The following is a 72089-nucleotide window of genomic DNA, read 5'->3' as shown; positions in this document are numbered from 1 at the left end:
AATAAAATGATGTATTGCGAAACTTAATAAACGTATTATACCAAATAGAAGATGCGAAATGAGATTGCTAAAAAATCAGAACCTTGGGTAAATAATGTATCCCTCAAATGTTGAAAATTTTCTAAATTGGGATTTTACTAGATTTAAATGTACAGTTAGACATAAAGATAACATCATGAAAAGAAAAATCATGTAGTAAAGAACAATAAAAAACAATCCATCATGATGTAGGGGAGTAGTCAAAGCAACAATTGACGTATTAAAAAAGCAGTATGATATAACTTGAAATTAGGGAAAAGTACATCACCTTCAGTGTTAGGTTGAATTGAGTTAGATAAGGCAATACAACACATTTATTATTCAAGAGAAATTTGGTGCAAATAGAATTAATTTGGGAGAAGTAATACTTGGGAATTTTGAAAGGTAGCATAAAGAATAGAAAAAGGACATGCAGTACGATCATCATTTTAATGATATCTAATCTACCACACCAGCATAAATGAAGAGTAGACCGGGTAAAAAGTAGTGTTTGGATTTTAAATTTTAGAGTATTAAAATTATAAGTAAGTATATTACAAATAGTGGGAGAGAACCAGACACTGAAGTATTTAATCTTGGAAGGACACCGTGCAAAGTTAGTATTGTGAAACATGTACTGATAGCATGAGGATTTTAATGGCAACAAGAGTAATATTGCGTGCCCAGGAGACTTTCAGACACAGGGAGATATATATGCCAAGATATTTGAAGCCATCTGTCGCCCGGTAGAGTGCCTAATAAATGAGTTTCCTCCAAGAGTAGGATGTCAGCCCCATATCTTTTTTGCTTGCTGTAAAATTGCCTGTGTTTCACTTTGTTGAGGAGACCCCTGATATTCCCAGACACTACTGTTAGATCCCCAATGATAGTAGCATCACCTGACATTATCACCTCTTGAAATTAAAGAGAGAAGAGCACGGAGATCATGGCCTGTCTGCGAGAATAAACATAAAAACTCTAATATATCAAAACTAAATTTCCCTAAGACCCCACCACACCCCACCCAACACTGCCAAAAGATAGGAGTATCTGTCACGGTGTGTGGAATAGGAGACCCCAACGGGGGGATCCCCCATACCCACACCAAAGGATCCCTTCCCACCCCACAACCATACACAACAAGGGGCACAATAGGTTTGTGGCTATGCAGTCCCATGGTTATACCCCATGCCCACCCAGAGGAGACGAATGTTATCGAAGTTCTATACAGACTAACTTGCAGTTTGAGCACTTATATGGCTCTGGGACTGTCAAGGTGGCCACTCCGGACTCGCCAACATCCTGCTTGATCCAGAGCCACGTTGTTTCTTGGATTTGTTTCGCCGTGGCCGTTGACTGTGTGAGCTGTAGGAGGAATCCAAATCAACCACAGGTGGAGAGTTCAGCCAAAGTTGAAGGCGCTTATCTGTCCATGTGAAAACGGCCTCGGGAGGATCAAAAAAGAAAGATTTGGAGTTATAGATCACGTGCATCCTGGCTGGATACAACAGCATATATTGTAAGTTCAGCTCGCGCAGTCTGTGCTTCGCAGCAGTGAAGGATTGGCGTTGTTGCTGGACCTGGCATGTGTAATCCGAGAATACCACAATGAATGAAACGAGAGTCAATTTGAAAGCCATCTTTGTGAGTTCTGGCGAATTGTAAGACTGCATCTCTATTGGCATAGTTCAAGATATTGGTGATGACTGGCCTGGGGGCCGCACCAGGGGTAGGTTTTTGCATCAAGGCTTGGTGGGCCCACTCCACTATGAATGTCGAGGATAGGAGATCATTTGCCATGATATCTGTGAGCCACTTGGCAATGAAGTTAGCCATTGAAACACCCTTGCATCCCTCTGGCAGGCCCACAAAGTGTAAATTGTTTCGCCTCGCACAACCCTCCACATCCTCCACCTGGAGGCCAGCTCCTGCGACACCGCCGTGAGCTTGTAAATTTTTTTTTGAAGGGTGGACACCGTGCCCTCCACCGTCGAGACTCGAATTTCAGCGTCAGTGATGTGGTCCACAGCCTTGCGGAGATCTTGACGTAAAAAGAAGTCCTCAGACCCCACTGCTCCTATCTTGGCATCCAGGGTGTCTCAGGCATGATTGATTGCTGCCCGGAGGGCCGCGTTATCTGGAGCCGCGCCGCCCCCATCCCTGCCCATGGCCTCCCAGTGGGCACTGTGAATTGATTGATGGTGCCCTGTTTGGGACCTGCACCCCAGGGACTGTCCTTGCCCATCTATCGAGGTAGCCCTGGACACGGGGAAAAGGAGAACTGCGGTGCAGAATTTGGCATGGGTCCCAAGACTGGTAATTCCAACGTTGGAGAAGATCAGCAAGCTTTTCAGGTGTGCCCACCCAGGCCGCCCAACAACACCACCGAGGCACGGAGGGCCCCCAGTCAAGACACGGCATAGACAATCTCAATGGGGTCTCAACAGGCTGGCGACCCTATACAACATCTGCCCTATCCGGATCACATCTATGGTGGTAGCGGCGCTCTGGGACTCGTCCTCAATAGGGCCCAAAGGCATCTGGACATCGCTGGAGCGGCAGACAGCGCAACATCACCAGCGCAGCCACTCAGCCAGGGGAAAGGCAAGGGGAGGGTAGCAGCAGCAGCGAGGAGTAATGCAGGGGTCAGCTCCGATTCGACTCCCACCTTGTGTGTCCATTGGTGTCTCATGCTCTCCAATCACCCCTCAGTGGTGGCGCCTCCCCACACCAGATCAGATTAGCCCAGCGAGTTGCAGGCACCAGTGCTTCCCGATGGTGTAGTATGGATAAGTGTGGGCTATGTCCTTCGCAAGCTGTGTCGTGTTCTCGGCCAACTGTGTCGTAAAATGGCGACTCGTGAGGGGGAAGGGGTGGCAGCCCCACTCCCCCACCAAGTCGGAAGCCCCCAGGTGTCTTGCGGTGCAATGCTGAGAACGGAGGCAAACCCCACCGCCGGCCCCCACACCAAGGCGCCTCACTCATCAATGGGAGGGGGGAAGCTTCAAAATGCAGGCAGCAGTATCCCTGGCCGATTCAGGCATGGGCCCCGTACTTGTCACCCAAGGCCTCACATGTGGTCCCGACGCTTCTTCCGGGGTGTATAGTCGAGCTGGGCCTCCAGGAACTGTACGCACTCCCCAAGCGGGTCTGACCGGGCCCAGCGTCACTGACAGCACCGGCCGGATCCCCACGATGCAGGCAGGCAGATTGATGGATCACGGCGATCGCTGTAAGCTGGCCCAGACACGCCTCCAGTCATGCGGGTGAACTCAATGGCGGATCTCAAGGCAGGGGGATGGGACAGTGGCGCCCCCACCCCGGGTCCAAGACCAGTCTCGGTTCTTACAGGTGGCCCCGGCAGCCGCCGGTGCGCTCCGCCAGCACCTCTCCGGCTCGCAGAGCCAAACCCGCTTCGAAGATCACAGCGCAGCAGCCTGGCCGGGCCGTTGGGAGAAGATCCAGCCCACGCCTCTCCAGAGCTCTTCTTGCTAACAATCACCACTCTGGCACAGCGACCCCAGATAGGAGCAGAGCACGATATTTCCTGACAGTCAGGGCATCGGCCCCTGCATTTTTTAACTCCTCTGAGCAGGATTTCTGTAGGATATCGGTGGATTTTCGGCATGGGTGGACGGAGCCCGATCAGGCTGCTTCCGACACAATGGCTACCCAAGCCACGCCCCAACCAATGGAGCGATTTAAACATAAATTGCCAATGTATACGATCAAATGCTTTTTCTGCATTAAGGGATAAGGCAGCAAGAGGGGAGGGGTATTTGTTCCTGTATGCAAGAATGTTAGAGAACATGCTAGCATTATCAGAAGCTAGTCTACCCATAATAAAACCAGATTGAGCAGATTTAAAAAGAAGGGGGATAACATCTTCCAACCGAGAGGCTAGAATTTCAGCAAACAATGTACAGTATTAGTTAATTAACAAAATTGGACGGTAGATTTTAAAGAGGACATGATCCTTATCTAGTTTAGGAATAATAACAACAAGGGCATCTAAAAAGATCCATCAGGTTTAGAGTTCAATAAAAAGAGTTAAAAAGTTCAAGTAATTTAGGAGCAAAAAGAGGAAAAAGAAGATATTAGTTCAATAGAAAGATCATCCACCCACGTTTTTAAAGTAGGTGTTATAGAATAGTAGCACTACATACACACCCCTAATTTTTTAATCTTTGCGCCATCTCCTTTAGAATAAAATACATTATTGAGAGATGGAGGGAATTTTAAACTGTCTTGATTCACATACTCACCATTCCTGATCACTACTGCAATCACCAGTAGGTCACACTCCAGGTTGAGGATAGCACCTGAAAAGACCCAATGGTGATGCTTTTCACGTAGGTACACTAGCGGATAATCAAGATATACGGCCACTGTACCACAAACATGAATGAGGGTTTTTTAAGAAGGCCAACACGCCAGACCCTGGTAATTATGCGGATACAAGTGATCCATTCTCTTGTGATAAACCTGGTAGATTAAATGGCCTGTCCTGTCCTGTTTCTGGTTGAAACATTGTCCAGAGAGCTTTTTGATACTAGGAGTACTTCTGTCACTCATACTTCCGTTTATCCCATGTATCTTAAGCTGAGGCACAGCTCCAGCAGATTCCCTATCATGACGCAGGACTCTGGCACATGGGTGACTTGGCCTTTGTAGCAGGCTTACATCAGCAAAGAACAACAGGATTGAGCCATCCAGGACCACTGAATCCAAGCCAAGTATTGTAGACCTTTCAGATGAGCTGGCAGCCTTACATGACGTCTACCCCGTGACACATGTTCCAGAGAGGTCTTTCTCCACGTGTCCGCCCCATGACGCACTGTCCAAACTTAGCCTTCGACCCAGTGATCAGATCAGGCCACAGGGTATGCAGAAACGTGGTCAGCATCTGTCCAGAGTGTTTTTGCGCATGACGGAGACCACAACGCCTCCACTGTGTTCTTCGGAAGGCGGAACGGGGGAACAAGCAGGACACCATTGTTGAAATAAAACTCTAAGAAGCTTAGGGTGATTATCTGCAAGAAATTTGCAATGAACACAAAGGTGCCCTGATAATCCTAGAAAGCTATATTTTTAGGCAGAACTTTGTTTTAATTTAATGGTGATGGCCTGCTTGTTCCAGAACTAAATGATTATTTTATGCATTAAAAGGCCATTCTGTTTGTGGTCTCCACTGCCTAAATGTTCAGTTGTATTATTTGTATTGGGGTACGTGTGACAAGCATTTGTGTACTAAAACATATAGCGAGAGCAATTCCAATGTGTTCAAATCTGTATATTCCAGGTCATAGAGGAAAGTTTTTAAAAATCTTTCCTTAGGTCAAGGCTGGCCAAGGTCCAAAAAGTGTTATTTTTGCCGTCGTGAGAAGATGGTCAGGTTCTGCTGATGAGAACTAGTTGAACTGTGTGGACCTTGGTCGTTTTTTGTCAACTGTGCTCACGATAAAGCTGTGGTCTTTAGTTAGCCGCTTGTATTTGTTGTATTGTAAGGGATATGGTGTACTTCTTCATAATAAATGCCCAAGGGGAGACACTGACTTGATTCTTTCTCTTTCTGTTAGTACAATACAATTCTGTTTTAATATTGGTCGGACATTTTGGAGAAACCTGGGGGCATATTATAAACAAATAGCCATATTTATTGCTAAGTAGGCTATGCGACAATTTTTTTATCGCCGCGCATCGCCGGAATTTATCGCAGAGATAGCGTGCTATTAGCAACGTTTTTCTCTGAAGCAATAACATTTCCAGCGATAGCAGCGAAATGCATGAATATTGCTGAGAATACAGAGATATTCACGCATTAACGCCAAAAGGGGCTTAGACATAATATCCACCTCCCACTGGATATAATGGTTAAGACCTGGTCTGAGCAGGTGTTAGGTTTTGCAGATATTCGCGCTTAGCGCGAATATTTCCATCGCTCCGCCTGTGTTGATAAAAGGCGATAGCGATGTTAGCAACTGTTTTTAGTCACTAACAGGTTGGGTACGCCCACTTTGCATGCCATTAGCGATAAATATCGCTGACATGCAAAGCGGGCCCCAAAACGCTTGCTATCGCCAAAAAAGCTGTCGCTAACTGCTGTTAGCGACAGCTTGCTAATAGGGTGATGAAATTATCGCCGCTTAGCGGCCGAAAACGGCCGCTAAAGCGGCGATCATTTCATTTCGCCCGCCTTGATAATATGCCCCCTGGTACGATCTCAAAAATTGCTTGTTTTGATCCTGACTTGAATCAGTCTATTGTATAGCACAAGTTAAGCGTCAACATTTTTTTCTCGTTCATTTGTACTGTTCAGATTATTTATAGAAAAGAGCTGGATAGTTACTTACCTTTCCAGCAGCTCGACAATGGTGATAGGAGGGGTACATGTTTGAAGACATGTCGTCTCGGGTCCCCAGCCTTCAGCTAGATTCATTCCAAATGATGTGTATGCCATTCATCAAATATTTACAAGGTGTGTTTGTGTGTGTCCCTTCTGGTTATAGAATGTGCATTTCACACTGCTCCAAGCTAGTCGGTTTTGCATTGTTGTATATTCTAGACTCTGAGGAGTGCATGCATAGCTGCCCAGCTCTCGGTCAGCCCTGGACCAGCTCTGTGCATTCCGGGCAGGCTGATGAGTAAGTAGCTGAAGGTAGCCATATACTCCCTCCCATCCCATTAAATCAAAGCGCCCTTCACTGGGTTGATTGTTCTATTCACACTGCCTTGATTTGTTGGGAGTAAGCATATAAGGAGCCATCATGAGTATCATTAGTTGTGTGCATAGAGGACCACTACTGTGCTAGAACCACCACATCATTGACAAATGATTAATACATAAAGGCAATTATATTGCTTGAGTAGTTTTATCCATCCTTTCTAATTCAGTTTCTGCACTTGCTTTTCTGAAATCTGAGACAGCTGGGAGCAGGGTCCTCTCACAGCATTAGAGAACATGTGAATGGAGGAGAGGCAGGAAGAGCGTTGGGCAATAACATTTACGTTGGAACTGTACTGGGGCATTTGTGGCTTGCTGACATGGCAGTGGAATTTCATTTGATGGGGATAAAATCGCTGATTCATGGATTTTGGACTTGGTAAAGTCATTCACAGTTCTCAATTTCTCTAGCTGAAAGGTGTAGACCTGGGTACATTATGCTGAGACATCTCTTGACAAATTAAACCATAAACATGATGAACTAGTCAGCAGAGGGGTCATCTTAGAATAGTAGTGTTAAGGTGTCCATAATTATTTAGATCATGATGAGAATCGCCTGTGAAGAAATTAGAAGTATTAGAGCAATGGTAGCAAATGGAGATCTGGAGGGCAACACTCAGGGCCTGCTTCGTGAAGCACGGGGTTCCCCAGAAGACTGCTTGATGATTCTTGTCTGTACCCATTGTATTCTGCTTACTTAATCAAAATCGACTTGCCCTTGCTGTCTAAACAAGAGTCCACTTCATGAATAAAAGAATTAGGGCTATATGTATGAACACATTTTCCCATAGACATAGAATGGCTAAAACCCTTTGATACATCTGCCCCTAAATCCTTTCTGCCTTCCATATAACTGCTAATTTATAGTACAAAGGCAATGCTACTCGTATCTACCAAAACATTTTCCCACCGAAGTTGGTGAAACAAAGGGAACTGAAATACATCACTACTTATCATTGGACTTCTTGTAGGCTCCTTATCATATCTTATTAAGATTGGGGCCACATTGTTATGGGGTGGATCTTAATATCAATCACTTTATCAATCACTTTGTGTCACAAAGGAGCATCACCTTCTCTATTGAGTGGTTTAGGTCACCCGAAGTGTCTAAATACATTGAGGTTTCAACATTCCTGTGAAAGAAATTATATTTTTTTCTTTAATGTCCATAAGTCACATGCCAGGATATATTTCTTCCTAATTAGTAGAACTCTAGCATCAATCTTGTCCCATCCATTAGGACTCAACCCATACTACAGTACTTTTTATCTAAGATAGTCTGTCCAGTCCAGACATCATAATCATGAGGTGAAAGTTAAGAGTCAAATATAAACATCTGCCTTTAAATGCAAATATCAGAGATGCTTTGCAATATTATTTTGATGAGAATGTTTCTGATAATGTGACTTGGGATACAATATGGGAAGCAGCAAAAGCAGTAATCAGAAGCCAAATGTTCGTTCATACATCCTTTGTATGGCTTGCAAAGCAAAAGGACAAACAACAGACTCCATTTCCTCTACTAGTAAAATAATGCAAGAAAGACTTGTCGTCAAATATTCTAGAACTAAAAAATCCAAAAGGAAAATACCATTTGTTCCTAGGAGATGCTGTACATAAACTCTTATGCCCTAAATAGATGTGCTATGAAAGAAGGGGGGAAAAGCTTATTGGCGTCAGCCTATAAACTTAAGGCATCCCACATTTGTGATTCTATTAAGTAGATCAATAAGGTGTATAAATCATTCACTTCAAATATTTACAATAACTTTCAGACTAACAGGTCAGATTTCTATTAATTACAACACCATCGATACAGAGAAACAGTGAAATTACTTGGCACGTATTATGTTTGTGTGAAGCTGGCCTGGTATATGCTGTCCACTAATTAAAGTGGCCCCCCTGTACCAGTCCAAACGACCCTTATTGATGATTAGATCAAAGATAACCTTTATGAAAGCTATCCTAGTGGCAGCTATGGAGAGCAGCCTTCAGGCTAAAGCAGCTTGTTTTACCAGTCTATAACCGCCGGAATGACCAAATGAAAGGAGAACCACACAAGAGATATATAAAATATATGTATTTATTACTAAACACTCTCTACTAACCTCTGTAAGAGATTAGAAGTGCACAAGGCACACAATTATAAATCAATAGAACGACAGTAATAGCACAATACACAGCGAGCTCTAGGGGGAGACCGAACCCTATACTAAATAAATTGTATAACAACCACGACTTAACTAGACACAGTGCCTAGAGCATGTAGAATCACTGGGACCCCAAAGAACCACAAAAGGGGTGCTACTGGTCTAAAAAGGCTAGAAAGTGTCTGCTTTCTCATGAAAAGGTGTGTGTATAAACTAGTAAGTGTGGAGAAGAAAACCCATCAGCCCACCTATTGGCGGAACTTCATCATCTGGGATTTTTGAATACAGACTGGTATCCACTAGGTTCCTCACTAGCAAGTATCGTGAGGAAACTCTAGTATAGGATCCACCAGTGATGGAAAGCCAGGCAGCAGTTGTATTATGAGCTGTGGGTAATGAAGAGTTGCAGTGCTCAAAGAATATGTGCTAATAAAGAGTGATAAAAGAGTGATATTTAAAATTGGCTACCATGGTGCCTAAGAACACATTTTATTAAGACGGTCACCATGATGACAAGGTAAAAAACAGAGTGTAGATAGTGTTTCAACAAATACTACTATCCGTTGGTAAACTAACTGGTCGACATGTTTCAGCCAATAATGGCTTTCTTCCGGACCTAATACTAAAACACTACTGCAACTGTGACAGAATATGGTGAAAACTAAATACCATGCATGAACAGTTGACCTACCATCTGGTGAAGTACTAAATGGTAGGATCTGGAGTCATGGTTGTGAAAAATCCTCTCCTGAAACACAAAAAAGTGTATACAAACACACAGTTTGAAATATGAAATCAACATATATGTAATGAAGACATATAACAGACATATAAATGAAGACATTGCTCAATCATTATTAATTGTATAATCACTCACCCAAAATTTGCTTGGGAGTGGCCTCACCTCGCCTGGCACTCGCTCGGGTAAAGAGGCCCCGCTCTGAAGAAATGGAAACATATATACCATTGCATCACATCTTATATGGTACAAATCCACTTCATTAGTGTCCGGATTTGCTTCACGGAATCTGATTGATGCCCATAAGGGTCCACCTCCAAATGTCACAACACCTCTGATATACATACACAGAGGGCTTGAGCGATTAGGCGAGGGAAAAAACAACCAGGAAGGGAAAGGGAAGGGCCGGCAGGGAATGGAAATCCTGTAACGACAAAAACATACACTCTGTAAATATAATGATATCAACAAGCTACTCTCAGATGGTCTCGCTAAGGAACAGGACATATACCTTGTGGTCTGAATAAAGAACGATGTTGGATAAGCGTCTCCTCTATTGCCTTCTGCCACTTCAAGCAGCCTAAAGACACAAACACAGGTTAGCCAAAAGTCACACTCAACAGAAGACCTATACAGCTGCGTATGCAAGCCCCTAATTTGGCATACCATGAGGTTAGCCAAGAGACACTATAACTGGATTCTGTTGTAGGCACATTTCCATACTGAGTCAGTATTCAAACACGGAAGACCACAAGGATAGGAAGACTTCAAGTGTCCTTATTAACAGACACAGTGGTGTGTGGGAAGCAAGACCCACAGCACTCCGCTCTGTGAGGCATAAGGAATAAACATTAGATGTAGTCCCTTCCTGTTAAGTCAATAAGTACATCACAGTCTTGAATAAACATAACAAGCAGTGAATCTTACCGCTTCGTTCCTGCTGGCAGACAAGGAAATAATAAACACGGTGGCGCGTAGTTGCGACCACCACTACGCCCCGCGAATAAGACACACGCTGGGCCCAAATCAAAAGAGAAATGCAATAGTCTTTTTCCGGAATACTTTACTCCGGTGACAAGAGAAAGAACGGTAACGCATGGCAGCCCACCACCGCGCTCCGCTCTGTACGGCAAAACCCAGAGATGGCGGTTACAGGCTCTTCGCCCGTCGAGGAGGCTTCCTGACTGAAGCCGATCCTACCTGGTCCCACATCAGGAAAGGAAGCGAACAGCGGCTGAAGACCGCTCACCGAGCAGTGACCTCCTCACCTCCTGAGCGGGCCCCGGAACAACAACGAATAACACGCGACCGGATGCGTGTCTGCAGTCTACAAATACCTTCCTCCTCCGGGGTTGATGGGAGTTGTAGTTTCACTCCCTAAAACATCGGTGACGGGCTTCCTTGTACCCAACCCCGCCGATGACAGTGCAGGCGCAATCATCCGCAACCTGACAGTATGTCCCTCCCCTTAGTGCCTACTAGGACCAGGCCGCTGGGGAACCGACGATGAAAGGAACGGATCGCCACAGGGGCATGGATGGTCTGCACCAGCTCCCAAGAGTCGTCCTCAGCCGAGTACCCCTTCCAGGAAACCAGATACCACAACACCCCCCTTCGGTATTTGGAGTCCTTGATACTCCACACCACATACTCAAATCCATGACCACAGAGCACAGGAGGGGGTGCACGCTTCCTGGTACCAAAAGCAGGTTTCAATAAATTGCAATGAAATACCGGATGGATACGGAGAGTACCAGGCAAACGCAATTTGTACGCCACCGGATTGATCTGTTTTAGGATGACATATGGGCCGATGTATCTGGGGTGGAAAATACTGCGAAGTTTGAACCGTATATTCCTGGTGGAAAGCCAGACCTTGTCTCCCACTTCATAGGACGGACCTGCTCTACGGTGTTTGTCCTCACCCCTTTTGTACTCCGCCTTTGCTTTCAACAGATGAACCCTGATCTTTTTGTGCACAGACTGCAGGTTCCGAATATGCTCCAACACTGTGGGTTGATCAGCCACTCCCTCCGGAATGCTGATAGGTAGTGTTCGAGCGTCAAAGCCATAAGTGGCGCAAAACGGTGATACCCCCAGTGAACTGTGCCAGGCATTATTGTAGGCCACCTCGGCCATCCACAACAAGGAGACCCATGAGTCCTGAGCTTCCATCGCATAACATCTGAGGTATTTTTTTAACGTTTGATTCAATCTCTCCATCTGTCCATCAGTCTGTGGGTGAAAGCTTGTGGAGAGAGACGACTGGATGTTCATGGCCTGACACCAGGCTTTCCAGAACCTGGCTATGAATTGCGGGCCCCTATCAGAGATGATAACTTCAGGTACCCCATGCAAACGGATGACGTTACTCAACAACAACTGGGCTGTTTGTCCCGCAGTGGGAAGATTTACGTAGGGAACGAAGTGTCCCATTTTGGTGAGGCTATCGATCACCACTAAGATAGCTGTTTTGCCTTGATCTGGAGGCAGTCCAGTGACGAAGTCTATGCTGATGGTTTGCCACGGACGTTTTGGTGTGGGTAGAGGCATCAACAGCCCCTTCCTTTTGCCTGTCTCGCTTTTGGCTCGGGCACACTCATCACATGCACCTACCCATGTGGATACGTCTCCCTTGAGGGTTTCCCACCAGAAGTGACGTAGCAACAGTTGTACAGTTTTGCTCACACCTGCGTGTCTGGCCAACAAGGTATCATGGCACCATTCGAAAGCCTTTTTCCTCAATACGAGACTTGGTAGATATAACTTGCCGTCCTGGAAAGGCAGCCCCTGTTTCATGGTGCGACCACTTCCCCTAACAGCCCACCTCACCCAGGCATCTTGGGTCTTGGATTGGCGAACCAGATCCAAAAAGGTGTTCGCATAGACAGCGCAAACCACCTTCTTAGGATCTATGATAGCCGCTGGGGTTTTCTCTCCGAGTGCTGTGTCAGCCTGATCCTGCCTGGACAGGGTGTCTGCTTTCCTGTTCTCCACTCCTGGTCTGTAAGTGACTATGAAGTCATATTCCGAAAAGGAACAGCATCCACCTCATTTGCCGCTGGGAGAGATTCCTTGCGGTTTTCATGTATTGGAGATTCCTGTGGTCAGAGAACACCGTGGCTGAGTATGCTGCCCCCCACAGATGGTGGCGCCATTCTTGAAAGGCTTTCTTTATTGCCAATAGCTCCTTTTCGGCTATAGTGTAGTTCTTCTCTGCAGTACACAATTTTTTGGACATGTAAGCCACCGGGTGTAGCTGCCCAGTGGTCTGATTCCTCTGTGACATGATAGCCCCTATTGCTGTATCTGAAGCATCCGCTTCCACTATGAAAGGGTATTCGGGTTTCGGATGGGCCAAAATGGGGGCAGTGGTACAGGATCTTTTCAGGGTCACAAAAGCTTCAGCCGCTTCTTGAGACCACAGAAAGACGACTCCTTTTCTGAGCAGTTTGGATAGTGGTGAGGCTACCTGTGAGAACTGTGAAATAAACCTGCGATAATAGTTCGCAAAACCCAGGAATCTCTGGACGTCTTTTACATTGGAGGGAATCGGCCACTCCTGGACCGCCTGCACCTTTCTCTCTGACATTTGCAGCCCTGTAGGACTCAGAACCACCCCCAAGAACTCCACCTCAGTCACTCCGAATTCACATTTACTCAGTTTGCAAAAAAGCCGATTCTCCCCTAATTTCTGCAAAACCTGAGAGACGTGGTGTCTGTGAGACTCGGTTTTGTCTGAGTAGATGAGAATGTCGTCGATATAGACAACCGCACATGTATCCACGAACTCCTTCAAGACATCGTTTAGAAAATACTGGAATGCCGCAGGGGCGTTACACAGCCCAAACGGCATAACAGTATACTCATATAAGCCGTAACGTGTCTTGAAGGCGGTCTTCCACTCATCCCCCTCTCTAACGCGCACCAAATGGTACGTGCCTCGCAGGTCCAGACGGGTGTATATCCGGGCATCTCTCACCTGATCCAGGAGGACTGAGATTAGAGGCAAGGGGTACCTGTTTCTTACAGTGTTCTTATTTAGTACCCTATAATCTACACAGGCTCTCAAGTCTCCATTTGCTTTTTTGACGAAAAACAAAGGAGAGGCTGCCGGGGATCTAGAGGGACGAATAAACCCGATGTCTACGTAGTGATCGAGATATTCCTTTAAATGGGCAGTCTCAGGTATGGACAGAGCATACACACGGCAAGAAGGTAGTGTGGCTCCCTCCACTAGGTCTATGCGACAATCGTATGGCCTGTGAGGGGGCAACTGCTCGGCCTGACTTTCGCTGAAAACAGCCTCATATCTCTTGTATTCAGGGGGCAGGATCACCTGTTTCTCTGCTGCGGTAGCTACCTCTAATGGAAGACATAAGGTTGCTGCCAGCGGTGTGCTAGAGGCGCTCAGATGTTCCCTGCATTCCTCAGACAAAAACCGGACCTCCCTAGTTCTCCAATCAATCGACGAATTATGGTAGCTCAACCAAGGCATCCCCAAAATGACTTCATATTGCGGAGCCTCAATGATGTTTAACGTTAACTCTTCTCTGTGTAGACCTTCTGGCCTCATACATGACAACACCAGTAGGTCGGTTTGTTCGGTAATGAGACCAGATATTAAAGGCTTCCCATCTACGGCTAAAACTTCCTCGGGCAACTCTCTGGTGACCCTCACTAAGGATAGAGAGGATACTAGACCACTGTCTATGAAGTTCCCTGTAGCCCCCGAGTCAATCATAACCTTGATCTGATGTATCTGATCTTGACTCTCTAAGCTCATTGGGAGGACTATGTGTGACTCAGTATCTTGCAGGGCTAATATGGTTAACGAAGGTATCTTTAACGGCAGCGTCTCCCTTTGTCGCTCCGGGGACCGTTCGGTCACCACATCGACAGTACCCACCGCAGAGACTGCTACCCGTTTGCTTCTGTTCCATACCCCTGTCGCTTTTGGTTTAGCAGGACACTCTTTTACATAATGCCCCTTCTTCCCGCAATAGAGACAAAAACCTAATGCTCTGCGGTTCTCTTTTTCCTCTCGAGACAAGGGTGCCCTGACTGCACCTATCTCCATGGGTTCGGGACCTGATTCGGAGGAGGGTGAGTTTTTCCGCGGAGCTGACTCAGCCCCGAACGATCCCCGGTCCCACCTCTTTCGCTCTCCTCCTCTTTCACTTATTCTGCCATCCAATCGTAAGGTGAGATTGATCATATCAGTGCAGGTAGCTGGTTGTGGGTCAATCTGGGCAGTGACATCCTTCAACTCGTCTCTTAGCCCTTGATAAAAGAGTGACATTCTCTTTTCCTCTGGCCAGGAAGTCTCTGCCACTAGCCTATTAAAGTCTGTTAAGTAGCTCACTAAGTCCCTCCTACCCTGTTTCAGAGTAAGCAGTTCCCTATCTGCGCTGAAGGTAGTGGCTCGCCGGTCAAATACCCTCTCGAATTCAGCACGAAACGCCGTCCAATCCGATAGGATGGCCTCATTATTTCGCACCAGAGGCACGGCCCAATTGGCCGCATCCCCTATCAAATAAGATATGGCAAAAGCCATCCTCGAGTGATGGTTGGGAAAAGAGACTGGTTTGCATGAGAAATGCAACATGATCTGAGTTAAAAACACTTGCGTTTTAGCCGTATCACCTAACGCTCTGGACTAGCCAATGGTATGGGTGGGGGGACGGTGACCTGCACCTGTGATGTTGATGCATCAAATGGATTTCTGCTCAACCGGTCTACCTTGTCCCTCAAGGCCGCCGCCTTAGTCTTAGAGGCAGACAACTCCTGCTGGACTAACACTAAGGCCTGTAAGACATCCTCCAGGGTAGCCATTATGGACACCAATGGATCGGGTGAAGCAGTATTCGTGGGCGTGTTATTCTGTCCGGATTTGCTTCACGGAATCCGATTGATGTCCATAAGGGTCCACCTCCAAATGTCACAACACCTCTGATATACATACACAGAGGGCTTGAGCCATTAGGCGAGGGAAAAAACAACCAGGAACGGAAAGGGAAGGGCCAGCAGGGAAGGGAAATCCTGTAACGACAAAAACATACACTCTGTAAATATAATGATATCAACAAGCTACTCTCAGATGGTCTCGCTAAGGAACAGGACATATACCTTGTGGTCTGAATAAAGAACGATGTTGGACAAGCGTCTCCTCTATTGCCTTCTGCCACTTCAAGCAGCCTAAAGACACAAACACAGGTTAGCCAAAAGTCACACTCAACAGAAGACCTATACAGCTGCGTATGCAAGCCCCTAATTTGGCATACCATGAGGTTAGGCAAGAGACACTATAACTGGATTCTGTTGTAGGCACATTTCCATACTGAGTCAGTATTCAAACACGGAAGACCACAAGGATAGGAAGACTTCAAGTGTCCTTATTAACAGACACGGTGGTGCGTGGGAAGCAAGAACCACAGCACTCCACTCTGTGAGGCATAAGGAATAAACATTAGATGTAGTCCCTTCCTGTTAAGTCAATAAGTACATCACAGTCTTGAATAAACACAACAAGCAGTGAATCTCACCGCTTAGTCCCTGCTGGCAGACAAGGAAATAATAAACACGGTGGCGCGTAGTTGCGACCACCACTACGCCCCGCGAATAAGACACACGCTGGGCCCAAATCAAAAGAGAAATGCAATAGTCTTTTTCCGGAATACTTTACTCCGGTGATAAGAGAAAGAACGGTACCGCGTGGCAGCCCTCCACCGCGCTCCGCTCTGTACGGCAAAACCCAGAGATGGCGGTTACAGGCTCTTCGCCCGTCGAGGAGGCTTCCTGACTGAAGCCGATCCTACCTGGTCCCACGTCAGGAAAGGAAGCGAACAGCGGCTGAAGACCGCTCACCGAGCAGCGACCTCCTCACCTCCTGAGCGGGCCCCGGAACAACAACGAATAACACGCGACCGGATGCGTGTCTGCAGTCTACAAATACCTTCCTCCTCCGGGGCTGATGGGAGTTGTAGTTTCACTCCCTAAAACATCGGTGACGGGCTTCCTTGTACCCAACCCTGCCGATGACAGTGCAGGCGCAATCATCCGCAACCTGACAATTAGTATATCTCCTGGTGTCGAGGTGGGCAGAAAAAAGATAGCGGTCTCGGCTAGCCTAGCCAGCTGATGATCGACGATGTTAAATTGTTAAATAATTCAAGTTGTTAAAACCAAATGCGCATACAAAATTGCCGCTTGACGTTAATAACATCGTAAACCCACAAGTATCCGGATTGCTCAAAGATGGCCTTGATGTTATATAATCGCGCTTAGTGGAACACCCGCTAGGCTCAACAGGAAAAGCACTCCAAAAATTGGTCCCAAGCCATTGATTAATGACCTTATAACAAATAGTTAAATTAAGGTACTCGGATTCAGATGTATAACCAAGGCGTAAAACGAAAAAGAAACTCCAAAAAGACCGTATGCTCCGGTCTTAAATTCAGGGTCCATAGTCCTTCCAGAAGTGCTAAGAATAAATATGCAATTTACAGTTAGAGAGTCCCCAAAAAATCTCGGAGTAAATGGACCTCCAAAAGCCTATTCTGGTAGTGCTGTAAGCCGCTACACTCACCTGTCCATCGGCACCTCAACCCCCTACTGAGCTGAGGGGAAGGTAACACGACGGACAGGACGGCACGCTTAAATACAATGTCTGCGGACCTCGGAGGAAGCGTCTAGTGAATGGTAACAGCCTCCGGAGGCGTGCCCCAGTGCCGTGCTGTTCTAATGCCGGCTAAAACAGGCGGACCAGAAAGAGAGTAATTTTCGCCCGCAATGAAGGGCTAGTAATTGTAGGCAAAAGTGTGTAAACCTGCACCTGATAGGTCTGCATAATCATAGTTGGTGTTACCGCGCTTGCTATTGGTTAAGCCAATAGCCAATCAGAGCCTTGTCTTTGCAAAACGGCTCTGTCAAGAACCGGCAGAGCGTCCGGAGTTTACTTGGCCCCACTACATATGAGCAGTTCGAATGTTAAAAAAGCTAGACAAGCTCTCTATTTGAGTACTGCATGCTATACAGATTTTTTTTAGCATTGTAGAATACAAATACAATAAATAATTATTGCTCATCAAGCCCCACAATTTCGGTGCCTAGCAGGTTGAGCAGGTCCTGCTCCCAGTCTGGGATATTCACCCAGCAATGTGTCAGCTGCTGGGTGGTACACTGGACTTGATTGGTGTGCCGCACACACCTCCACACCCTGCCACAACGTAGCCAATGCTCCTGCAAGGTGTAACCACTTCCAGGCCTGCTCCTCTCTATGCTCCACCCTTTGTACTAACATTATTGTAGCAGAACAACACTAATCAATTTTCAATTAGATAATCTTCTCTACTTTAACCTTTAGTACAGTGTCATTTTTACTGAGGTATTCTGCTGAGAATACAATATTTTGCTTTTATTAAAGCTCTTTGGAGGAGCTAAAGCTTATTCGGCAGGGCTAACCTAAAATACTGCAAATCGTTTGAAAGGCAAATACGGCAAAGTACCTGTTCCTAAAGCAAACCCTGTCACACATGCATTCCTGATGAGACCCCTGGTAGCGTCAGATTTCAAAGTCAACAATACAGACTGTGATAACACTTTTGGAGCACATAACTTATTGTTGGGGTGTGGATTCAGAAAGTGTGCAGCTAAGATATAATATCTTAACCAGGCAAAAAAAGATTTAGTTGACCATACATTTTCTTTTCAATATTATGTTAATTTCAGCATCAACCAAGAGTTTGAAGGTGTGTACTTCAAATCCTTGGTTAATGCTCAAATTTTTTTTTTTTTGCCTGGTTAAGTTTTGAATTTTTTGCCTATTCTTGGGTTGAAAAAGCCTTATGTCCTGATGAAGGTGTCACGTGAATCAGACAAAGTGAGACCGAAATGTCAACGCTAGTTCTTGCTGTCTTCTAAAAATGTGTACCTCTCTGACTAGATCAAATATATGTAGCTGGACTAAGAGACATATGATTACATAGCAGAAGATGTTTGCCAAACAATTGTATATGTAATGGATATGTTGTAGTTTGTTGTCTTATTTTGTTTGTGTTTGTTGACTTTTTGATACCTTTTTTGACACAACTTATATTTTATATCTATAAATAAAATGTGAATATTTTAGTTCATTAATTGTATTTTTAAATATACTCCCTGGTAGCAATTATTCTATTAATGTAAAGCCTTCCAGTCACCTCTGGAGTCTTTTATTGCACCCTTCATTTGGGTGTCTTGCAGAGCCGTGCAGACACGTTAGAGGCTGCTGTTGGTGATGTTGTGCCATACTGGCTCATCATATGGGAGCATCTTCCTCCTGCCAGTATCCATGGTTCTCTGGGGCATATTTACATTTAAGGGCCTCATTTTGATGTTGGTCGCAAAGGCTCCATATGTCATTCTGATTTTTCTAACCCATGTCGGAACCTATGTTTCCAACCGACTTGGAAAGATGAGTTGTTCGGAGCCTAACCGTAGAGGTCTACAGACCGCGTTTCCGACCGAAGTATTACGATGTAGGATTCAGATAGCCTTTCCGAATTGGTCTGTCCTACACAGAAAGGCTGTTGGAAACTGATTTTGGGGGCCCGTAGCAGGTCCCCTTTCACACGGAGGCCTCCAGTTGGGGCCCGTGGGGGTAACCATGGACCCCTCTTTACAACCATGCACAGTGTGGAAGGCCCCATGGGGTGCCTGCGACAGGGTGCAAGGTTTTCCACAACCACCCTTTTGTTCAATGCATGCCTGTGTTGTTGGTCAGAACACATGCTCTCATTGAAGTCAATGGGAGTCCGACCGAACGGTGTTCAGAAACATTGTAATCGGTTGGTCAGACACGCCAAACTCGAGTCGTCGGAACCGATTCCGACAAGGAGTCGGTCGGAATGCTTTCTGACCGACATCGTGATGAGGCTCATAATGTCAGAGCGTGGAACTGTGCCAAATTTAAAGGCGCATGTGCTCTGATATTTTCAAAACACAGGGATGCCCTGTATTTCCCTCAATACGGCACACTCTTTTGTTTTCCCTAGTGCTGGCGCTAAAATTAGCTGCCTAGCACCAACGCAAGCCCTGGTGCATGTGTTGTAGGGAATGATTGGTTATGAGCAGAGCAGGAAGGTGTCCCTTCCTGCACATAAACAATCCATAATGGTGTTTTTTTTACATTCTGCAACACACATAGAAGTATCAAATCGTCATTAATGAATTATTGTTTATGTTCAGGAAAGGACACCTTCCTGCACACAAAGAATCATTAATGGTGTTTTGCTCTTTCAATGTGTGCTGCAGAACAGCAAAAACAATCAGAAATAAAAGTATCACTCCTCATTTGGCCATACTGATGCCTGCTCTTGCATGGCCTTAATTTTTTGGCACTGCCTCAGATTAACACCTCCTTGTAAATCTGGAGCAGCATGAAAAAACAAAGGGTGTTGTGGTGGAACACCCACAGCAACACACATTGCATGCAACATCACGCTAAGTGATGTGTATAAAGGGGCGTATTTTTGTGTATTTGTAACTATGAAAAAGGGCATACCTCCACCAGAAGATTGCTAAAAGTGACGTTCTAGTGGCGTTATCCAAGTGCAAATATGCCCCTCTGTGTTCTGTCTCCTTCCTCCCTGATGTACTGGCAGCTCCTTTTAAACTATTCTCCTCGAGCACTGGGAATGCTCTCTGCATCCTTTGTTAGGGGGTGCCTACAGAGTCTCCGCATGAGTTGATATTGGAAAATTACAGGTGCAGGGTTTGTGGCTTGGTTAAGTATTCTAAGCTGTGGCTTTGTAACATTGTCAGTCAGTGACATTTTTCACAAAAGTGGGTGGTATTTTTCACAACTGGTGTTCTGACAGGCAATTTCTTCATGCAGGTCAGCTGGAGGGTGTTGCGTCTTCCCCAGTCCAGGTACCCACAAATTACTATGCCACACACGGAGATTAGTATTACACTTCTTTATTCTTCTGCCTGTAACTGTGAACCCAACAGTCTAAATCAGCCTTCATTGTATTCTACTCGAACACCTATGTCATAGCTCTGCGGACTCCATCAGGAGTCAAGAGATTACCGGCATTGCTAACTCACAAGACACGGCGGAGATGTGTAATGAAAATGTTGGAGCACAGTGTAATGCCAAATTTGGCAATGCTGCTCTCCAACATTTTTTTAATGCAGGCATGTGCCTTATTTACAAAAATACGGCACACTCTTGTATTTCCCCTAGCGCTGGTTCTATAAAAGCTGCCTAGCGCCAGCGCAGGCAGCCTTGCTCCATGTTGCTGAGTGCCTGTGCTGCAGGGGCACTTGTTTATGTGCAGGAACAGACACCTTCCTGCACATAAACATTCTTTAACGGCGATATTCTGTTTCTATGTGTGCTTCTGAAAGCAGCACACTTAGAAAGAGTGAAATTCGAGGAGAAATGTATAATTTCACCTCATATTGCCATCCTGAGACCAGGTTTTACATGGACTTAGTTTTTGGTGTGGCCTTATCCTTGTTAATATGAGGCAGCATAAAAAAGCAATGGGTGTTGCGGTGGAACGCCCACTGCAAAACCCATTGTCTGCCCCTTTGCTGCAGCGGACTGCTCTGGTAAGGGGTATATTTAGGGACTTATAAATATGCTCCTCCAAAACCCCCTCTGGTAAGCAAAAAATTGCTAATTTCTTTACAAAATATATACATATTCACAATTAAATTTCTTCAATACAAATTTTTGGGCGCTTTAATTGTTCAACCCAATCATGTGACTGGAATGTACGAACTGTCACCATCAATGTCGAAGATCTGCATTGATGGTGGAAAGGCAACAGTAGTCACTTGTGCATCATACCATGTCTCTCCTACAACATGCGGATCTGATGAACAAGGAGTTAATCGCAAAAAGTGAGAAGAGTATCTGGTAATAGACTTCCCAGGTCACTGGACAGTTACTTAGCATCTGTTTTTAGACACTACTTGAGAAGGTTCTGCATTCAAATGGAGCATCAGATTTTTTTTCTGCACCTGCTGTGCGAGCACTCGATTTTCTCTCCTAAAAAATGTTCTTTGCATGTCGTCTTTTATCAGCATACCCTTTCATCTTTTGTTTCTGATTCAAGTCCCTCTCACGAGTTACATTCTTGTTTTTCCCTCTCTGATTGGGCCATTGAGGTTTCCGGTTGTCATTGCTCTCCCAAACATCAATGTCGCATGACTTTCACCTGTGATCGATTGCGGTGTTGAACAATAAGCTCGCAAGATTGAATTTAACACAGTCTTTAAATATAGCTTTCAAGAGTAGCATGCAGCACTGTTTCTTTTAGTCTGTTTGCCTGCGGCCACAGAGGTGTATTTTTTCAATGCTTTATACTCAGATACTCTAAGAAATATTTAAACTCACGATTGTTAAATGGCAGGCTATTGTCAAATTTTAACAAGGCCATGGTACCCCATGTCACAAAGATGGCATCTAGTTTCTCAATTACTCGGTCTTGAGTAGTAGATGAAAGATCCCCAATCAAAGGAAATCGTGAGTATTTGTTCACAATCACCATCAGGTGATGTTTATTGTCAAGTGTACCAAAAAAGTCAATGGCTACTCTCTCCCAGGCATGCTTTGGGAGTTCTGACATGTTTAAGGTGTGTTAAGTAACTTGAGTAACAAGGATAACAGGGCTTTACTTCCTTTTCAACCTGCCTTTCAAGGTAAAGACAGCAGATTCAGTCTTGGAGAGCTCATTTTGTGACAACGATTCCACGATGTCCTTTGTGGTCCACTTCAATCATCTTCTGCCTCAGACGTTCCGAAATCAGGATTCTGGACCCTCACAATATAGCTCCTTCCGAGTTATGGACAGTTCATCTTTGATATTCTTGTATTGTTGATATTCACTATCATTGGTGGGAGGTCGAAGGTGTTGGTTCCATGACTGATGTGGGATTAAATCTTTCAACTTTAGCATGTTGCTATCTTGGCTCATGTCAGTGATAGTCTGGGCTAACGAAACAGCAGCTGGTGTGTTTGAAATTTACAATGAAATTAATATAGATTCCAGTCATTATGGATGGTGTACCATGACCTTGGACAGGCACTCTCGAAAAGTAGGCAGGAGAATTCTGGTCATACCCAGGAATGATATACAGTGTTATAATTGTACTTTTGCAAACATGGTCTCCATTGTTCAAAGAGAGGAGGCGTCTTGCCCTTTAGATTACCAAATATAGGTATTAAAGCTTGATGATCAGTTACCAGCATAAAATACTTTTTCATACGTGAATATATAGAAATATTCACAAGCCCATACCACACGGCTAAACTTTCTTTTTCAGGCTGTGAATAAGCATGTTCTTTTTTGGACACACTCCTACTTGTATATGCCACAATATGCCTTACGGCATTTGGGTGTCCACTGTGCTGTGCAAGGATGGCACCTAACCTGACTGGGCTAGCATCTACAACAACCTCTGTATGAAGCTTCGGTTTGAAAAACGCCATTTCAGTAGCATTCCCAATGGCTTGTTTAATTTTCTTAAAACTTTTCTCTCATTCGTGTGACCAATTAAATGAAGCATTCTTTTTCATCAACTCTCTCAATGGAGTGCGTAAAGTGGGAAAGCCTCATACATATCTGGAACAGTACCTACATCTTGTAGGGGATCAGCATTTGACAGCACTTTTACTTCAGCATGAACAGGTGTCATACCCACATCAAAAAAGAAAAAAACAAAGAATTGAAACTTTGTCTTGTGATACTCACATTTCTCTGCATTCAAAGTCAAACCTGCATCAGCAAGTAAACAATATACTTGTGTGAGAGCTTTATGGTGCTATTTTTGCATAGCTCCAAAAATGACTGTCATCACTATAATTTCATGCTTTCATGACAGGCTATATGATCAGTCGAATGATGTCTTGAAAAAGCTGCAGCCAATGAGACACCAAAACATAGTCTTTTTTATCGAAACAGACCAACATGTGTAGAAAAGATTGCAATGTACCTGCAATTTTATTCAAGTTCCAACTGATGATAACCTTTATTTAAATCAAGGCGAGAGAAAACCTTTTGCACCATTTAATTGCGTTAGAATGTCAGCAATGTGTGGAACTGGATGTCGCTCTCATTCAGTTGCCTTGTTTGCCTGACACATGTCAACGTATATGCGGACAGCTCCTTTGCTGTCTTTTTTGGGTACTACCACTATGGCAATATCCAATGGTGTGGGACCAGTAGATCGGTCAATGATATGTTTAAGTAACGATTCAATTCATTTTTAAGCAACATCTTGTAAATGAAAAGCAATTTGTCTATGTCTTTGAGCAACAGGATGGATATTCTCATTAATATGCAGCTTTACTTTAATAGTCTTAAGCATTCCTAAACCATGAAGCAATGAAGGAAACTGACTTCCTATTTCATGGTGGGCATTCATGTTGTAGTTTATGCAAACCAGTCCCATATCAGCAGCTGTGTTGAAACTGAGTAGGCAGGCATTTGACAGAGTACTTTTAAGCACGTGGATGGATGATTGCACATTAGTTTTCATGTGTTTCATTTTCTCTATAAATCGACCTTGACTCTTTAAGGACGTTTATGTTACCCATGTATACTCTTTGGTTTTTAATGGCGTCAGTCCCAGTAATTGAGACAATTCATTATATTTCTCCTCAGGCATAATATTTATTAAAGCACCACTGTCAATGATGAACGGGATCGAACAACCATTTATTTTCAGAATAATCATTGGACAATGTTTGAATGACTGTGGTGCTTTAGTATGTCGACTTTTCTTCAACTGACATTTTTCTTCACATGCAGTCAGTCCAACATGCGCACCCCTTTCTTAGGTAAACATCGACACCCATCACAAAATGATTCTCCTTCCCGCAGCCTTTGCATATCTGTTCAATGGTGTGACATTTACCTTCATGTGGAAATGAAAATCCACATCTGAAACACAAGTTCTTTTTACGTTTAGACATCGCTCTGTGTTCTTTAATCTTTGACTTACTTTTCACACTCGTGACTGATTCATTCTGGGCACCTCCAGCCTCCGTGTGAGCAGCTTTTCTATCGACCCGCTCTTCAGCTCTGGCAGCTATTAACACTCACTCCAGAGTTTCTCTCAGTATTCATCATCGCCTGAATGAATCTGGCAAGCATCCATTATTTAACTCTAAAATGTATAGCTTCTTCATCATTACATTTATTGAACTTGCATTGTGTGATGACTGTGAGTCTTTCCACAAATTCTTTAATGGTTTCATCAACCCTTTGTCATTCTTATCTGAAAATGTATCTTTCGTAATCTACATTGGGCATTAGATTAAACTTGTGATTCAAAGTTTCTTTGATATAACATTATGTGAGTTATTGGAATCTTCCTTATGACTTCTTGTTATATCTAAGGTTTCTACCTTACATCTTCCCTGTTTCTTTGCCTCAGCTGTTCAGCCAGTATGAGTGGAATGTTAGTGTGAATGTGATGTCATTGGAATGTTTGGTATGCTGTGAGTGGACTGTCAGTTGGATCCTGGGCTGAGCAGCAGAGAGGATGCTCCTGGTGGGGCTTTGATTACATATATACTGGAAAACCTATCTAACCATCTAAGAAGAATAAACTTATCAACTGTAACCTATCCAAGTCTTCTGGAATTCCTTACCAGGATGTAACATAAATGTGGCGATGAGGTGGAATCAAAACTACGAGTGAGGACCTTCTTCAAGCTTCTTAAAGTTACTTTTATTCAAGATTTTACTCAAAACGAACCTACTTAAGGATTTTACGCCCTCCCGCCCCACCAGTGTCCATATTTCACCAGACAGCCCATGGACAAGGCGTAGATTTCCTGTTATCTGCTTCTTCCTGCCTAAGTCCTACTGCCTGCTTCAAACAGGACATTTGCTTCCTGCTACCTGCTTCTGTTTACTACGTCCTACTAAAGTTGAACTGTCTGCTACCTGCCTGTTGTGGAAGTCCTTCCTGCTTCTTGGGACATCCGTCTCCAACCTGCTACTTACAACTTTACTGTTTCTGAGGCCTGGTGCGATGCCTTTCCACTACATGCCTGCCTGTGTTATCTGATGCCCACTGCAGCGTGCCTTTGTTGCCGTCCTCCCTGCTGTTAACTGTTGTGGATTCTGTCACATCTTTATTGAGGAGGAGCATTTTGTTTGCTGTGTTTCTTGATTGGGGATTGCTGTTTGGCAGTGCAAGGGTCTAGCATTGAACTTCACAGTTTCACTCTGATGCCGTCCTGCCTGCTATATTTTTTTGTGATGGAGAGCGTTTCACTTTGGTTCATAATTACAAACTAATGTGCTAAATTTGAGTGGGATCGTGGCAGTTTTAAGTTTCATTTTTCATAGTCTGTTTATTATTTTTTGTTTTTTTCATTGCCTGAGAACTACGTTTCACAGTGGCAGTTTAACTGTCATCTAAAGCCTTCAAAACTTCTCGAGCACACATTGAGATCGCGCGCTCTTACCTTCACTATCCTGCTGTACTGCCCTTCTTTCCTCATGACATTTGCAGCCTTCGTGATGTTTCCAGCCGGTACTGTGACGTACCAATTCTCTACAGTGTTAGAGGAGCTTGGACATGTCTTGAGCCACCCGGCACGCCGTTGCACTGCGTGCCTCCATTTTCTCGGGCACCACCAGACCTTCTTGACTTTCGAGTGTGCTGCCAACTGTCAACCACATTTTTCTTGCAGTTTGCCTTCGCTATTTTCATTTTTCTTCAATCGATTGGTGACATACAATTCTTTTGTCACGATGACAGAGAGTTAAGTTTTGGTATTTTATTGGCTATGCAACAGTGCCACCTAGCGGTCAACCACCATGACTGCACTTCTTCAAGGAAATAAAGTCTCGTGTCACTTCTTCAAGGAAGATAAGTCCACTTGTTTCTAGACATGTAAATTCAACACCTCCAGTGTTTTCTTGCATCAAATGTTTCTGCAAACGTCTTATTTCACAAGGTACTCTTCCATTTACCTTTAATTCATCAGCTGCACGCCATGACAACGGTGACAACTTTATTTGTGTTATCTTATTATTTTATTCATCTTACCTAAAATGTACATTATGCTGGATCATTTTCAACTTATTTCACTCTCATTTTTTTTTTTTTAAAGTTTTTGAAAACCTTTATTTTCAGGTCAGTGCACACAGCTATTTAGCCATACATCCCGGAGGCTAGGCAGCATATCATCGATCAGAAGGCTAGTGTACAAGAAGCATGTTACCAAAGCGTACCAAGGTTTAATTTTCTGCTTTTGTAAGAAATTAACTAAGACAAGAAAGAGAAAGCACCAAACTAGTGCTAAGAAGCAAGGCAATTCAAACATTTGTGCAACAGAGCCCGAACGTGGGAAAGGCTAGGCCAATTAACCTAAAAGACAGTCAGAACTGTGCCCATTTGCAAGACCATGGAGGGAGGGGAGGATACAGGATAAATCTGCGAATAGAACGTGTGTTGGAGCCATAGACTACGGGGTCAGTCGTTCTTCCAGGGGGCGGTGTCAGGCGGTATGCAGATGTCACCCCTATACTCGTTCCAGGCCCCCCATATCTTTTGCCACTTTTTGGGTTTACCCCTGGCCACATAGACCGTCTTCTCTCGGAACATACACCGATCCATGTTGGCCTTCCACTGTACCACCTTTGGGGCTGTAGCGGCACCCCACATCTGTGCAATATCCCGTTTCGCAACCATGACTCCCAGGGTGACCCATTGGTTTTGTGCTCTGTTGTAATCAGTAGGACCCCACACATTCAGGAGGCAGCGTCGGGCTTCCGCCTGAACATCCACCCCGGTCACTTCACTCATTATCATATGTATCCGCCTCCAGTGGAGGCTACTGCACTGCACTCCCAGATAATATGCATAAAGGTGGCTAAAGCACCACAGCCACACCTACAGAGGCCGTCCACTGAATGACCCATGTGTATCAGCCTGGGACCCGTCACATAAACCCTATGAAGAATTTTCAATTGAACCAGCCGCAGCCTGGCCGGGATAGCCACCTCCTGAGGATACTGCACATTGCCAGTCTTCATCGTCTAGCTCTATCCCATCACGCACCCACTGGTCCTTCACCCCAAGGAGGAGGTCAGTACGGACATTAATAAGTTTTTGATAAATTAGGGAAATGGCGCTGTCCGGCATATGGCCGTCCAGCACCCTATCCTCCAAAGGGGAATACTCAGGGATCTTCTCGCCCTCCGGCATAGCTGCTAGAAGGGCATGACGCAACTGGGCGTACCGGAAATATTCTGTTCCACCCAGCTGGAACTCTGTCTGTAGAAGAGTAAAGGATTTTATCTCCCCTTTCACAATCATGTCTTCCACCTTAGATATGCCTATCATGTCCCACTTGTCGAATCCCTTCGTGTGCCATAATTTGCCCAGTATTTCAGAATCAAAAAGAGGGGTTGCCATCGTAAGCCTACCCTTCCACCCCTGCGACTTTGTGATCGCCTGCCATATGCGTACAGCTGTCTTCGTTGGTCCCGACATTCGACCATCCAGAGATCTCGAGTATAGCGCCCTATGATACTTCCCGTCATCCAGGAGCCACCGGTCCATGGCATAACCTGGGATTACTGCTGGACCGTAGAGGCCGTGATTGAGGGCTGCCAGCTGGGAGGCCCAATAGTATCTCCGGATGTCAGGCAATGCTATACCCCCGTCATACCACGGGAGCGTAAGCTTCGTAATGGCGATGCGTGGTCTGCCATCCCAGAGAAGGGCCCGTTGCAAACCCTCAACCTCCCTAAAGTAGCTGGATGGGACCGGATCCTGGGTATTTTGTAGAGCATACAGGAACCTAGGCAGGGACATCATTTTAAACAGTGCCGCACGCCCAGGCAGGGAAAGCGGGAGTTTTCGCCAGCCCTCTACGTCACGCCGGAGACGGACGAGAGGAGGAAGCAAGTTTTTCATGTAGCGGACTTTGGGATCCGTTGAAATATAGATCCCCAAGTATTTAAATCCCTACCGCGAGACCTGTATGCCGCAGTCCCTTGGAAGTCGAGGCGTCCCCCATCTCAGCACATACAGGTGCGACTTCGACCAGTTGATAACCAGGCCAGAGTGCCGACCAAAGAGACGGAGAACATCACACACCACAATGAGCGACTTACAAGGAGAGGTGAGATACAGCAGGATGTCATCAGCGTATAGCGACACCTGGTCCTCGAATCCAGGGGACCAGCGTATTCCGTTTATATCTGGGTGGTGTCGCAGCCACGCAGCCAACGGTTCAAGTGCCAATGCAAACAACAGGGGTGACAGGGGGCAACCCTGCCTGGTGCCCCTGCGGAGAGCAAAGGACGCAGACACACGACCATTAACCGTTACATTGGCCATCGGACTAGCGTACAGAAGCTTGACCCACCCTATGAATTCCGAACCAAATCCGAACTTCGCCAACACTGCCCACAGGTAGTTCCATTCAAGGGAGTCGAACGCCATCGTAGCATCCAGAGACGCGAGGTCGGCTGGCTCCCTGAGCGTGTGGGCCCTGGCGAGAGCCCCATGCAATCTCCGAAGGTTAAGGGCAGTGTTGCGGTGTGGAATAAAGCCCGACCGGTCCGGGTGTACCAAGTCGCCAATCGCGCCAATCAAACGGTTGGCCAGCAATTTAGCCAGAATCTTGGGTTCAGCATTCAACAGAGAGATGGGATGATACGATCGACACAGGTCTCTGGGTTTCCCTTCCTTATGAATGACCACAATGGTGGCCAGTCTCTGGTCCAGGGGAAGCATGCCCGTCTCCCGCGCCTCCAGGAACATGTCCCGCAGGGGCGGGGAGATGACATCAGGCTTAATCTTATAGAGCTCCACGGGTATACCATTGGGGCCGGGTGCTTTGCCGGACCTAAGGGAGCGAATGGCGAGGGCAATCTCATCGGTGGTAATATCTCTATCCAAGTCGTCCCAGTCCGCCTCCGACCGACACGGGAGTTCCGCCTCTGCCAAAAGCTCCCCGGAGTCGGTCTCGGACTGGTTAGAGACCGAGGTGTAAACGGCCTCAAAATAGTCCGCAAACGTCGCAACAATAGCACTCGGATCGGTGACAGTCACGCCGTCCTCCCCCAACACCTCCGGAACCACCCGGCTGGCTCTCTCTTTTTTATCCAACCAAGCGATAAGCTTGCCCGCCTTATCCCCGACATCGTAGATCCTACCCGGTTGCTCCCTGCTCATGACCTTGGCAGCGTCAGTGACAGTAGCCGGATATTCTGACTGTTTGAGTGAGAGAACATGGAGTAGGTCCGGTGTCGGGTCGACTTCCAGTCGGGAGTCCAGATCTTTAATCTCAGATTCGATACGCACCACATCCGCATCTCTGCGTCTCCGAACATCAGCAATAAGGGGAAACGCCTCACCCCTCAAGACCGTCTTAAATGCCTCCCATAGGGTGGCAGCAGATGCAACCGACCCCGAGTTTTCAGAAAAATAGAGCTCAATAGCCTTGGCCATGAGTCCACGAGTCTTGGGATTGCGGAAGTACCACGGATTAACCGATACCACCTTCTCGGTCACCACAATGTCGAAGTCGAAGGACACCCAGACCGGGGAATGGTCTGAGATGCCCCTAGCCAGCAATCGGGCTTCAGAGACTGCCCACGCGTGGGCCGCTAGAGCCAGAACATAATCGATTCTGGAGAGGCTTCCATGTGCCCCTGAGTGGAATGAGTATTGACTCTAGGTAGGATGCATGAGCCGCCAGCAGTCAATAAGTCCCATAGTGTCCAGGAAGTCGGGCAGCCACGATTGCGAACTTCGGAGATCTCTGGGTGGATGTCTGTCTAGGGTCCCCGAACAAACTGAATTGAAGTCGCCTCCTATGATAAGCAAACCCTCAGGTAGACCCCAAATGGCGCTCTCAAGATCCTGAAACATGTTGTTTTGCAACCCAGGGGGAACGTAAACCGAAACCAGAACCAGAGACCGTCCCTCCCATCTCCCCGAGACAGCAATGTACCGCCCCCTCTCATCAACAACACTAGAATTAATCTCAAGAGGGAGAGACGCGCGCACCATGATCCCCGCCCCCCGGGACCCCGAAGAAAACCCTGAGGGTGCCACCATCTTGAATCCCTCCCTATTAAGCGCTTGGCACGTATTTCCCACCAAGTGTGCCTCTTGTAACAAAATAACGTCAGGCATACATCTTTTAAACAGTTGCAGAACCACACCTCTCTTTATGCGATCCCCCACCCCATTGACATTCCAACACAGCACTTTTAGTTTCCTACCCCCCATCGTCAAATCGTGGGCCTTTGCCGATCCTGGCAGGCATCATAGTCACACAAGTAGAAAAATTACAGTCTTTACGTTGCCTTGAAGAAGAGAAAGAGAAAAAAGGAAAAAAACACACAACCAACAATTAAACCACCCCCCTCCCTGCACCCCTGCATCAGACTATGTAGCCCCCCCAACCAGCATTGTGCCTGTCGCCCCAAAAAACTACGCTACAGAAAGACCCTAGAGGAGAAAGGAGATCACACAGGCCCCCCCGCCACCCTCCATACCGAAGCGAAGGATATGCAATATAAAGTGCAGTATTGTGACATCGGTTGTCGCCAACAGTTCCACCGTCCGATAAAGTTGCGAAAGTGGACTCTACTCTTGTTGCTCAGGGCCTCTTGAGGCACCCTCCGAATGTTCCTCTCGTTCTTCATGTCTCTGCGGCAAAGTGTCCAACCACTCGCTCACCACTTCAGGTAAATCGAAAAATACAGCACGGCCATCATGTTCAATGCGCAGTTTCACAGGGAACATCATCGAGTACTTCATCCCAAGGTCTCTAAGGCGCCTCTTCACCCCCGCGAAACTTTGTCGCTGCCGCTGTACAGACCGAGTGAAGTCCGGATAAAAGTTTATGTCCGCATTCTGGAACTTGAGCGGCCCGTTCCTTCTTGAGGCCTGCAGGATAGCGTCCTGATCCCTGAAATTAAACAGCGGTGCTATAATGGGTCTTGGCGGGGCACCCAGTTTCGGGCGTCCCCCCGGCAGTCTATGGGGTCGCTCCACTGAGAAGAAACGGCTGAGGCTCACAGGAGCCAGATGAGTTTGCACCAAATCTTCCACAAATAGATCAGTGGCCGATTCCTCTGCCCCTTCCGGTACACCTATGATTCGAACGTTCTGTCGCCTGGCACGTCCCTCAAAATCATCCAGTCGCCTTGAGAAAAGATCGTTGGCCGACCTCAAGTCTCGGACCTCTGTTTGTAGGTCCGATACATCCGTTGTGAGGCTTGTGGTTTTAATGTCCAACGATTTGACCCTATCGTTGGTCTTACCCAGATCGGCTCTAATCAAATTGATTTCAATCGCCAAAGTGTCGACTTTATGTGTCAGGACCTCGTGTTGTTTGTGCATCTCCGTTTTGATGCCAGCAATGGCGCCCATAACGTCTCGAAGTGCCGGGTCCGACGTGTCTGGCGACTCTTCTTGATGAGAGTCCTTTGGCCGGGCAGCCGCACCTGGTGAATTCTTCTGCTGGGCGTAGCGATCCATTTTGTTCGACTGGGAATAAGTAGTTTTCCTACTTACTCGATTCGCCGCCTTGTCTGGCTCACCCTTGCCCGCCATGATGGTTTCGAGGACCAGAACAAAGGGTCATACACCAAGGCCACCCCAGCTATGCAAAGCGACTTCCAAGTGTCGCAGCCACCAGTCGTTCCTCAGCGATGGATCACTCCGTAACTCCGCGTGCTTCGTAGGGCCAGCGGAGTAATCACTCTCACAGCACACCGTTTATGTGTCACAGCGTCGCCGTCGTCGGCCACCACACAGGCAATAGCACGTCACTGGCACGACTCTTCAACACGGTGTAACTCCGTCTAGGAGTGTCGGATTTTGAATCGGACAGCGGGTCCCGTCTCAACAACCGTTCACCCACAGTATTCCACTGCCGTGGATCAGGATTTCCATCAGGATTTATGCGGAGGGTCGGAGGGTCTCCGGAGCTCCGAGCTTACGCGGCCATCTTGCTTGCCCGCGAAGCTCCTCCCCCTTCACTCTCATTTTTAGCTCATATTTACTATGTTTTCTCTTATGCTTTTTAACTCTATTACAATTATACAATGTGTTTATGCACTTCTTATTTTACTGTAGTACTGCCATTTTATTCTGAAGCATTTGTTAATGTATTTTGCTTAGAATGCAGGTTTTCTACATTTTCTATTTTGTATTTTGATGAGGTTAATTTCTCCTTTTTCCTTGGTTCTGTACATGATTTTTACTTACAGTGCCTTTATTATATTGTGCGCATGTTTTGTATGTGGTCTAACTTGAGATGTGACTGAATTTTCTTTGCTGTGTAGTTCAGTTCACGCAGATCACACTTTTCCTGGAGCAATTCTTTCTTCTACCTCTGATGTTTTCATGATGATACTTACAGTGCATTTTTCATTTAGTGCGCAGGTTTTCATACGTGGTCTAACTTAAGACGTGAATGAATTTCTTTGCAGTGTAGTTCAGTTTAACCAGATCGCATTTTCCTGTAGTTTCATACGTGGTCTAACTTTAGGCGTGACTGAACTTCGTTACTGTGTAGTTCAGTTTACCCAGATCGCATTTTCCTGGAGCATTTTTTTGTTCCTCTGATTCTTTACATGAGCACTTGATATTTACTGTTCATTGTCAAATTGTACGCAGGTTTACTTATGTAGTCTAATTTGAAGTGTTACTGAATTTTCTTTGCTGTCTAGTTCAGTTTCCCAGATCGCAATTTCCCTGCATTTTTCACTTATAGTCTAATTTTAGGTGTGACTGTACTCTTATCTTCGGTGTGGTACAGTTTACGCAGATCACCGACCTTTTCTACATGTCTTCCTTTTGGTTGATGTGTTAGGTGTACGCCACCTGTTTTCTTTCTTTACTTTCATTTCTTCCTTGTTTCCTCCTCCCCGGTGATGTGTTCAGTGGTTCCATACTTCTCGCTAGCCTGGCCAGTTGTTGTAGTTGTGATGGTCACACTTGTGCACTACTTCTTTGTTAGTCTTCGTGGTATTTTTACTTCTTGCTTATGTACATTTTCCTAGTCTGCTTTTCTGTTCTTTTACTATTTCCTTCCTTTTGAAACTTCTTACTTCAATTTTTCTCTGCTAAGGAAGGAGATGTGTGTCTTTTCTATTGTTGTATTCCTTTCGTGCTGTAAAATTTGTCATACTGTTCTCACTTTGTACTTCATTACATGTTTTCATTTCCTTTATTGCTTATGTTTACATCACATCTCACCTTGCTTATTTTTAGTATGTTTTCATACTTGTGCGCATTCACAATTTTCTACTGCAATTTATTTTTGATTATTCTGTGATATTACTGTACCATTGCTATTTACATTTGCTTTCTCTTTGTTCATTTTATAAAGAGGGAAGGTGTGTTATATCTAAGGTTTCTACCTTACATCTTCCCTGTTTCTTTGCCTCTGGTGTTCAGCCAGTGTGAGTGGAATGTTAGTGTGAATGTGATGTCATTGGAATGTTTGGTATGCTGTGAGTGGACTGGCAGTTGGATCCTGGGCTGAGCAGCAGAGAGGATGCTCCTGGTGGGGCTTTGATTACATATATACTGGAAAACCTATCTAACCATCTAAGAAGAATACACTTATCATCTGTAACCTATCTAAGTCTTCTGGAATTCCTTACCAGAATGTAACACTTCTTTTACACCATCACAAGCAAGGTTTTTGAGGTATTTGATCATCTTTTTTCTATCAGTCTCCTCAAGTGAATTAATCAAATCTTCAAATGTCTCTAGCTACACAATCTATCATTTACCAATACTTTGCTTTGTAGCAAAAGGTGCTGGTTGTTTCAGAAAGGCAGCAGCATTGTAGCTATTTAAGGGAGTGGCTGATATTGAGGGTTGAGCTCTGTCAGAGATTGGCTATGACAATTTGAGGGCAAGATTGGACAAGCATGAAGATAAGTGCTTCTTGAAAACCCAATGTGGAGGGATTGATTACTGACTAAAAGAAAAACAAATCATTCCAACTACTTGTCACAAGACTTAACCATTAACCAGTGTAGTAACTGAAACACTCACAAAACGGAGAGACTGTGGACCTCTCTAGAATCAAGAGATTGTTATTAAACGAAAGAAAGATAATACAGAAACAGATTTTATCCAGTCTAAAGCCCTGAAGTGAATCCCAACAATAATAATAGAACTCAAAACGTGTCGGCATTATTGACCACTGGGAACATGTTGTGAATTAATTTTGTCTATTGTAGGAAACCATAACAAATGTTTACTACCTACTAGATGAGCAATATTCCCCTGTGGTTTAGCAGCACCGTGATTTTGTTGAGGAATTTGTTTGGAAAATCAGCTCCGGGGTTGCTGCTCATTTTAGAATAATAAGACTGGCTCAATGTGTGTAATTCATGTTTTTTGCACAACTGTTATGTTTTCATGTTTGATGTGTGAACTGTATTGTGGAGAAGTGTGGCTCAATGATTAGAGCAGCAGACCCTGATGCAGAGGTCTAGCCCGGGACCAGGGTTCAATTCCCCGCCTAGGCGGGTCTTGGGCTCAAAATTCCACGGACCTGATAATTCTCGCCTCTGTGCCTATTCCAATCATGGAGTACCACTCTGCAACTCTGGGCAATAGCTTGCTTAATCTCCACAACGGCCCCCACAACGCTAAGGATGCCTGGCCTCCACCTTGGGGGTGCCCAGGAGTGGATGCCTCACAGGGAAAGCCAGGATGGGTTCCACAGCGGTATTCGTACAAGCGCCTTGAGACCCTTGCGGGTGAGTAGTGCGCTATACAAGTATCAATTTACATTACATTTACATTACATTACATTACATTGTATGTTTAATGTTGGGGAACATGAGGTTCTCCCTTGTTCTGACTTAAAAAATGAATACCAAAAGCGATTAAAGGAAATCAACCTGTCTACAAATAATGTCACATGTGCCCGTTAAGGTCACTCATCAATCAACAAAACTGAGCTAACATACAAACAAGTTTTTTTTATAAAGTATATACATTTTTATTTTCATTATTAACATTCTTTTAGTTAGTCAATTTTGATAAGACAAGTACATATGAATGCGGTCCCACATTACAACATTCATAACCAACACTCATTCCAAAGTTCATACACACACAGACATTCAACCAGTCATCAACATCTAGGCAACAAATAAACCATACAATTACATTTACAAGGTGGTACACCATCCTATACAGAGAGCGGATATTAACAAATAGAAGGAGCTCTGGTGCATTCTCTTGGTTTGAGGAGAGTAGCTAGATCCGGACACACAAGGTAGTTCAACGCCAACGCGCGTTTCGGTGTCTACCCAAGAGTGGGTCACATCTTCATCAGGGTGACCAGATGTGTGTGTGTGGGACACAAGAGAGAAACCACCTAGTGGGGTAAAGGGAAGGGTGAGATAAAATCAATTAGACTCTTATAGTGAGCATAAGCAATGAACATGTTTATACATAATAATGTATAATATTGAGATTATGTAGGATGGCAATTCAGAAGGGTAGTTAGCCACACAGTTAATATATATATATATACATAATAATAATCAAATTTCCATATCACTAGATATAGAGAAGAAATGTGCACCAAGATATCATAGATCCTCAAGACCAAGGGAAAACTCACCCAACGTGCTGTGCAGATTCGAGAAATAGAATGAGTAACATTCGTGCAGCCGTGAAAGATATATATACATATATAAAAACAAAATACCTTAGAGTAAATACTCCATGACAGATAGACAGAGCAATCAACACTGTATTTATAGGGGCCAGCTCTACAATGATAAAGAAGAACTCAGATGTTGGTTTGCATTTAATAGGAAAGAAGGAATTGAACAAACTTAAGATGCTGCTCATAGATAATAACACTGCGTCACAGGCCCCACGGGGGACACAGTTATGGGAAATCTTACCTAGAAGAGATGCTGCGGGGTGGAAATATATAACGGCTCCTGGGTTCCAAAGAACTGGTGAACCTCCGGAGAAGGGATTTAAATTCCAACGATCAAAAAGCTCATCCACGCTGCGTCAATTACAATTCAATTCATTCTGGAATCATAATAGAGGGCAGTCTTAATGATGACATAAAGGTCCTAGGTGAACCACAAGGTCAAAAGCATTATTTAGACGGAAACGTTATCAGTCCCAAATGGATTATATGAATCCCCAAATCAGATAGGGAATAAAGATAAATAGGAGCCAGTAAATCGTCACTGACATCACGGAAAGGGTACTGAACACTGGATTAAACACCCACACGGTCTACTTCAGTTAAAAGAGACCCCGCAACCGTGTTCCCCAAATAGAGATCCTTCAGAAAATAGCACAAAAAAACAAAGATGAGCCTAATTGACGTCTAGGCTCAATAGTGACAGTAAGCAGTACAATTATACGATATCTAAACATGTAGAGATTGAGGACGGGTCCCTCGGAGTCAGGTGCCTCTTACCGAAATGGGCGTTTAGGTTACTCAGAGGTACACAAAGGAAAGATGGCTAAAGAGATGGCTAGAGGACTCACCAATAATATAAATGAATTGCGTGGCGGCAAAAGATCCTCCAGGTGGCAAGAGGGGCAGGCGGCTCCTGGGAATCGTCAGAGAGGCAGTGAGAATACTTCCGGTTTATAGGGGCACGATGAGCGTATAAACACACTACGCAAGGGGCGGGACTAGCATCTGCCATCAGGTCTAGAGCTCAAAAGTAATAAGGGACTAAAGACCCCTTCAGCTAGAAAAACGGAGAATTGGCGGCCATGATAGAAAGGGAAGAAACTAATCAAAGACCCAGGGATATTAACAAATATACATTGGTATAGAAGCAAACGCGGATATATCCAAGGGATATAGGAAGATATAAATACATCCATACATCCCTGTTACAGACCTAAATTTCGAAAAAATTATTACAAATTATAGAATATATACAAAGAAAATAGAAGCAAAAAAAACATTATCAAACAAGCATTAAATATGAATGTCCATGGGAAAATACGATTTTTTAATCGTCCGATTATCCCTGTTAATGTCACTGGATCTTATTATTTATGAATCATTATGTGCTAATCTTTTTGTATAATTTCTGGATCTATTTAGATGCTTGTTTGATAATGTTTTTTTTGCCCGTTTTAGATTGATTTTAATGTGGGCCGCCCGACACCTATTTTAACGGTGTTTGTAATACAAGGTAGTGGGAGATAAATAATGTTGTTGTCCCTCGTACCGGGTTAAGAAACATTAGCCTGTTATCATTAGTATGCACCAGAAAGCAATTTGACTACAAGGTAGTGGGGGATATATAATGCCGTTGTCCCTCGTACCAGGTTAAGTAATGTTAGCCCTTTATCATTAACATGTACCAGATAGTAATTTCATCACAATGTGGTTGGTGATAAATAATGTTGCTGTTACCGTCATCGTGCTAGGTAGTATCGATCAGTAGAAGGCTGGTTCTTAACATTAATTTAATAGATATGAGATACCATTGTTTGGCATCATTTCTGCACTTACCCCCATCTCCTAACAATGGCTCATTATTAATGTTAGAGCTTGAAGGTAACACCCACACATTTTTTAACCTGCTGAATATGTTGGTATTGTAATCCCTTCGTGGGTTTTGTCTATTATAGATATTGCAAGTATAGCCAGAATCGCAATTTGATGAAAGAAGATCACTAATTTTACAACATTAATCAAGGTAACATTCTACGGAGTATATTATTAATAATCTTCTCAATGTTAGTATATCTGTTAGACAATTCACTAAGGAACCTCTTTGTTCCCCCTTTCTTTTAGAGAAATCCATCTCTGTACCCTGTGAATATTATCCGGCACTTGCAAGTGCAAGAGTAGTCTCAACATCGATATTGAGGCTAAGGTGATTTTTGTATGCATGCAATAGCTGGTCTAAGTTATAATTTTATGAAGTCTGTTTAATAGATCATTATGAAATTTCGTGAACAGACTGAATCAATATTGATATTTCCTTTCAGGTATTTTAAGGGATCGGATGAATTGTTCCCCTTTCTTATGAGCATTGGCCCATTGATCACACTTGGTTAATTGCTGTAAGAAGAGACTCGCAAGCAGGCTTGAGCGTAATCTTCTCATGACTCCCAACCGGGGAACATCCTTTACAATGCAACTTTTACCACGCAATGCCTCTACGACGCAACTTTTACAACGCAAACCATTACAATGCATTGCGCTGGGAGGCGCTCTAGGATAGGGAATACGTTTAATTTACTATCCAACACCTTTCCTATGTCCACGGGGACTGGAGTTGGAATAGTAAATTAAACTTTTCACTATCCAGCACCCCAAAGCGCTATGCATTGTAAAGGTTTTCGTTGTAAAAACCGCGTTGTAAAGGCATGCGTGGTAAAAGCATGCGTTGTAACGTCATACATCCCTCCCAACCAGCATAATTTGTGGTGGGTATTAATTATGTGAAAGTCTCTATGTGAGTAGAGTATGCAGAATAGGTAGTCCACGCCCAGTGTTGGGGTGGTACGCAACAACATATCCTAGTGTCATAGATTTGTTGGCAATGACCATAAGGATATATGACTATAATCAAAACTATCTAAGTAAAAGAAGATAGGGCCGGATTAGTGAATTTGAACATGTTGGAGAGCGATAAATAAGATGTACCTGTGCCAATGGTTTTCTTTGGCAAGAATGTGTGTGAATTGGGGTCTTGTATGTTTACAGTGCCAGTTACTTATATCCTGCATCTATGACGAATAATGTTTTTATATATTGAATGAAAAATGTTTTTTTCAAAAAATCTATGTTAACACTTATATATCTTGAAGTGTAATGTTAGGTTGGTCTGTAGTAGTGTTATGTTGATGTCAACAAATAGTTTTTGGTATTTATATATTTTTATATGTTTCCACATAGACAACAGTTTTGGGAAAAATCTTTTAAATAAGCCTGAAGAAGGAGGTTGGACCTGTAAAAAACCCTCCGAAACGTGTTGCTTTTGGTCTACCTATACAGAAATAAATTGTCAGGACATTTAATGTGTATTGCACGTTATGTGGTATATTATGATGTATCAATATAATTAATCATGTATTTGGGATGAGTTACCAAAAAATCTTCTTGTAAGATTTGTTTTAATCTTTGTGTATACAGTTTTATTTATTGTGTAATTTTGTTATGACTTTTATCAAATGCAATCTTAATGAATAAGGGTAATTATAATATTATCCTTTTTGATTCAACCTAATAAACTAAAGAATAATTTTTAGTATACATTTTCAGTGAATTCTCTGGCAACTGGATGGACTGACCCTGTGTGTTTGAGTTGATGAGTTTGATGGGTGTAGGTGCATTGTATGCTATCAGAATACCCCAAAGGTAGTTTATTCTAGACTAATGAGAGAAAAAAATGATGCCATTGCAGATACAGAGTTATTGGCAATCAAGGCAGTTTTTGAAGAATGGCACCATTATTTGTTGGGGGCTCGCCATCCAATCTCAATCTATACTGATCACAGAAATGTACAATCTTTAAGATCTGTTAAAGCTTTGTCAGCTAGACAATTGCGTTGGACATTATTTATCAATGATTACAACGTTGTCATCACTTTTAGACATGGCAAAGAAAATCATAAGGCAGACGCTTTATCTTGCATTGGTTAGAAAGAGACAGATAATGAGACTACTAATGATGCACAACCTATCATGCCTCTGTCATGTTTTCAAGCCAGTCTTATTTCTCTAGATGTTATTCACGAAATTGAAAAAACTATTAAAACTAGATCTAAAGACGATTTGGAAAAAAATATCCATCAGTACAATGGAAAGACAGGTTGTTATTTATGAACGATCAGATTGTGGTACCAACAGCTTCACTTCAAAGTTCAGTCATAGAGTTACATCATGATACTGTTTTATCTGCCCATACAGGTATTACAAAAACTTATCATTCAATCAAGAGAAAATGTTGGTGGCCTTCTATGTTCAATGATATCAAAGCTTATGTAGATACATGTAGTATAGGTATTCAGAACAAGTCATTACACCAAGGCTCCAGTGGTCTTTTACAGCCTTTACCAATTCCCTCTCAACCTTGGCATACAATCTCCCTTGATTTCGTAGTTGAACTCCCACCTACTAAACAAGGTTTCACAACTATTTTAACTGTAGTGGATCAGTTTACTCGTACGGCTCATTTTATTCCTCTAAAAAAATTACCAACAGCTTTGTAATTAGCACAACTATTAGCAAAACATATTATTCATTTACATGGAATTCCATCTGTGGCCATCTCCGACAGAGACCCTCAGTTTATCCCACATGTTTGGAAAAATCTGAGTAAGGCCGTAAATATGGACATACGTCTATCCTCAAGCTATCATCCACAGACAGATGGTTTAACGGAACGCATTAATCAGACTATAGAGCAATTCTTACGATGCATTCTGAGAGATCAACAAGAAGAATGGTCAGATGTTTTATGGGCTTTAGAATTTGCTTACAATAATAGAGATCATTCTTCTATCAATATGTCTCCATTTTTCTGTACCTATGGTTATCACCCCAAAAATATCCCTCACCAATTCACTACTTCGGAGGAAGTTCCATCTATTCATGAGCTTATTTTTAAATTAGACTCCATTCATCAAGATGCTAAATTTCATTTAGCAAAAGGAAAAAAATGTCAAAAATTATCTGCTGATAAACTTTGTTCTGCTCATCCTTCTTACCAAGTAGGGGATAGAGTTTGGCTAGCAACAAAATAATTGTGAATAAGAGAAAACAAGAAATGTAATCCTAGATGTATAGGTCCTTTTTATGTAGAAAAAATAATTAATCCTGTAAGTGTAAAATTGACACTCCCAAAACATTATCGCATTCACCCAGTCTTTCATGTCTCTTTACTTAAACCTTGTCATCCAGAAATTTGCATGTCTAAACCTCCCCCTCCCATTATGATAGAAGGGGTTCCAGAATTTGAACTTAAAAGAATTTTGGATGCTAAAAGAATTTGTGGAAAACTGTTTTACTTAGTAGACTGGAAAGGCTAAGGTCCCAAGAAGCATTCATGGGAACCTAGAGCATTTAAAGAATGCTCTTAGACTAATAAATTCTTTTCACACACGATATCCAGCTAAACCAAAGCCAATCCCAATGGTTTTAGGGGATCTTGAGAGGGGAGTACTGTCATGCTTGGAGCATCTAATCACACTCCGTTTGATTTATAAAAACCCACCCCTATCCCGTGCACTAGCACTCCTTAATGTAGTAATGTGAGTTTGGGGACAATGATTGTTTGTCATATGATCGTTTGTACTATAAATGTTTGCACTACAAGAGGTAGAAGACTTAATTCTGTATTTGTTTAGTAATCTGAACTCTCATATTGTTTTCAAGTGGTTTAAACATATTACGGACATCTTTGGACAAAAGAAACATATGGCCAGAAACGTTTACAGATTCTAAGTGAGAGCGCTTGATGTTTTTAGAGAAAGTCGCTTGAAGCTTTAGTCCCGGCAGAGCTTCTGTTTCTTCTTCTCTTAATTAATAGGTGCTGGTTAACAAGAGAAATTCTAAAATACAAGTGAGTGGAAAGGAAGGTATGTTCTCAGTTGTTTAAGAATCTTGTGTCATAGAATGCAAAATCTCATTGGTGTCTACTCTCTCTCTTTTCAAGAGCTTCCTGAGACTTCACAAAATAGAAGTTAAGACGCTCACCATCTGTTCTCCATTTCTGTTAACCAGTCCCTTAAAGAAATACTCAGAGGTTGGATTGACAACTTCTGATCACAGGTAGGCCCTTTATTAGTGTAACCTAAATCCAAGAATCCTCAAGTAAGAAATAGTTTAAAAGGCATGATACGCAGGACAGGTTACTTAGCCTTATCCCTTGTAGGTCGACAGCAAGAACCCTCTACAACAACGTCCGGTATCCGGCCCCCCTCCCCAATTTCTATCTGTTAACTAGTGGGAATAATATAAATCCGCCAGTTATATCATAGATTTCAGGGAAGTTGGTCATTGCATCTCTGCGAAACTCTACACCACGCATCTAAGCAGGTAAGAGAGTGTGGTTCCTTGACAAAGGCTTTTGCCCTTGTGGTACACCTAGAACCTTTTTGTCGTCATTTAGACTGCCCTCTATCATGATTCCAGAATGAATTGAATTGTAATTGAAGCAGCCCGGATGAGCCTTTTGATCGTTCAAATTTAAATCCCTTCTCCAGAGGTTCACCAGTTCTTTGGAACAGAGGAGTTGTTATATATTTCCACCCCACAGTATCTCTTCTAGGTAAGATTGCCCATAAAGGTGTCCCCCGTGGGACCTGTGACGCAGTTTTATTATCTTTGATCAGCATCTTAAGTTTGTTTAATTCCTTCTTTCCTATTAAATGCAAACCAACATCTGAGTTCTTCTTTATCATTTTAGAGCTGGCTCCTATAAATACAGTGCCGATTGCTCAATCTATCTGTCATGGAGTATTTACTCTAAGGTATTTTGTTTTTATATATGTATATATATCTTTCACAGCTGCACGGATGTCACTCATTCTATTTCTCGAATCTGCACAGCACGTTGGATGAGTTTTCCCTTGGTCTTGCGGATCAATGATATCTTGGTGCACATTTCTCCTCTATATCTATTGATATGGAAATTGGATTATTATTATGTACATATATATATATATTAACTGTGTGGCTAACTTCCTCCTCTGAATTACTATCATATGTAATCTCAATATGATATATTATTATGTATAAACATGTTCATTACTGATGCCCACCATGAGAATCTGATTGATTTTACCTCACTCTACCCTTTACCCCACTAGATGGCTTCTCTCTTGTGTCCCACATACACATCTGGTTGCCCTGATGAAGTTGTGATCCACTCTGGGTTAGACACCAAAACGCACATTGGTGTTGAACTACCTCGTGTGTCCGGATCTATCTACTATCCTCAAACCAAGAGAATGCACGAGAGCTCCTTCTTTTTGTTAATATCCGCTCTCTGTATAGGATGGTGTACCACCTTGTAAATGTAAATGTAGGGTTTATTTGTTACCTAGAGGTTGATGAATGGTTGAATGTGTGTGTATGAACTTTGGAATGAGTGTTGGTTATGAATGTTGTAATGTGGGACCGTATGCATATGTACTTGTCTTATAAAAATTGACTAACTAAAAGAATGTTAATAAGAAAAAAAATGTATATACTTCATAAAAAAAAACTTGTTTGCATGTTAGCCCAATTTTGTTGATTATTGAGTGACCTTAACAGGCCCATGTGATATTATTTGTAGACAAGTTGATTTTCCATCTGTGGCCATCTCCGACAGAGACCCTCAGTTTATCCCACATGTTTGGAAAAATCTGAGTAAGGCCGTAAATATGGACATACGTCTATCCTCAAGCTATCATCCACAGACAGATGGTTTAACGGAACGCATTAATCAGACTATAGAGCAATTCTTACGATGCATTCTGAGAGATCAACAAGAAGAATGGTCAGATGTTTTATGGGCTTTAGAATTTGCTTACAATAATAGAGATCATTCTTCTATCAATATGTCTCCATTTTTCTGTACCTATGGTTATCACCCCAAAAATATCCCTCACCAATTCACTACTTCGGAGGAAGTTCCATCTATTCATGAGCTTATTTTTAAATTAGACTCCATTCATCAAGATGCTAAATTTCATTTAGCAAAAGGAAAAAAATGTCAAAAATTATCTGCTGATAAACTTTGTTCTGCTCATCCTTCTTACCAAGTAGGGGATAGAGTTTGGCTAGCAACAAAATAATTGTGAATAAGAGAAAACAAGAAATGTAATCCTAGATGTATAGGTCCTTTTTATGTAGAAAAAATAATTAATCCTGTAAGTGTAAAATTGACACTCCCAAAACATTATCGCATTCACCCAGTCTTTCATGTCTCTTTACTTAAACCTTGTCATCCAGAAATTTGCATGTCTAAACCTCCCCCTCCCATTATGATAGAAGGGGTTCCAGAATTTGAACTTAAAAGAATTTTGGATGCTAAAAGAATTTGTGGAAAACTGTTTTACTTAGTAGACTGGAAAGGCTAAGGTCCCAAGAAGCATTCATGGGAACCTAGAGCATTTAAAGAATGCTCTTAGACTAATAAATTCTTTTCACACACGATATCCAGCTAAACCAAAGCCAATCCCAATGGTTTTAGGGGATCTTGAGAGGGGAGTACTGTCATGCTTGGAGCATCTAATCACACTCCGTTTGATTTATAAAAACCCACCCCTATCCCGTGCACTAGCACTCCTTAATGTAGTAATGTGAGTTTGGGGACAATGATTGTTTGTCATATGATCGTTTGTACTATAAATGTTTGCACTACAAGAGGTAGAAGACTTAATTCTGTATTTGTTTAGTAATCTGAACTCTCATATTGTTTTCAAGTGGTTTAAACATATTACGGACATCTTTGGACAAAAGAAACATATGGCCAGAAACGTTTACAGATTCTAAGTGAGAGCGCTTGATGTTTTTAGAGAAAGTCGCTTGAAGCTTTAGTCCCGGCAGAGCTTCTGTTTCTTCTTCTCTTAATTAATAGGTGCTGGTTAACAAGAGAAATTCTAAAATACAAGTGAGTGGAAATGAAGGTATGTTCTCAGTTGTTTAAGAATCTTGTGTCATAGAATGCAAAATCTCATTGGTGTCTACTCTCTCTCTTTTCAAGAGCTTCCTGAGACTTCACAAAATAGAAGTTAAGACGCTCACCATCTGTTCTCCATTTCTGTTAACCAGTCCCTTAAAGAAATACTCAGAGGTTGGATTGACAACTTCTGATCACAGGTAGGCCCTTTATTAGTGTAACCTAAATCCAAGAATCCTCAAGTAAGAAATAGTTTAAAAGGCATGATACGCAGGACAGGTTACTTAGCCTTATCCCTTGTAGGTCGACAGCAAGAACCCTCTACAACAACGTCCGGTATCCGGCCCCCCTCCCCAATTTCTATCTGTTAACTAGTGGGAATAATATAAATCCGCCAGTTATATCATAGATTTCAGGGAAGTTGGTCATTGCATCTCTGCGAAACTCTACACCACGCATCTAAGCAGGTAAGAGAGTGTGGTTCCTTGACAAAGGCTTTTGCCCTTGTGGTACACCTAGAACCTTTTTGTCGTCATTTAGACTGCCCTCTATCATGATTCCAGAATGAATTGAATTGTAATTGAAGCAGCCCGGATGAGCCTTTTGATCGTTCAAATTTAAATCCCTTCTCCAGAGGTTCACCAGTTCTTTGGAACAGAGGAGTTGTTATATATTTCCACCCCACAGTATCTCTTCTAGGTAAGATTGCCCATAAAGGTGTCCCCCGTGGGACCTGTGACGCAGTTTTATTATCTTTGATCAGCATCTTAAGTTTGTTTAATTCCTTCTTTCCTATTAAATGCAAACCAACATCTGAGTTCTTCTTTATCATTTTAGAGCTGGCTCCTATAAATACAGTGCCGATTGCTCAATCTATCTGTCATGGAGTATTTACTCTAAGGTATTTTGTTTTTATATATGTATATATATCTTTCACAGCTGCACGGATGTCACTCATTCTATTTCTCGAATCTGCACAGCACGTTGGATGAGTTTTCCCTTGGTCTTGCGGATCAATGATATCTTGGTGCACATTTCTCCTCTATATCTATTGATATGGAAATTGGATTATTATTATGTACATATATATATATTAACTGTGTGGCTAACTTCCTCCTCTGAATTACTATCATATGTAATCTCAATATGATATATTATTATGTATAAACATGTTCATTACTGATGCCCACCATGAGAATCTGATTGATTTTACCTCACTCTACCCTTTACCCCACTAGATGGCTTCTCTCTTGTGTCCCACATACACATCTGGTTGCCCTGATGAAGTTGTGATCCACTCTGGGTTAGACACCAAAACGCACATTGGTGTTGAACTACCTCGTGTGTCCGGATCTATCTACTATCCTCAAACCAAGAGAATGCACGAGAGCTCCTTCTTTTTGTTAATATCCGCTCTCTGTATAGGATGGTGTACCACCTTGTAAATGTAAATGTAGGGTTTATTTGTTACCTAGAGGTTGATGAATGGTTGAATGTGTGTGTATGAACTTTGGAATGAGTGTTGGTTATGAATGTTGTAATATGGGACCGTATGCATATGTACTTGTCTTATAAAAATTGACTAACTAAAAGAATGTTAATAAGAAAAAAAATGTATATACTTCATAAAAAAAAACTTGTTTGCATGTTAGCCCAATTTTGTTGATTATTGAGTGACCTTAACAGGCCCATGTGATATTATTTGTAGACAAGTTGATTTCCTTTAATCGCTATGGTTGTTGTCTCCTGTCCAACCTGTCTATTATTTGCCTTCTTAGTGGTTAAAAAATGAATACATTATATCTTTGACAAAAAAAGAAATGAATAACTAAATAAATACTTCTGACCATATGATTTGGTGAAACCTCTTAGAAAACACTAACAGCAATTGGTTAGTTTATCTTTGTTTTTTAACCTTGTTAGGCCCTTTTTAACCGACTCGGGTCAAACCCCTTTAAAAATGACAGTTGTTTCAGAAAGGCAGCAGCAATGTAGCTATTTATGGGAGTGGCTGATATTGATGGTTTAGCTCTGTCCGAGTTTGTTTGCTACCACTAGGACTTGCATCACCTGCACCATCTCTGAGCCCTGCAACGGATCAGCCTCTGGATCGCCCTGGACAGTCTGTTGTACAGTGTTCTGCTTCTTGGTCTCCATCAGAGCCCTTCACTTTCTGGAGACCTCTGGAGTTGTTCTGAGCCACCTCCTGGCAGCTGCTGTGGTGTGCCACTTCTGGTATTGGACATCTCAGTAAGCACAACCCTTGTGCTTCTTCTTGGGTCTCCTCTTCCAGGTTTTAGGTCTTTGAGCTCCACATATCGAGGCTCTGGTAAGTGCAATGACAATATGCGTCTTCTAAATAGTTTTGTCCGCCAACGCTGTAGATATTTGACTACTGCAGTCTTTAGCACTTCTTTTCTGCATCTGTAGGTACCCTCCTTTGACAGCAATGCTCCATATAACTTATGACTAGGCTTTCCTGTTTTCATTTTCTATTTCTGGTCAATTCTGGTGGGTTTTTTTCCAGTGTTTTCGAGTGATTCCAATACCTAAAAAAACAATGGTTATCAGCAGGGCCTTACTGGGAACTGAAAGCAGCCCTGGCAAATTTTTCTAGAGCAGCCCCCATTCCCTGCGTAGCGAACGAGCGAGCGCAGCGAGTGAGCCTGACCACTAATAGGGGGGTTCGGAAGGGTTCCCCCCCATGGAAAGTTTGGAAAAAGACTGACCAATATGGTGCATTTTACAGCACATTTTTTTTTGAGTTTTCAAAACCTTTATCAGCATTTAACACAGTTACACAGCTCATCGCCTACAACCAAGAGACAATTTGGCAGGCAGCTCCATTGGTGCAGTGTCATTCAACTTGTCGACTAATCATATCAGAAGCTTGCGTTAACACAGCATGTCGCCTACAACCTCTTTGGGCCGGCCGTGTTTCAAGTAACTTAACATTACATAGCCACAGACTTCGGAATGTTCGGTATTGTAGATATATTTCAATATGAAAAAGAGGGGGAGCCAACTATGAAGGTTACATTCCCGTTAAGAATAACAAGTCCCTGTATGCATGATGGAGCAGGTTTGTTATAGGTATTTCAGACTCATTTAGGCAAGAACATCTGTAACGATACAGAACTCAAACCAATAAAAACATAGGTTGCTATAACAAGTGTCATCTTAAGTGGATTCAACAGTTCACAGCCCTTCTCAGGGGCAACTTTATAACTGGCATATACAGTCTAACAGACGCCCTGAATCCTGGCATATTGTACATCTAGCTGTCAGTAGTGCGCGCTTTCGGAGAGGAGCAGTCCAATTGACAGCAGCAGGTCTACAGGTGCCTTAAATCGCCCTCTACTGATTTGTTGTGAAAACCCAGGTGAAGGAGGGGGGGGGAGGACAGGGGAAAATGTGGGGGCAGGGGGTGGGGCGTGGTACTATCACTTCCGCTCGGCAGCCCGGGTCAACAGTGTAGTGTAGTCATAGGCCTGTCCTCCCACCCTGGTCGTCTATGGCAGTCGCCACCCCCTCTGAAGCAGGGGCCGTCGCTCTGGCACTAGCCTACTGGAGAAAGGGTTCCCAGATGTCTCGGGCTCGAGATGCAGCCGGCATCAGCTCCCAATAGGTGCCCAATTGTGTATGGCCATACGTAACATCCGCCAGCCAAGCATTAAATGTTGGCAATCTCTTTCGCCCCCACCTAAGAGCGATCTGTCTTCTCGCATATAATAACAACAAAGCATGCAATTTCCTACTACTGGGCGCAGTATCCACTACTATACCCAACAGGCCCAAATGTGGAGAGGGGTCATCTGATCTTCCAACCATTTGGTTCACTGCATCAAATATGTCTAGTCAGAAGCCAGCGAGTTTAGTACAGCTCCAGGCCATGTGTATAAATGTAGCATTATCACTACCCACACCTCCAGCATCTAGCGTCCTCTCGCAGGTTAATTCGGTGAAGGCTCACCGGGGTACGATAATAACGATGTAGGAATTTAAAATGCACTACCCGTAGCTTGTAATTCGGGGATAACTCAAAAAGGTGTTTGCAGCAATAAAAAAAAGTTGGTCATCGGATAAGGGAGGGTCGGGTCGAGCCCCTCATTCCAGAGTAACATGGATTTAGGTTTCACTATTGGGGCTTGCTCTTGAATTTCATTATACAATCTAGTCACCAGTTTCTTTGAGGAGGCGCGGGCCAATACGCTTTGTAGGGCATATAGTGTAGGAGGGGCCTCGGGGAATCCCTCCCAAAGGGACCGACATGCCATTTTCAGCCGGTGATATGTGAATGTCTCACCAAATGGGTCGTCGCCCCCTCTTCTGCTGTCTGTGGGTCCCTAAATTTCCCATCTGGGTATAGGCCAGCAAAGATGTGAATCTGGGTGCCACCCAAAACCAACTGTCCTCCGCAGTGCTCCAGGCAGGCCAGCATAGGGTTGTTTTTCAGGGGAATAGCAGGTGCAAACAAAATCGGTAGCCCTGCTCCCCCCTGCAATTCGCGCCATGCCCAACGCAGCGTATTTGCCGAGTCGACATCAGTCGTAGGGCGAGGGCTTTTCTGAACTAAGAGCGACCACCAGGGGCAGGGGTGTCAGTGAATCCTTTTCGACCGCTACATGTGGTTGGTACAGAGTGGGGTATGACCAGAAGTGCAGAAATTGGGCCTGTGCACACAAAGCGTACAAATGCATATCAGGAGCCGCCAGTCCACCCTGTCGTAACAGCAAGGTTAGCAAGGCCCAAGATACTTGAACTTGTCGACCCGCCCACACCAAAGAGAGCAAGTGGGATCGAAGGCAATGAAAGAATTGTGCAGTGAGCGGAATAGGAATATTTGCGAATAAATAAAGAAATTTTGGCAGGACTACCATTTTGGACAGGGCCACCCTACCAGTGATAGCCAAGGGTAATTTAGACCATATCTCTACTTTATTTTTAAGCCAATCAATTGCACGCCCAAAGTTTAGAGTCCAGATGTCTTGGAGATTGCGGCTCAACCAGATCCCCAGGTATTTGACCTCGTCCGCCGTCCAACATAGAAGGAACTCCGACCGCACCTCAGGGGTGTTATCTGTCAGAGGGAAGATGACAGATTTGGTCCAAATAATCAATATGCCCGATAGTCCGCCGAATTTTACAAACTCTCTCAGCAAGGGGTCCAAATTAGCTGAGGGGTCTAGGACATATAGGATGACATCATTAGCGTAGATAGATATCAGCAGGCTACGGGAACTGAACCCAATCCCCCTATCGGTGTGATGTTGCCTTACTCTCGCCGCAAGAGGCTCCATTGCGATAGCAAAGAGGAGAGGCGAAAGTGGGCAGCCTTGTCTCGTGCCTCTAGTCACTGCGAACGGTTCCGAAATCATGCCGTTCACGCGCACTCTCGCTGTCGGGCTCGTGTAGAGAAGTCGGGTCTGGGTTATGAATAACGGACTAAAGCCCATGTGTTCCATTATCCGGAACATGTAGGGCCATTCAAGTGAATTGAACGCCTTTGTGGCATCTAAAAAAACGGCTGCAGCATGCACTGATGGGTGAAGGTAATGTAACACTGAGAACAACGTCCTTAAGTTGTGGGACGTCGAGCGACCGGGTATGAACCCTGATTGGTCTGGGAGGGTGTAGCATCCTCTCTGATTCACACTGTATGATGTCATGTATTCTATTTGGTTACCATAGCTACTAGAATGTATCTTTACAAGCTGTGGGCTGTTTTACTTTGAGCTTGGATGAGATTTGGATGTGTCTCCTTTATCTCCAATAAAACCTGAGCTTCTTCTCAATCCAATCCTGTGTCAGCTGCATCTTTATCAACAACCAGGATCTTACATTGGCGTAGTCGGCAGCTGAAGAAAAGGGAGACTCAACTATCTCAACAAAGTTTTCATTATTCTTCAATTTCAAGGTACCATTTTTCTTCTTTTATTCTGTGCTTATGATTGCACCAGCGGCTGTTAATAATAAAAGTGTTTAGACTGCACCAGCGGCTGTTTTCAAGATTAATTAATTAACTTTATTACTGAACTTTATGTCTTTTGGCATTCTTCAATACTCAGCGGCTGTTGATATTAATAGTGCTTTGATTGCACCAGCGGCTGCACTCAAGATTAATTTAATAATCTTTTAATTGAATTTTGTGTCCTTTAGACACCAACTTCTGCTTGGATTAGTTTTTAAATGGCTTTATTCTCATAAATATCAACCTTCATACTGACTTGCCCTTTCTATTAAACTGTCTTATTGCCAAGTAAATAGCTTAATTCCCACAAAATAACTATTAAGCCTGTCAATTTCAAGTGAAATGACCAGTATGAAGCTCCGTTTTTTTTTTAAGCCCAACGTTAATAGTAAAACGCTGTTGTGACTTGTTCTGACTCCAGTGCCAGCGTTAAGAGGCTAGCGTTAAAATAAACAATCTTGATTTTTGGTAATCCAAGCATTTTCCATCCTCGTTTATGTGAAACTGATGTCAAAAGTCAAACCCTGCATCAAAACTCGGCTGTTACACTTTCAAACATAATCATTCTTGCCAGGCCGCGCTGCACGATCATTATTCACTCGCGCCTCTGCACAGTTTTAAAGATAAACATTTCTCGTGAGGCCGCTTGTCATCGCGCTGCACAACTTCAAAGATAAACATACCTCGTGAGGCCGCTTGTCATCTTTGAGAATCTTCGGCATTCCCGGCTCTTGAAGGTCTTCGCGTGTTTCTGCGCAACGTTGACTCTGACGAGCGACGCTCTCTCACGCAGCTTCTGACAGCGTCTGACATCATTTAAAGCAAGGCAGCGTCTAACAGCGTCTGACATCATTTACAGCCATTTTCCTCAAGTTTCCTTCGTATTTTGGGTTTCCCATTACAACTTGACTTCAACGATCTCCATGTTTATTTATATTGTATATTTTGTTTATTTTATGCATTTTCTCTATATTACCACAGCGCATTATCTTAAAGAGATTTTGAAATCCTCCAACAGAAAGCTTTATTTCGATTCCAGGCATGCTGTTAAAGCAACGCCTGTGAAGGTTGGTGACATGGTAGTTGTTAAACTTCCTGGAAAAAAAATCAAATTCTCTGAACCAATAAAAGTTATAAAAGTCTTTAAGAATGCAGTGAGGACTTTAGACCATAGAATATGGAACTTAAATAGAATTTGTGTCTTATCTGGCAATCACGGGTCTTCTGCTCCTGAGCTTAAAATGGATGCTGATGGCTCCCGTCCTGACACCAATCATGAAGTTACCAGGATCTTACAGAGGGCCACCATCGGGAGGGGAGGTTGGAGGCATTCTGCCACAATTTTTGCGTATATTTTGACAATGACATTAATTAAGGAGAGCGGACTGTAAGAGTCAAGCGAGTGTTCATCCTTGTCCGGCTTAAGTAACGTCATTATTAAGGCCTCCCGCATAGATGCAGGTAGAATCCCGGTCTCTAGGGATTCAACATAAACTGCATATGACCTTGGTGCTAGTTCCTCTGAGTAGGCCTTATAAAACGCAGTCGTCAGGCCATCAGGGCCGGGGGCTTTGTTTAGTGGCATACCCTGTATCACTTTTTTGATATCCTCCACTGTCACTGGAAGATCCATATATTTGCGGTGGGCATCGTTGAACCAAACTAGCGCTATGGATTCTAGGAAATCTTCTAGATGTTCTGGGATCTCAGGTTGTGTGGTAGAGAATAGATCGGAATAGAAGGTTTTAAACTCCTGCAGTATCTTCTCCTGCCCTGTCACAACTTCTCCCTCCGAATTGTGAATCATGTGAATAAAGGTGTTAGCTCTCGTTTTTTTAATGAGTCCCGCTAGTGTGCGGCTCGGTCTATCCCCTTCACCGTACCTCCTAGCTTCTATGTGTTTACCTAAGAATTTAAGTTCGCCTTGCGCCTCCTCCGCAAACTCCAATAATTTCTCTTTTATTATGGATGCCGTCTCCGGGTTAGGGACGATGCAAAACTCGCCTTCAAGGTCCTTAATTTTCCCCTCTAGTGTACTCAGAGTGCCCCTGATGGCCTTTAGCACACCGGCCTGTCGTGCAATACACTGCCCTCGAATTACCACCTTAAATGCCTCCCAGAGGGCCGAGTCTGTGGACACCGACCCAGTGTTTAAAGTGAAGTAGTCGGCAATATCGCCTCTAATCTCCTCTTTAAAGGCAGCATCCAGCAGGGCATGCGAAGGGAGCCGCCAGCCAAATGCCCGTTGGATAGTGCTCGGGGGAGACAATTCCAGGAGGCACGGAGAGTGATCTGATAAGGACCTGGCAAGGTGGCTAACCTCCGTGGTCCATGTTGCAACATCTGGAGATGTTAGCCAAAAATCTAGTCTAGACCATGCTGCGTGTTGGCTGGAAATACATGTGCCTTCTTGGGTGCCCGGATTTCGCACTCTCCATAAATCTATCAAATTTCCTTTGTCCATTATGTCTCGGAGCGCGAGACTGGCATTGGGGTGCAGCTGTCTGGATGACCCCTTGCGATCAAGCGAGTCGTTCAGTACCACATTAAAGTCTCCCCCCCAGATGATTGTGGAATCCCCTGTAGCCTCAAATCGAGCCCAAACCTCTCTGAAAAAATCAGGCGTGTCCGTATTCGGGCCATACACATTAACCAGCACCACTGATCTGCCACATAGCTGCCCTTGAGCTACAATGAACCTCCCCTCGGGGTTAGTATGTATGTATAGGTCCCTCCAGTCCAATCCCTTGCGTATCAGAATAGCAACCCCCCTTGCGTAGTTGGAGTATATAGCCGAGTGGACCTCGCCCCACCTGCTGTGCTTCAGCCTCACCAAAGGTTTTGAGTTGAGATGGGTTTCCTGTAATAGACAGATATTTATCTTGTGTCTCTGCAGATATGCATGCATCAACCATGCCTTCCTGCCATCATTTACTCCCCTTATGTTCCACGTGATAATATTAATCACCTCTTTAGTCGCGCCAACAGTTTCTGTGACAGCAGTTCTCGTACATGCTTTCTGGGACTGTCAGACACATGAATATGTAGTGTGGATAAGAACTGACAAGGCAGCAACCTATACCAAAACAGACAAAACAGACCCTCAACTATCCCTGCCCTCCCACTAAAACCCCCCAGTTAGGTTGTGTGACAATCCCCCCGCATACACGCAATGCGTGTGAGTAACTAAACATTGGGATGCACCCCAGGTGGGCGAGGATCCCCAGACATACTCTCCTGTTTGCACAGGGTGGCCATGGAACCCATGTTGGCAACACCAGTGGCTCCCGACGGCGCCTTTCATTATCTCAATGAGCTATATCATTTTCCCCTGCGTAGATCTTTAGGCTGTAGGACACCATCCCAACATACAACAACTAAGCAGCAACAAAGTACAAAATGACTCTCCAAGTTATGTCCAGTCATCCATTCACTCCCGAACAACCCCGGAGCTAACCCCTACACGATGCAGCTTCAACACATCAAAAATGTCAATCATTATCACTTAGCTGATCTACTTCTGGGCCTTGCGGCATGCTCGGGGCCTTCTTTTCCGTGCCGCAGATGTGTTTAGCGAACTTCAGGGCAGATTTGGCGTCCGTAAAAAAATGTGCCGACCCTTCATGTGTAACCTTCAGTTTTGCTGGGTATAGGAGCGCATATGGTACTTGCGCTTGCAGTAACATCCGCTTTGCAGGTAAGACCTCCCTTCACGCAGCTTGTACCGTAGGTGTAAAATCCGGGTCGAATGAGATGTTATTGCCCTTGTGGGATATTTGGCCTTTCTCGCGTGCCAACTTTAGAATCAGGTCTCTGTCTTGATAATTGAGGATCTTTGCGAGAATGGGCCTCGGCGTACCGCCCACTGGCGGTTTCGGGCCTAGCGCTCGGTGTGCCCGCTCCACCGCAAATACTGGGGACAAATTTGGGTCAAAGAGTTCATGGAGCAGTTCAGTGACATACACCTCCATCTTTCCTATGTTGGTCGTTTCTGGAATTCCCGTGATGCGGAGGTTGTTCCTCCAGGAACGTGCCTCCAAATCATCGTTCTTCGCTTTAATAACCATGAGCAGCCTGTCCATATGCAGGAGTTGTTCCTTTGTTTCGCGTTGAAACTCTACGCACTCCGTGTGTCTATTTTCCAGGCTGTCAAGTCTGGTTTCATGAGCAGATACTTGCGTTTTGACCTGGTCCATCTGGGCGGTCAACGTGTCCAGTTTCGCATCAATATTTCATAGGCTGGATCGCACGTCCAACATCAAGGTACGAAGGTCTGCCTCCCGATCAATCCCGTTGTCTTCGCCTCCTGCTGCCCCAGACTCCGCCGACGGCGCTTCCTTAGGCTTCGTAGGCTGGGCGTTGTCAAACGATATCTTCCCCTGTCTCGCGTCGTTTCTCCCCATGTTGACCACTGGGTAGGACACCACCGACTGCACCACCAGCCTAGACCCAGGTAATCGCTCCCAACGTCAGCTCCAGCAGTCTAGCTCACCTCCCAGCTCTATGCACGGCAGCAGATGAGCCCAGCTTACCGCATCAGATATCACGATTGTTTTGGGGGTAGAAGCGGTGCACTACCCGCGCACTCTCCTCCACCTCCTTATTGTTTCGGGTGTTATAGTGCGGGCGGCACGTCGCTGTCAGGGCATGCACCACTGATTCCTGGTATCGTTGGCTCACCGCCCTCAAGCAATGTTACCTCTGTCCCACTGCTCCACGTAGCTTTCTGCACAGGATCGCAGCTAAAATGGTGAGGTTTGCATCGCCTGCATGTGGTCTGGTCAGCAGGGTGGTGGCACCAGGAGCAGCTTGGCAGCATGAGGTGGGGGGGGGGGGGGCGCTCGTTGATGTCCGAGCACGCTCCAGCGCACCGCGCCTCTTGGAAAGAAGACCCCCAGGCAGATACAAGGTCCGTTGTGCGCGGTGGCGGTATGGCGCTCCCACTCCCGCAGAGTTCACAGTGCCGTCCGGAGAGACGCACACCACGGTTTCAAACAGCGCCTGCAAGTGTCACCATCCAGGAGGGGGGTGAGCCGCGCCACACTTGCGATAGCTCAGCTGCTCATTTCCGTACCCCGGGATGGTGTCTGTGGGTCACGGCCAGCGGGATTGTGCCCCCTGCAGGCTCGGCATCTCACCCGGGGTGCAAATAACAAGTCCCAAGATGGCGTCTCTCGCCGTCTCGGACTGCCGCCGTCTTTCGCCACCTCCGCCGTCTGTGGTGTCAGGCTGGGGGTGTCTCACCAGTTCCGCTCCGAGGGGGGCCTCTCCTTTCTTCACCCACCTCGGGCTCGCAGCACGGCAGGTCCTCCTCAGAGTTATCTCCGAAGCGGCGTGAGGCCTAAGAAGCCGCGCACTGTATTTTACCGCTGCACGGGGGAAGGGAGCGCACCGTTACGGCCTCCAGCAGGGGTATTGCTACGGGATGGTCCGCCCAATCCTCGAATTACAGCAGCAGGGGCCGCTGGGGAGCCAAAAATCGCCCGCTGCGGACACCAGGCGAGCAGGATCTTAAGGCGTCGACTTCCAGCCCCTGGAGTCACCTCTTTACAGGATTATGAAAGGATTTGTTGCCATGGCGGGCGGAGCTCGCTCAAATGGTGGCCATGTCGCAGTCCGGTTAGCCACGCCCCTTTACAGCACATTTTTCCATTACAAATTTAATTGTATTAACTTTTAAAGCATAGTAAATAGTGGATGATGACCTTAAAAAGAACCAGGGTATCCAGTCATATGTACCCATAGACATTCTTACAGAGAGCATCAAAATAGACAAAATAGACACAAATGTAGTGAATCAGAGAGCACAAAGTATAAGTGAGACCAGCCCCCATATGGTGTGTAGTGAGCAGGCGCAGTGAGGGACCACTACTGGGGGAGTTTGGGGGTTCTCCCCCAAGAAAATTGTGGAGACAGAAAGGTCAAAACAATGCATTTGTCAACACATTTTTCATTACATATTTAATTGTATTAGCGAGTCTTGGGCTTCAACTTCTCAAGGAAGCTCATCATCTCAGGTGGCCTGTCAGAGGCAGAATGAACCTATTAGCCTCAAACTCTGCAGGGAGGCTGGAGGGTGACCACTTATTGTGTCACAAAAGAGCTCTCCATTCATCCATTGTGCTTGTAATTGTTGCCATGGCCGCCTTAATGTGTCATAAACACCTTTGGATTGCACCTAAAAAGGAGTCCTCAAACCTCAATGCAGACCAGATAGTAAATTACTTCAATCCAAAATGAACAGGATGACGCAATCAGGGTTTTGTCTTTGAGAAATATTTTACAGTAGAAGAAACACAGCATGTATGGGGCAAAATTAGCTGTGAGGCAGTGTACCATTCTCCCTAATTAATTTGGTCCAAATAGGTAGAGTAATTCTCAACTGTGAATGGACTAGACATTGAAACAGATGTAGAAAATCCTCACCATGCTCTCAAAAAAAGCATATTGTTCCGTCAAAGCTACACATTCAATGACTATGAGTAACACTTTCTAGCAGGCAAAAACCAAGCAATGAACATGAGGGAAACATATACATTTTTCGGAAATTGCACCTATTTGAACAACTAGAAACTGTAAGATCTTAAACTGGTGCACTAGTGCTGCTGGGAAATTCCATCTGTGACTGGCTCTGCTTGAGACTGCGATTGCACCAAGCAGCTCACCCACTGCTCTGAATGAATGAATGAATACCTTCTTCTATAGCGCATGGCTACTCTTGAGCATCCCAGCGCTGTAAGACAAAGGAAAATAAAGACACTATTGGAAGAGGTGCGTCTTTAAGCGCTTCCTGAAAGCAAGGTGGTTTGACTCATGCCTAATGACATCTGGGAGTGCGTTCCATTCTTTAGCTGCATGCACCGAGAGTCGACGGCCACCCATCTCTCAAAAGGATACAATATTTAAAAAAAATGGCAGTGGTCTGAAAATACAGCCAATTACAGCTTGTATGATAGCGGTTATAGTTAGTGCAGCACTGTAAAGCTATGCAGACCAATGGTATGTCAAATTTCCAGGATTTCATTTCTGAAATGGACAGAAAAGTGCCCAGATTCATTTGAGCTTCCAGCACAGCGCTATAAAAATTTCACAAATACAGTCAACAAAAGTGTAGCATAATCGTTATGGGAAATATTCATTCTAAATAAAACATTAATGTCAGGCAGGGCAACACAAGAAATTCAGGCAAAAAGCAAACAGCAACTGGTGGCACTGTGGTTTGTTTTTACGCGGCTTATGCCCAACCCCTTTCCCAGTGACAGACCCTTAGAGAGAACAGAATATGCCAACAGCACCTTGAATAAGTGAAGGTTTTAAAACTAATAATAAAAGCATAGACAGATAATAACTAACACACACAAATGGAGAACGGTGCTGTCAGGAAACTGCAGGTAAATTATGTACATGCCTTGCATGGGCACCCTCAGGACGCTTCAGGTTTAGTGCTCCCAGGCCCCACGCAGCTTTAGCATGCTCATTAGGCAGTTATGCCTATTTCTTGGTGCATTTCCACAGAGCACTTAGGGATTCCCCCTCAGCCCTACAGGCCTGTAGGCTGCCCCAAGTTCCCTTGTTTTAATTGTCTCACCTTGACTGTCCCTCCCTCTGAACCAGTCTCAGCAGGAGAGCCCCCCAAGTTAAGACACCTCCAGCCTCTTTCATAGTCACACCCTCTTCACATCGGTCACTTACTTCTAGCTCTATCAGCCCTCATTGCCGGCCCCTCTCTCATCAAAACAGCCCTCACGTGATGATCAGGGCCGCTAGGTAGATTATGGCGGGGCTGCATGAGACCCCGCAGACGAGCCTCTTGGGTGTGTGTTGAGGGGCTGAGGTGGGAATGGGACATCCCTGCATTTTAGCGACTTTCAAGGACACAGAAAGAGGACAGAGGCTTCTCACTGTAACCGAATTGCGGAAGTGAAAGGGTCACAGGAATCCTGAGGTGGTGCTGAGGACAGTAGGTGGGGGACTGGGGAGCGTTGGCAGAGTAGGTGTAAACCTGAGCCTCTTCAAGGCTTGCTGTGTGAAAGGCAAACACATGCGGCTAGTCTTGACTTACTCTATCAGCTCAGCTGCAAGTACCATTGCCAGCCCAGACGACTTCCCATGCCACAGTCCAGGTCGGGCACTCAGAAGAACTCATGCAACAGCGGCATTAGGGTGACCAAAAGTCCGTAAATTTCACGGACAGTCCGTAATTTCGGCCGTCTGTCCGTTGTCCGTGAAGGATCCTTTAACGGACGCCATTTGTCTGTAATTTTAACCAGGCACAGCTTACACCCACCTCCCTTCTTAACTCCGAGGCTGTTCCAAAGCTCAGATACCCAGCAGCATTGGAGAGGCACAGCGGGATGGCAACCCTCACACCTCCAGCCCTTGATGAGCTGTTAAGAGGTGCTCGAAGATGACAGAGGGAGGGGCTGTGGCTTCAGGAGCAGGGGCATCTATTCAGATGCAAACAGCCCTGAATGCGTCTCTGCAATTTAGAGGGGCCGCCGCCTCACACATTCCCTTTCTGCCAGGGCCCCAAACATCCTAGAACCGGCTGGCCCTGATTGCACCGAGGCAGCACTGGTTCTCTTCACATAGCGGTTCTTCAAACATGCAGCCTATAATGTAATAAAGTAAAGAAATGGCACAATCGCACCCACACTGATTAACAAAGTATGGAGTACAATCAGTTAAATCAGTTCTCTTGGAGTATCTCCTTTAAGTACTGTACATCAATGTGGGGGGAGGGGGGCTAAACTAACATTTTGGAAAGAGAGCCTGTCTTCTCGTTGTCTTGTCCAGGAGGGGGTGAGGAGCCCTACCCCACCCTGGAAGAGACAGGATGATACTAGAATACTGCATACCCACCCCTGCGCCCACCCTGGTGGATCCTGTTCCCCCTCCTGTGATCGCTCCTGCCCCCCCAGTGATGGCTCCTGTGCCCCCCATGTGATGGCTCCTGTCCCCTCTCTCCCCCCCGCCTGTGATGGCTCCTGTCCCCCTCATGTGGTGGATCTTGCCCTGACTGGCTTCTGTCTCACTCCTGGAAAGGCTCCTGCAGCGAGGGTGAAGTTCTTGATGGGCCTCTCCTCGGAAAGGCTCAGCTCAAAATTAATATGAAAAGGTGGGCGAGTGAGTAAGTGAAGGGATGGTGGATAGCTGGATGAATTAGTGAAAGGGTGAGTGGGTGAATGAAAGATTGAATTGAAAGATAATGAGAGGGGATGGCTGGATTGATGAGTGAGTGGAAGGAAGGAAGAGAGAAAAGGTAAATAGCTGGATGTATGGGTGAAAGGGTAGCTGGATGGGTAAAAGGGTGGATGGATCAGTAAAATGATGGCTGGACGAGTGAAAGCGTGGATGGTGAGTGAGTTGATGGATGAGTAAAATGATAGATGATTGATGAACTGATAAGTGCAAGGGTGAATGGATGGACAGATGAGCGAAAGGGTGGATGCAAGGACGGATGAGTGAGAGAAAGGGAGGGTAGATGGATAAATAGATGAGTGAAAGGATAAACGGAAGAGAGAAAGGATGGATGCGTGATAGGGTCAATGGATGGATTCATGAGTGGATGAGTAGATGGGTGGGTGGATGGATGGAAGGAAGGATTGCTAAGTGAAAGGGTCGATGGAGAGAGAAAGGGAGGATGGATGGATGACTGAAAGGGTGGATGGTTGGAAGGATGAGTGACTGGGTGGATGGATAGTTAGTGAAAGGATGGTTGGATAGGTGAAAGGGTAAATGGCTGGATGGATGAGTGAATGAATGGATGGATGGGTAGAAGAGAGAATGGATGAGTGTACAGATGAATAGGGTGAAAGGGTGGATGGATGGATGATGGATGAGTGAAAGGATGAATGAAGGGATGGATGAGTGAAATGATAGATGGACGGATACATGATGAATAGGTTTGCAAATGGTTGAATATGTTTGGATATGGCTGGGCTTACTTATATACTATTGCGCGACCTCTGATGTGTCTGTAAAACTTATCCAATTGTCCTGAAGCTTCGTCCTGATTTTTGACCTACTGTCCTGAATTTGTGTCCTGAATTTTGACCCTTTGTCCTGAATTTTTACAGTCACCGTCCTGAATTTGCACCCATAACAGGTGGTCACCCTAAGTGGCATTGGCTGCACTGGCCTGAGCACCACAGTCCAGCCTTGGTCCGTTCCACATCATTACGACAGCGGTGCAACTTTAAACTATGCTGCGTGGGCCCGCTCGCGCTGGCCCGCCTATCCTGATTGGCCAATGACTCTGAGGCCTCGCGACCTGACGTCAGCTATTGCCACGGTATATTGTGAAATATTGTAGCACTGCCAGCCGCAAACTGAGCCCAAGCCTGATGCAATCTGCCAGCTAAGAGCTTTGGAAATCAGAAGAGGTGCTAACTTGGAGTGCTCCACAAGGCGCTTGCTTGGAAGGCTGAGTCATACTCTAGAACATGGGTACTCACTAACTTTCTCTCGCCTTCTGCCATCTGTTTGTAACCAGTGTCAAACGCATTTCGGTGCAGCCCAGACAACAGCTATTTGCTATTTAGCTTGTTGGGCGTGACTTTTTGCACGTGAATCTGCATTGGGACGGAGTCTGTCACTAATTACCGCCTTGTAGCGCATACCAGCACTCCACATAGGTAGATGAAGTGTGTAGCTCACTCTGTAAGGAGGAAGGCAGAAATGCACGTGCAAGTTGCATTTATGGCACATGCTGCAAGAACAGACTAGTCCAACCATTTTTTACTTGCGTCACAATTTGCTAAGTATATGAAAATGATGGAAACTTTTTCTTATGTACATGGAAAACTGGTAATTAAGAATGGCACATACAGGGTGCATGTATCTACTCACCAAAGATCGCTACAGAATAATGGCTGCCATGTAAACAGGGCGGCATCCGCAATGCAGAAAATATGACAACTTGCACTGCTGTCCAAGTACACAGTTCCAAGAGGACGCAGACAAACTATCCTTTTTGAAGTCTCTACCTTGTCGCCCAGCGTCGGATTGTGAAGGCGGGCAGTCGGGCATCGGCCCATGGGCCTGTGCCTAAGTGGGTCACCTGTGGGCCTGTTTTTGTTAGGAGCTCTTAGTAAAAAAATAAAGAAAACTCCCCTAGGGACAACTTATTTACACTTCAACAGACACTCTCACTGTCATACTTATACACGCAACTATATCACCAGAACAAAACACATTTCCCTCAAAGGCCAAGTGCTGAAAAATATCTATAAAAATGTATTAATCATAAAGAATTAAAAGCAGTTGATAAAAAGATAAACACAGTGATCCAGCAATTAATCAGCAGAATAGAGAATATCACTCCAGAAATACAAATAGACACATTGGGAGAACAAGCAAGGAAACATACTTTCTAATCAGCTAAACAGGCAAATACATAGAAAAATTCATTTACATGACATTCACTATTTATACAATCTATTACAATATGTCTGTCAAAATCAATGGTATGCCCGTTGATAGTAGGCGCCTACTGTCAACGGGCATACCATAGATTTTGACAGACATTCTTTCTTTTATTGTAATAGATTGTATAAATAGTGAATGTCATGTAAATGAATTTTTCTATGTATTTGCCTGTTTAGCTGATTAGAAAGTATGTTTTCTTGCGTGTTCTCCCAATGTGTCTATTTGAATGTCTGACAAAATATCGAATACACAAATATCGAGATACAAAAATATCGGAGCAAAAATATCGACAGCAAAAATATCGGAATCCTATCTTCATTAAGGTAAGTACAAAAATGTCGAAAAAATAATATCGAAGTACAAAAATATCGGAATCAAAAATATCGTTTTTTTAAATGTATTAATAATAATGTAAAAATAATATTTAAATACATATAATTTTACAAGTATTAAATAAAAATATTAAAACAAAATTAAAACTAATACATATACATTTAAAATAAATAAAACACTTAAAAATTTAAAGTAATTTTAATTTTTTTCATCTAATTTATTTGATGTAATGTAATATTTTTTTGTTTTTACCCTGTACGCCTGTACCCCAAAAACCCAAAACTGACCCTGAACCCTAAAAATATCCCTGTACCCCAAAAACCCAAAACTGACCCTAAACCCTAAAAATACCCCTTTACCCAAAAACTGAAAACTGACCCTGAACCCTAAAAATACCCCTTTACCCAAAAACTGAAAACTGACCCTAAACCCTAAAAATACCCCTTTACCCAAAAACTGAAAACTGACCCTGAACCCTAAAAATACCCCTTTACCCAAAAACTGAAAACTGACCCTAAACCCTAAAAATACCCCTTTACCCAAAAACTGAAAACTGACCCTGAACCCTAAAAATACCCCTTTACCCATGAACTGAAAACTGACCCAGAACCCTAAAAATACCCCTTTACCCAAAAACTGAAAACTGACCCTGAACCCTAAAAATACCCCTTTACCCAAAAACTGAAAACTGACCCTGAACCCTAAAAATACCCCTTTACCCATGAACTGAAAACTGACCCTGAACCCTAAAAATACCCCTGTACCCATGAACTGAAAACTGACCCTGAACCCTAAAAATACCCCTGTACCCCAAATTAATTAATATTATTTAATTACCAATTAATTATTAATTAACAATAACAATAAAGTAAATATATTAGCACATTTGCTGTAATTAATTTAATTTAATAATTAATATTATTTTGCCCAATTAATTAATTAAGAATAACAATAAATTATATATAAAAAAATTACTATAATTAATTTAATAACATAATTAATAATAATTAATTACCAACTAATTAATAATTAAAAATATGTAAAAAATTATAATAATTAATTAACTAATTAATAGAAATTAATTACCAATTAATTATTAATTAAAATATGTACAAACATATATCAATTAATTAATTAATTATTATTAAATTACTTCCCACCCTATTCCCCTATAAACCCATAACCCGCTACAGAACATATTTATCAATTAATCAATTAATTAAAAATAATTAAAAATTAATTCTCAATTAATTAATTAATAATTCCTACTAATTAATAATTAATTTAACATAATTAAATTACTTCCCACCCTATTCCCCTATAAACCCACAACCCGCTACAGTAGTAAAAGACAATATTTAATTAAATTACATTAAAAATAAATAATAAAACATAATAAATACAATATAATATACACTAAATGTATTTAAAAATTGATATTAGTAACATCAAAGTTATTAATTTCGATATTGTTAACATCGATATTTACAACTTCGATATTACTGATATCATACCAATATCAATATTTAGACTGTCGATATTACTTACCTTCGATATTTTTGTATATCGATATTTAAACTTCGATATTTTGGTATATCGATATTTAAAACTCCATATTTTGTCTGTGTACCGTCTATTTGTATTTCTGGGGTGATATTCTTTATTCTGCTGATTAATTGCTGAATCGCTGTTTTTATCTTTTTATCAATTGTTTTTAATTCTTCATGATTATTACATTTCTACAAATATTTTTCAGCACATGGCCTTTAATGGGAATGTGTTTTGTTCTGGTGATATAGTTGAGTGTATAAGTATGACATTGAGTGGAGAAGTGTGGCTCACTGGTTAGAGCAGGCAGACCCTGAAGCAGAGGTCAGACCCGGGACCAGGGTTTAATTCCCGACGCGGCAGGGTCTTGAGCTCAAATGTCCATGGACTCGATAATTCTCGCTTCGGTGCCTGACCTAATCATGGGTTCACACTCTGCAACTCTGGGTATTAAGCTTGCTTAATCTCCACAACGGCCCCCCGCGGCGGGATGCCTAGCTTTCACCTTGGGGATGCCCTGTAGGGGCTATCTCACAGGGAAAAGCCAGGACGGGTTCCCAAGGCAAGCGCGGCGATACCCCTACGGGGGTCGATTCAGGCGCTATATAAGAAACATAATAATAATAATAATAATAATAATTGAGAGTGTCTGTTGAAGTGTAAATAACTTGTCCCTAGGGGAGTTTTATATTTTGACAAAGGTCTCTTTGGTGCCCTACTCCTCTTGGTTTGAAGGGGCCCTCTCCTTTTTATGTGAGATATTTGTTACGAGCTCTGTCAACCAGCCTACAGAGCCTTACTGTCTCTTCCCCACCAGGACACTGTAATGTGTGCCGAGCATCACAGGGAGGCAGGTACGGAGTGGGGAAGCCTGCAGCAACATCACTAGGCGGCCAGATTCTGTCTGTTGCAGACTGTAGCTTAGCCCCGTGGGGCCAGGGCAGACACTCGGAAGCAGTGTCCTACTTCCCTGCTGTGCTCTTAAACAGAGGTGTCTGGATGGGAACAGGTTATGCGGCCGAAGGGCCATCATCACCTCATCTCCCTGTAGCAGCAGCAGCTCCCTGCCTTTCTTCACCTCTCCCCTGCCAGGCCATCGCCCTGAGGCTTTAGTTTGCTGGGGAGGGGTAAGAGTAAGTGAAGCGGCTTCACTGAGGGTTTCTGAGTGGCACTTAGGCTCCAGTGTCTTTCAAGCCTTAGTGGGGGGAAAGGCCAGGGGGTATGTTTACGTAGGCTTTGCTGTGAGGCATCTTTCCCAGCAAGGTAAATTGTGAGGATGTAATGTTAGGGTCAGAGCGGCTGAATTTGAAACTATAGAAATAAGTTCAAGTGCCAGCCTCAGCTCAACATCCTGTGATTCTGGGCAAATGACCTAATTGCCCAAGGCCTAAAATAAAAATGAATTTGATCTCCTGTAATGTGACTGGTGCTCATATAATTACAGCCCTTAGGCTGAGTTCAGGGTAAAACTACAATAAAAAATAACCTTCTGTTTGCGCATGCATGTTTGAAGAGTCTGCAAAGGCTGGAATAATAATCAAAGAGGATTCTTTATACAATTATAAAACGTCCGTATTCCTTCTAAACATGACTTTTCTGCCTTTGTTTAGCTTCTAACTATCTGTCACAGATCATTAAGGCAGCTTTAGACTGCATTTTAAAGTACGGTCACCTTATGTTTATTGTTTGAAGTACATATTGATCAGAGGAGAACAAAAAACGAGCTTTAGGTGATTTTTATCATTTTCCTATCAGCCAGGATATTAAAATACCCATAATTCTGGTTAAAAGAAAGGCAGGTGGCAAACATACATTCTGAACTGGGGTGGCAAAGTGAACTAAAAAACGATGATGGATTCGACCCAGATTGGTGACTGGGGGTGAGTGTCTCAAAAAGTCTGACTGCAAACATATCCCCTGGCCCTCCCCCCACCAAGGTATCATGGCTTGGAAGTTCGGGATAGACTGTTCCCATGAGGCACAGGGTCAAGACTGATTTGCATATACCTGTGTCTAAACTCGGATGGCGAAGTGAGGTAAAGAACGATAATGGATTCAACCCAGATCTGTGACTGGGGGTGTGTTTGAAAAGTTTTAGCACCACGTCCATCATCTCCCTGTGTTTGCCAGATGGCAAACACAGCCACATCAGGAGTTATGGCCCTTGGGCCACTTTATTTCACCTCGCTTGCCCAGCCAAAATGTAGTGCTTCTAGTTTTTAGGTCTCGGCCTGCGTAGGCTGCGCTTGCGTAGTCTCGCCGGCGAGATCGTATGTCTCTAGTACGGGGCTTAAACAAGCCAGCTCTTCTCCATTGGCTGGCTTTCTAAACGGAAGCCAGCCATTGGAGAAGAGCTTTGCCTGTCACTCTAAGCCCCATCCGTTTAGGATTGAGGGGCGTGTTTTTTCCTGTCCTTTCTCTCCATGACGTCTTCAGGAAAAAACACACCTCCCATCACGCTGCCTGCACGCCCAAGTCGGCTCTACATTGGCTCTGTGTGCTTCTCTCGTCGCCTCCTCTCCCCCCACCCCTCTTCTCACCTCTCTCCTCCTCGGCTCTCTGCCATTAAAGCAGTGGCGAAAATTGACACTTCCTCAAAAAAGACTCCTGTTTGTTTGATCTTTAAATTGCTACTTGCCAAGTAATGTCACTCTTGGTGTCAGGTGTGCAGCAACCGACTGTCAGGTATGGCTGTGCACAGCAAAGGCTGCGGAGGCACGCATGTATTGAAAATGTCTCTGACTGCCAGAGCACAAACATTGCACTCCGAGGTGCTCTTTAGCATTGAGCTGGAATCCGGGCGCAGAGCCGAAGTGCTCCTGAGGGCGGGGTCGCAGAGGGTGAGACGTACTGGCCGGGTGGCTATCGGCGGCGGACAGTACCACGGGAGCTCCTCATACTAACATCACCACTCCGCAGTGTCTACTCACCGGCACTGGCCCTGCGTGTCCCCGGCCATCCCCGTTGCATCAGACCTAGATGTCCTCTAGCATAGACGGACAGGCATGATCACCCAATCCAAACCAGCCCACTGACGGAAGTGGAAGCGCTGTAGATAGTTTCTGCTATGGGACACATGCTACTCCACACAACTAATCAACGTTCTCCTATCCAGCTGATCACAAGCCGTGGTACGGTTTTGTGATACCCCGACAGCCAATTGCTAACTGACAGGAGCTCTCTTAGCCAATGACAGTTTTCAGGCCCGCAACCAACCCAGTATTTTGACCACGATTCATCATGTGTAGATTATGTCTCTTTGTCTCTGACTGGTAATCAATATTTTGAGATTCCTTAAACTCTGGCTCGCTCACCCTGCTATTCACAGAACTGAACCCGTGTTTAGGGAGAATACATGATAACAGGCTTCAAGCTCAAAGAACGAACTGTCCACATGCGGTCGTCCTAATTTGAGCTCAGCGGTTTAGAACAGAGGAACAGCGGGGTATGGTCGAGTACATGATCTGTGTCTAGTAATGTAGAGACATGCATGTGGTGAGTGGGGTTTAGCAACGTATACATTCTTGCAGTTGCAGTCCTTGCTCACTTCTAATACAATTATTTTTTGTAAAGGAAATGGCCACGAATGAAGAATTGTCTTTTAGCAATTTATGACGGAGTTGTGGAGTCATTTTATGTTTAGTGAGGTATATTGGGCTAGAATTTGTGAAGTTGTATAGCGCATAGACTGCCGTGAGTATGATGTTGCACTGTAATGCTTTAGGTAAGCATGGTGTAAGTGAGACCCAAGATGATTCAGCGTGTCGAGGGATACGATGACTGTGCTAGTTTTTTCTTGCTCTGTTCCCTGCTTGTGCGCGATTTTCTTGCCTCTGTTCCCTGCTTGTGATTGTTTTTTCTTGCCTCTGTTCCCTGCTTGTGATCGTTTTTTTTTCTTGCCTCTGGTACCTGCTTGTGATAGTTTTTTTTTCTTTTTTCTGGCCTCTGTTCCCTGCTTGGTATTGTTTTTTTCCCCGTTTTTTCTGGCCTCTGTTCCCTGGGGCGTTACTGGGCAGAGATGGACGTGTGGCTGACCTCCACTGAGGGAAGCAACGGGTGAGCACTGGTAGTTGATGGGGTCCTTGAATAACCCATTTGTAAATAAGGAGACTCCCCGGGGTGAGGGTGTGTGTGTGTGTCTGTGGCTTTGTGTGTGTGTGGCTCTCTGTGTGTGGCTCTCTGTGTCTATGTGTCTGTGTGTGGGTTCTCTGTATGTGTGGCTTTCTGTGTGTGTGGTTCTCTGTGTGGCTCTCTGTGTGTGTGGCACTGTGTGTGTGGCTGTGTGTGTGGCTGTGTGTATGGCTGTGTGTGTGGCTCTTTGTGTGTGGCTCTCTGGATGTGTGTGGGTGGCTCTGGGTGTGTGGCTCTGTGTGTGTGGCTCTGTGTGTGTGTGGCTCTGTGTGTGTGGCTCGGTGTGTGTGTGTGTGTGCATGGCTCTGTGTGGCGCTGTGTGTGTGTGTGGCTGTGTAGCTCTGTGTGTGTGTGGCTCTGTGTGTGTGGCTCGGTGTGTGTGGCTCTGTGTGTGTGTATGTGGCTCCTTGTGTGTGTGTGGCTCTGTATGTGTGGCTCTGTGTGTGTTGGGCTCTGTGTGTGGCTCTGTGTGTGTGTGGCTCTGTGTGTGGTTGGGTGTGTGTGTGTGTGTTGGGCTGTGTGTGAGTGTGTGTTGGTTGGGCTGTGTGTTTTGGGTTCAGTGTGTGGCTCTGTGTGTGTGGCTCTGTGTGTGTGGCTCTGTGTGTGTGTGTGTGTGGTGAGTGTGTGTTGGTTGGGCTGTGTGTGTTGGGTTCAGTGTGTGGCTCTGTGTGTGTGGCTCTGTGTGTGTGTGTGTGTGTGTATGTATGTATGTTCTTATATAGTGCTCGATGTTACCCTTGGGCATCTCGGCGCTTGCCTTGGGAACCCGTCCTGGTTTTTCCTTGTGAGATCACCCGTGCTGGGCATCCCCAAGGTGAAAGCCAGGCATCCCGCCATGGGGGGGCCGTTGTGGAGATTAAGCAAGCTTGTTGCCCAGAGCTGCATAGTGTGAACTCGTGCTTAGAGTGGGCACCGAAGCGAGAATTATCGAGTCCGTGGACAATTGGGGTGAGGACCCTGCCGCGCCGGGAATCGAACCCTGGTCCCGGGTCTGACCTCAGCTTCAGTGTATTCCTCCTCTAACCAGTGAGCCACACTTCTCCACTCCACTTCTGTGTGTGGGTGTGTGTGTGTGTGTGGCTCTGTGTGTGTGTGTTGCTCTGTGTGTGTGTGTGTGTGTGTGGCTCTGTGTGTGTGTGTGGCTCTGTGTGTGTGTGGCTCTGTGTGTGTGTGTGTGTTGGGCTCTGTGTGTGTGGCTCTGTGTGTGTGTGTGGCTCTGTGTTTGTGTGGCTCTGTGTGTGTGTGTGTGGCTCTGTGTGTGTGTGTGTCTCTATGTGTGTGTGGCTCTGTGTGTGTGTGTGTGGCTCTATTTGTGTGTGTGTGTGGCTCTGTGTGTGTGTGTGGCTGTGTGTGTGTGGCTCTCTGTGTGTGTGTGTGGCTCTGTGTGTGTGTGGCTCTGTGTGTGTGTGTGTGGCTGTGTGTGTGTGGCTCTCTGTGTGTGTGTGTGGCTCTGTGTGTGTGTGTGTTGGGATCTGTGTGTGGCTCTATGTGTGTGTGTGTGTGTGTTGGGCTGTGTGTGTGTGTGTTGGACTCTGTGTGTGTGTGTGTGTTGGGCTCTGTGTTGGGCTCTGTGTGTGTGTGGCTCTGTGTGTGTGTGTGGCTCTGTGTGGCTCTGTGTGTGTGTGTGTGTGTGGCTCTTTGTGTGTGTGTGTATGTGTGTGTGTGTGTTAGTGGCTCCGTGTGTGTGTGTGTGGCTCTGTGTGTGTGTGTGTCGGGCTCTGTTTGTGTGGCTCTGTCTGCGTGTGTGTGTGGGTGCGTGTAGCTCTGTGTGTGTGTGTGGGTGCAAATGCAATAGGTCTTGCATTTGCGAGAGATTAAGCTATTGGCATTGTAAATGACAATGCCATTTATTTATATGTTTTAAAAACAAAAAAATGTCATGAGCAATGCCAATAGCTCTAACTTTAACAAAGACAAGACCTTTGCATTGTAAATGATTGTTTACCAATGTTTCTGGCTCTATGTGCTTTAAAAAGAGTACTTTATCCAACATGTCTCGAAAAATGAGCCCAATGAGACTAGTCAAATTATGTTTTATAAATGGGTGTGATCTGGGAATGTGGGCCACTTTTTTGGGGGTGCCGGGCCGGATTGTGATCCCAATCCGCACCTGCTGTCATCTTTAAATAATAAAGCATCACAACTTCGCTCCTTAGATTAAATAGTGATTAAATACTGCTGGGCTTCGCATGCCCAATAAAAAATATTTGTGCCCATAAAAAGAGCAATAAGGATGAGCAGAACAAGTCATCATCTGTCCGCTCATTCTTTCGTCAATACATGCTATCACTCATTCAGCCATACAGCCATACAGTCGTCTATTTAAGCACTCAGTTGTTTGTTCATACACGCACTCAATCACTCACTCTCTCATTCATCCATGTCGTAGCCAAACCATCCATTCTTCCAACATTTTGGCACATTCTGGCTTTCAGCCACATCGATACTCCTAAACACAGACACAAATGCGCTACTCAAGGGAAAAAAAGTTCAATTTGATAATAGCCAACCTTATTGGCTTTGCCAATACTTGTTTTTGTTTTTGGGACAACATGCATTTATCTCTGGCTGAAAGACAACATTAGCAATCAGATAACTGACCTTCATCTTCGTTATATGTTCTTGTGGTGGTCTCAGGATTCATAACTTGGGTGACAGGAATTGGAACGATAATGTGATCTAGAATGTTCTTTCAGTTCACTTCAGGACCCACCTACATGCAGCAATGTTCTGTTTGATTTCTGCGATTGCTTCTACTAACGGGTTGCGGTGTCAACATTAAAAGGGTATCGTCCCATTAGAGAGACATTAAAAATCATACCCACCTCTAGAGTGTGTCATAGTACACCCACCACCAAATGACCAGCGACAGTGCCACACACCCTTCTTCCGCCCCATGATCTGAACTTTCCTAACTGCAGCGAGAAGAAAGCAAGACTGTCTAGTTTCAGCCCATATCGAGTGGTGCGCCTTGCCCTGGGGTATCTCCAGTCACACTAATTCGCAATTAAGTAAAATTACGTATAATTACCAGGGAGCTGCGCTTTCTCCGCCCCCGCCAAATGCTTCCTGAAAAATTGAGCAATTTATAATGTTACATCTGTAGAAAAATTTATCAGGTATATGCGCTGACAGTTTTGGCACTTGCTGAAGCTACGTTCCTCAACTGGAATTTCATGAGATATTTATTTTTGAATTCTGACACGACGGAAAGAAATTAGATGGGAGGTTGTGTTTGCGCTCTGCACGGAGTCACGTGGTAGATGACGCCATATTTTCTGAACAGATGCAGCCCGCTCAGAGCCTTTATTAATTGCAGAATCAATAAACAGCAATAAAATGGAGGTAGGTGTTTTAGGTAGCCTGTGAAAAAAAGTAACTAAAAAATGTACATAACAAAATAGTA

The sequence above is a fragment of the Lissotriton vulgaris genome, chromosome 2_1 (genome assembly GCF_964263255.1).
Source record: "Lissotriton vulgaris chromosome 2_1, aLisVul1.2, whole genome shotgun sequence".
Taxonomy (NCBI): domain Eukaryota; kingdom Metazoa; phylum Chordata; class Amphibia; order Caudata; family Salamandridae; genus Lissotriton; species Lissotriton vulgaris.
This window is presented reverse-complemented; position numbering follows the sequence as displayed.